The sequence below is a fragment of the Centruroides sculpturatus genome, unplaced genomic scaffold (assembly GCF_000671375.1).
Source record: "Centruroides sculpturatus isolate CEXI.00-Female unplaced genomic scaffold, Cexi_2.0 scaffold2020, whole genome shotgun sequence".
NCBI classification, from domain to species: domain Eukaryota; kingdom Metazoa; phylum Arthropoda; class Arachnida; order Scorpiones; family Buthidae; genus Centruroides; species Centruroides sculpturatus.
The window spans coordinates 8,797-80,885 of NW_019386456.1; the positions used below are offsets into that span (position 1 = coordinate 8,797).

At 30.0% G+C, this 72,089-nt stretch overlaps 3 protein-coding genes and 1 pseudogene across 5 annotated transcripts; 2 read left to right on the top strand and 2 right to left on the bottom strand.

The window, feature by feature from the left end:
* The first annotated feature begins 5,584 nt into the window (after positions 1-5,584).
* LOC111615028 (patched domain-containing protein 3-like) lies at positions 5,585-10,025 on the top strand. Its single transcript, XM_023356404.1, has 7 exons — positions 5,585-6,108; positions 7,469-7,574; positions 7,773-7,956; positions 8,045-8,217; positions 8,278-8,377; positions 8,704-8,821; positions 8,978-10,025. The coding sequence occupies exons 1-7, from the start codon at positions 5,585-5,587 to the stop codon at positions 10,023-10,025; spliced, it is 2,253 nt and encodes a 750-aa protein (XP_023212172.1).
* Positions 10,026-25,234: 15,209 nt separating this feature from the next.
* Positions 25,235-26,444, bottom strand: LOC111615029 (annotated as a pseudogene).
* A 1,044-nt stretch (positions 26,445-27,488) lies between these two features.
* LOC111615027 (cytochrome P450 3A8-like) lies at positions 27,489-38,332 on the top strand. 3 transcript variants are annotated; one of them, XM_023356402.1, is made up of 15 exons: positions 27,489-27,808; positions 30,668-30,850; positions 31,007-31,174; positions 34,972-35,068; positions 35,188-35,237; positions 35,354-35,450; positions 35,529-35,657; positions 35,725-35,956; positions 36,032-36,171; positions 36,240-36,358; positions 36,435-36,543; positions 37,355-37,443; positions 37,521-37,661; positions 37,744-37,903; positions 38,086-38,332. In XM_023356402.1, exons 3-15 carry the CDS (start codon positions 31,119-31,121, stop codon positions 38,164-38,166), a joined length of 1,500 nt encoding a protein of 499 aa, XP_023212170.1. In that variant the 5' UTR covers positions 27,489-27,808; positions 30,668-30,850; positions 31,007-31,118; the 3' UTR covers positions 38,167-38,332. The 3 variants fall into 3 exon arrangements, with proteins under 3 accessions (XP_023212170.1, XP_023212168.1, XP_023212171.1); XM_023356400.1 differs by having other exon boundaries at positions 31,071-31,174; XM_023356403.1 differs by lacking the exon at positions 30,668-30,850 and having other exon boundaries at positions 31,071-31,174.
* A 528-nt stretch (positions 38,333-38,860) lies between these two features.
* LOC111615030 (glutamate receptor-like) lies at positions 38,861-41,329 on the bottom strand. Its single transcript, XM_023356405.1, has 6 exons — positions 41,222-41,329; positions 40,945-41,103; positions 40,090-40,237; positions 39,793-40,022; positions 39,127-39,380; positions 38,861-39,062 (listed from the first exon to the last, which is right to left on the bottom strand). The coding sequence occupies exons 1-6, from the start codon at positions 41,327-41,329 to the stop codon at positions 38,861-38,863; spliced, it is 1,101 nt and encodes a 366-aa protein (XP_023212173.1).
* Between the last annotated feature and the right edge of the window lie 30,760 nt (positions 41,330-72,089).

Consider the following 72,089-nt stretch of genomic DNA (forward strand, 5'->3'; position numbering starts at 1 on the left):
TACCTTAAATATTCGATGATTTATACCGGGATAATATATTTTATGCAATTATTTAATTAATATCGATATTTTCAAGATGATTAAAATTTATTTTGATTTGGTACGATAAGATACAGTATCTCAAGACATGAATGCTGAATGCCCCAAAGGACATTCTATGTAAAACTAGTTCCTATTTAGGTATTAAGCTGCGTACAGACAGACACTTCTTGCGTCACGTTACGACAAAGCTGCTTATCTCCGTTTTTCGTTACGTAATTATGTTTACACCGTCACAATTGAACGTGGCCTTAATCAAATTAGAAGTGTGATAAAAGTAATGAACGAATGAATAGATTTGGTTAATAGTAAACACATAAACAGTTTCAAGTTTATTATATTAACATGCTAGCTTTGTGTGTAATTATCACTTTGTGTGTAATTTGTTAAAGATAGATTTACATTATCGTGCGAGACACTAGGCTTTCGGGTTCAGTTACGTACTGTACGCTCTCACCAATTAACGCGTATAATCGGCACAGTAGATATTTATATATAAAAAAAAAACTTAAACTAACGTAAGGCTGTATTAAAAAACACAACATTCAGCATATTTTTAAAAAGAATTTAAATAATTTCAACACAATGGAAATTAAATACACGCAATAGAATTATAAGGAAAACTTGCAAAATAAGAAAAATATAAAATAATCACCGGAGAAAAGCAATTTTAAAGATAAATAATAAATGCAATTATAACTAGAAATATTTCTTTCTTTCGGAATTAATGACGAATCGGTGTTATAAAAAATAATATCGGTTTCACTTTAAAAAGTGATGAAAATGCCATAAAATGGAAATATGACAATGTGAATGACACGTAATATGAAAAAAGTCACAATATAAAATGACGTAAATAAAAAAAAGTGACAACAAGAAATAGCCTAAAATAAACAATTGACTTTTATTTCGTATAAAATGTCATTTATTAAATAATATTTCTTTCCTATTGACTTAAATATGACAAATTTTCTGTGTCATATACCGAAAACATTGTTACTATTTATTAGTTTTAAGCATAAAGTTATTTAATAAATGGTCACATAATATGAAAGTTTCGTTAACGAATGTAGTCATTATTTAAGTAAAACGTTATATAAGTACTGTAAGAATAGACAATAGATGAGTTCGTGTTCCGAATATTAAATACATTACAAAATTGTACAATAAAAAAGTAATTGAAAGTACATATTTTATTTAGAATTTTTTATATACAATTAATTTTAAATTAATTAATTAAAAATAAAATTTATTCTGCAATAAACTAAGACAGTGGCGTTTTTTTACACTATGACTAACGAAACTGGTTTTGTAAGACTGTGCGCGGTATTCTTAACGATACGAGATGCATATCAGCAAACCTGTTACTCCACATCCTGGAAGGATACAGATAAACATATTCGTCTGAATATAGATTAGTTATGCCCTAAGCTATAACGTAAAACAGGTTATTTCCTTTCAACAAATAGTGATGTATTTAAAAATAAAAGGACCGAGTGGGTTTCCAAGCTGCAACTTATTTAGCAGTCATTATATCTGGCGCTAGAGTCGCTATTTAGGCTAAAACAAGTTGCATTATTCATTTGTTTAGTAAATATTTTTTCCATTTTTAAGCATTTTTATAACTTTTAATACCAGAAAAAGTAACAACAGCATGATGAATAATTGTTTTGTGTCTGGGTGAAAGTTCTCCTACTGCAAATCTGGTGAGAAGTGCGATATTTTTACACCACTTCACGTGTGTCTTCTTAACAAATAGGTGTATTTGCATTGTTCTATACTTATTTCATTGTATATCTATTTAAAAAAATCCATAGCTTATTCTGTAATGCATTTAAGCACCCATAGAAATTTAACTCAGATAAAATAATTTATTAATTTTAACAGTGCATAATGTATAGAATTTTATTTGATTCAATAATGAAAAACAGTTTTTGGGATGTCATACACCTTTGTATTTTTCACGTATTAAGTTGCAGTTCTCATGACATACACATTGTGTCTACATATTTCAGAATTTTATATGATATTTTTCACCACTATAAGTAAAATATGTATACAGATTTATTGATTGGCTAATGATATCTTTCTTTGTAAATATATAGGTCAATGTATATATATATATATTTTTACAAAAATGGCTGACGAATTTACACATTCAAAAATACTTAGACAAGAGTAATATGTTTTGATTTTCGCCAGGTAGAATGATTAGGAACAACAATCATCACATTTTAGTATTTTCTACGTGTTTATTAATTTGTAAAAATCTTTGGCCACTTTTTCAAAAAAGAATTTATGTATCTATGGCTTATCACCTGTGAACTTTTTAAACTGTCTTTTGCATATTTCTGCAAGGACACAGCCTGTAATAAATGGTTGTCTCTTCAATAGAAGGCTGTTGTTCCTGGTGATTCGATATAGTGAAAATCATGACATTTTAGTCTTTATTTCCCTAATATATATATGTTTGTGTGTGTGTGTGTGTGTGTGTGTGTGTGTGTGTGTTAATCGTTACGTGATATTCTAGCCATATATGTGACTACAATATCAAGTAACATGTGTGATAAACTCTGCATCTTTGCTATCACTGTCAATATATAATAATACTGTTTTAATTCTTGTCATCTTACATTTATTCTATTTCTTAATTAAACTTATCCTGAAATCGAATTCCTACTCTTACTTCTAATAGGCCAATCTGATTTCAAAATCGGTCCATCTGAATTCTAAAAGTCAGATCTCTATTGACTTTTAATTAACCTTCCTCCTCTGTAATCTGTTCCTAACGTTCTTTGGTTCATCTTTAATTACTCTCTACAGTATGTCATTAATAAACATAATAATAATTTTAAGCTTCCTTATCACCGCATCCTCCGAAAAAAAAAATAAATATGGGCATAATATTAAACGGTGATAGACTCCAAAATTCACTGTAAACAGTCTTTTTGAAACGATTTAACCTATCCCTATACTTGTCCTAACATAATACAACTATAAAATGAAATATTCTCTATATAAATTATGATAAGAATTTCGTTATGACTTAATCTTAATTACAATTATATTTTGTCTCCAATTATAATGGGATTCTCCATATTATACAATGCTCACTTGCGGTCACGTTGACAGAACCACTAAATACCAATTGTGTGGTTCATGTCCAACCAAGGAGCGTACCACGTGGAGTCTCTGGGTATTTATACGTTTGTAACACTAAATAAAAGGCAATATTCGAAGAAGGACCGCTATATAAAAGTTAGAAAAGCACTACAGGAGGAATCCATAGAAAGCACTACTTTTTTTGTTTTGTAAGGGTCTTTAGTAGCGAGCTCATTATGGGTTCGTCCACGTCCACAATGGCCCGCCCAACTTTGCTGAATATATAAACCCCGGTCCATCACTACCCGGCAGACAGACCAACCCCCAAAATTTCCTAGGAATTTATCAACCCGTGCGGATCCAAATTCAACTCACCTTGTGCGGTAGGCTTCCACTTGGATCGTTGTCCGTAGTACAACAAATATTTTAAATGACATAAAATATAATTGTAAACAGAAACTTAATTTACTCAAGAAAGTAATTATTTTAAAACAGATATATGCATTATTGCAAATAAAATGATTTTCCCTGGAAATGGGCAACGGATCTCATTGAGATAAGCTAAAAGTTTACAATGACATATTTTGAAAATTCCTGAAATTACTAAAATATTTCAGGTCAAATTTTCAAATTTTATCCCGCTTTTCCTTAGCAGCTATGCTGCATTTATCGCTTATAATCTATTAATTTTGAACATAAACCTTTATCGAACCATTTATGACAGTATTAAATGCAATAGTTAAAAATTTATTTTGCTCTTTACATTCAGTTAAAAACATTCTCCTTTTGATTTTAATATTTCAGCGTTGCCAGTTAAGAAATGAACCCAATAAGAAATTTTTATAATTCCTATTCAATGAAACTTTCACATTAAGTGGTAGTTCAGCATATGCTAGTGTGAAGTTCCTGAAAAAAACTCCATTGTTAAAACCGATCAAAGATCCGATTCCGTTGCGCTTGTCATGTGAAACAGCGACCAGAAAAAAATGCTATTAATGTAAAACTTGACGCAATAAATGTATACGAGCGTCCTCTAGTAGGGAAGGGCCATTGACAAGGGACTTAGCAATTAGAACACAGTGAAATTTTTAAAAAGAAAAAAGGTTAATTACATCGCGTCGGATCTTTAAAATTCTAACTTCATAGACTAGACAACAACAAGGGAATATGAGCGAAAGTTTAAATTCCCGTCAACACCCTTTGTCAAGGATGGTATCGGGTAGATTATCCGAAGCTGAACTTCTCGTCACCCGAACAGGTCTTGTCTTTCACTTGAACTACCTGAACAGTCGTAGTTAGTGTCGAATCAATTAGTTTAAAATCTTAAACGAGTTTCGAAAGTTTTTAAATTAATAACTTATTATAGTTTATCTACTTTTTATTCATTTTTAACAAAGAAATAAAGGTTTACTAAATGAAAAAATTCAACGAGGTATATCATTCCCATATGAATACAATTGAATAATATCGAGCTTAACTAAAGTTACACCACTGAACGTTGAATATATTGTTAAATCGTGAGTTATTAGGAGAGTGTATTATTAAACCTTCGAGAGAGAGAGTTTACAAATATTAAGATGTACTACTTCAACTGTATATCTTGAGCTATATCTTCGGATCGACGACGAAGCTTTGATGAGGCGAGACGACGTCAGTGGAGGTAAAGAGAAGTATGATGAGCAAAGTGGAAACAATCTTCTTATTTGGCAGTGCACAAAGTTATATTTTTAGTCTGAAACATTCTTCTATGTGTTTATGGATGTCTTCTATGGCATCTTCATATTATGGAGGACTGCCTGTCATCTATGTGACAATGTCAGATTTCTATTCTGCCGTCTGTATGGCACATCTCTTCTTTCGTAGACTACCCAGATAATGGCGGGAAAATCGCCCTGTTTATCGACTTTCTGACCAATAGCAATCCTCGATTCAACTCTGCTGACAGGTTACAGAGGGGTAAATAGCCAGATCTTTTCACTAACATAAAAAACAAACTGTTTTAAAGAAAAGTTGATTTCCTTTTCTCTCGTAAAAGTGTCGAATGTCTTCCTTTTTTCGTAAGCATTTCCAAAAAAAAAAAACTGAATATATTTCCCACGCTAATTATGATAAAATCCCATATCTCACAATCGTAAGTTTATTTAAGAAAGCATATTATAGATAGCTAAATGACAATGGATTAGGCAAGGCATTCTAAACCTCGATAAAACCCTCTGGTGTTTACAACACTGCGAATTCTTTCCAGTACCTCTACAGTGGTAGTATGACACAGTAATTACTCAGCCATTCGAAAATGTAAATAATTTTTAGAATTTCTATTGATTCAAACTGTTTATAATTAGATGAATTTAACTATAAATTAATATTGCTGATAAAATAATGATACCGATTTTTACAGATCTAATTTTCGGATTAATTTACCATTAGAGCATCACTTTCAATTATGGCTATGTGTAAGAATAAAAATTGCAATGTTATCTATGTCAAATTATCGGCAATTTTCCGTCGTTTTGGGTATCGAGTCGCACAATATCCGTTATGGTTCATATTTGTGCCTATCGTCGTTACAATCATCTCAACAGCTGGCTTTTTTCGTTTGAAATTAACTACAAATGTCCATTATTTGTTCTTTAATTCTGACAGCAGAATCGTGCAGGCAAAATCCGTAATCGACAACTTGTATCCAAAAAATTACACAAATTATGATATTCTACGATCAACCGAATTTGAAAAATATGGAGCTGTAATAGCAACTGCAAAGAATGGACAATCTATGTTTTTAAACAGTACTTTTGAAAAATTAGATATCTTGGATCAAGAAATACGCAATATGACAATACAGTGGAATGGTAGAAGTTTAAAATTCGCTGATATCTGCTGTAAAATCGACGGACAATGTATTCAAAATGATATATTGAAGATGAAGAGCAGAATAGTGGATTTCAAGAATGGAAATTTCAAAATAAGGTATGAATTAATTATGTAATTCAATTCACTTATAAGATTATTCAAATAAGCGAGAGCGTTGTAAAATATATATCTTTCTTAATAAAAATATTGTGTCGAAGAAAGATGTTATTGTAACACATTGAAAAACTGCTAAAAGTATGCCTTTCTAGTCGATATTTGCATTTATTACCGTGTAAAAAGTCCATAAATTTCCACATTACTGTTGCGAGAGTGAAGGAATCGACTGCTGAGTAGTGTTATACATTCGTCAATGATGTCCCATTGTCATTTTGCTCTCAGTTATTGTATTTACACAATATACAGTAGACCCCCCTATAACGCTTAGATACGTTTCACGCTAAACGAAAATTACGTTGTAGGAATGATTATATACATGAGCCAATCGCAGCCCGATAGGTGGGAACTTTACGGACTAAGGCTGTTTGATAGGTTTTCTTCTATAAAATTAACCGATTCTAGACTAATTCCACTCAACATTTCCAAAATACGTATAATTTTTTGGGAATAATCTGTATAAACTATGCTATAAACAAAAAATTATAGGATTACTTACCGAGTGTGTACCGTTCGACTACGCCGTTGCTTAAAGCTGGTTTTCATCGCGGAACAGCACGCGAAACGACGGCCGCAATTTCTGATAACGAATTTTTGGCAGAAAAATAACTTGACCTTTGGAGACATCATTAATATAAATAATTTTTATGGCCGTTGAATAAGAAGTGTTTCTTTCACAAGAAATGTATAAAATTAGTGCTGTATTAGACTTACGGTACCTAATTTACATACTGTACAGACGATAATAAACTCAACTTACTAGCCTAAAATCTCCGTAGCGTGTTGCCAGGCGGCAGAAAGCATATATATAATTATAATAAAGTTACAATAAATTAAGTTAATATATAATTATATATACAGTACCTAATTTATATATAATTAATATATAATTATATGTACAGTACCTAATTTATATATAATTTATATATAATACTAAACAGACGATAGCAAACTCAATTTAGCCGCTCCGTAGCGTGGCGCAGGGTCGGAGGAAAGTAGTTCGGCTGCTCATCCACTATTGGTCCAGACTCTATCAATCTTGTCGCGAAACGACGTTATAGGAGGTATTTTATACGGAACTTTCTACAATTTTTTCGCTACGTTATAGGAATTGTCGTTATAGGAACGTACGTTATAGGGGGGTCGACTGTAATAACTAAAATGTTTGTTACTAAACTTTAACTCCAGATTAAATTAAATAGAAATATTTTTTATTATTATAAGTGTTCGTTTAAAACAAGAAACTAGTATATTAGGATTTAAAATTTTTGAATATATTATTAAATATATTGTTATATTTCAGGTATCCAATTGATATCAATTCGAAATCCTCCAAACTTGAAATTTCTGCTATAAATTTAGGTGGTGTCACAACAGATAAAGATAATGTTGTCAAAGCTTTCAAAGCGGTGCGACTGCTGTATTTTATTGATGGCGGCAATTATACGAAATACGAAATTGCTTCATTGTGGGAGGAAAATTTCTTAAAATTGATAAATAAATTGGAATTCGAAACAATAAAAATTTCAGTACTTTCTGGGAATAGCATCGAAGATGAGTTAAATAATTTAACAGTGAATAACTTACCAAGTATAATCATTTCGCAGATTATTGTGTGTTCTTTTGCTGTGCTAACTTGCATGACTACTGACTGCGTAAGTAGCAAACCATGGATTGGTGTGGCCGGATATTTATCATCCATTTTAGGTGCTGCTACTGCGTTTGGATTGCTGTTGCTGTTTGGTATGGAGTACGTAGACATGAATACGCTCGTTCCTTTAGTTGTTCTAGGTTTGATATTGCTAATCACAATAGTCTATAATGAAAATTGTTTCAATTTTCGTTTGGTATTCTATATATTACGACGTTTTCATTTTAGGTGTTGGAATTGACGATTCCTTCGTCATGTTGTCAGCTTTCAAGAAAACTAATCCAGAAGATGATATACAGAAACGAATGGCTGACACATATTCAGAAGCTGCCACTTCAGTCACCATTACTACACTAACAAATGTGGCATCATCATTTATTGGTCTTACACTACCGTATTCAGTATGTAGAATAATGTGTGTCTACTTGGCATTTAGTTTTGTATTTTCTTATCTATATCAGCTACTGTTTTTTGGAGGATGTCTGGTGTTAAGCGGCTACAGAGAAAGTAGAAATCTGCATGCTTTATACTGTTCACCTGTGAACTGGAATCAGACATCAGGTAAATGTGTTTGCATTAAATTACTTATATAAAATTAAATAACACATTTTATTGAAATTATTATCATATAATACGGACATTTGAGGAAAGGATTTTAGATGTTAACAAATAGTGTTATTTGCGCAGTGGCATATTTAGAATTTTGAAATTATATGCAACTTTTAATGTAGACTGAATATGATCTAAGAATCCTGTAGTTTTAAATCATTGTTATTAGAATTACTACAATTACATATTCTTGTATAATTCATAATACATATTCCCATATGCACAATTATAAAAATTCACATATTGCAAGTAATTAACGAATATTTTTACATTTATAGGTTTAATGAGAATAATAACAGTTGGATTTTCAAGTAGAAGACAATCCAATTTAAATACCGAAAAGTGGAATTTTTACAGAGACGAATTAGGTAGAATACTGAGTTACAGAATAACAAAGTTCATTGTTGTTATCGGTTTTATTATATTTATATCGTTCGGAATATATTTCACAAATTACATAAAATACGATTTAATATATTCTAACTTATTTCATAAAAATTCTTATGCTATCAATTTTGTCGACGATAATTTCAAGTACTTTTCTGAATACAGAGATAGAATACAAGTAGTTATCAATTCGCCATTAGATTACTCGAATAAGAAAGTACAACAGCAAATTGAAAATTTGACAGTTGATTTAGAAAATGTTCCCGGAATGAGTCGATATAATCTGACTGAATCGTGGTTAAGAGCTTTTATCAAATTTGCTAAAAATCCGTTTTCTTGGGTCTTTTTAAGTGAATACAATATGAGCCATCCCGAGCACTTCGTGAAAGCTATCCATGATGTATTCTTCAAATTCAACTTTGCTAAACGTTTCAAGAACGATATTTTATTCGATAAAGACAAGAAAACAATTATTTCTTCTAGATTTTTTGTAAATTCTAAGACAATCGATGGTTTTGCTAAACAAATCGAACTTCTTAATCATTTACATGATGTGATCGATTCTTCTGGTTTGGATGTGATGATTTACTGTTACGAATTCTTAGCTGCTGATTCATTTGTAAACATTCTCCCATACATAATTCAATGTGTTTTTGCGAGTTGCCTAATAGTAATAGTAATATTCTTCTTATTTATTCCAAACTTGCACTGTGTAATTTGCGTTAGCTTCAGTGTTGCGTCAGTTGTCACATCGGCAATTACTTATGCCTGTGCCTGGGGTGTAACTATTAATGCACCTCTTTTGCTTACGTTAACTCTTCTTGCAGGATTTTCTGTTGATTACGTATCTCATATATCATGCGCTTTTGTATGTAGTAAAGCGGATACACCGGAAGAGAAAATGAAACATGCTCTACAAATTGCTGGTCATCCTATTATTCAAGCTACAGGTTCGACAATTTTAGGAATTTCGTCTATACTTATTAGTCCTAATCGTATGTTTCACGACATTTTTAAGATTGTGTTTTTGACAGCACTATTTGCTTCATTTCATGCACTATTTTTGTTACCTGTTCTGCTTAACATTTGGGATAATATTGTTTTAATTATCAGAAAGAAGAAAAATAGTAGAGAGGAACAGCAACTGTCTAATACATCAAATGTAATATCACAGTTGTTAAACAATACAGATCGAATTAGTAATAATACGTAATATAACGTTTAAATTCTCAAATTGCTTTCACTTACTCATTCTGTCATCACTAAGTTTTTGAATATTGTTATTCTGTTATGTGTTCGATACATTTTAGCAAATTATCCTTTTTAATGTATTCCTTATTTAACAATTTTCAGAGCTATTTCGCAGTCTGAATAAACCCGAATTTGGTATGATAATAATATAGCGCATGTTGATTATATTTTTATACCTAAACTTATAATTATAAATTAAAATTGTGATTTGTGCTATTAATGTGGATTTGCAAGAGATAATGCAACAGGTACTGTGTTATATTTTTCTGCTGTATTCTATCGTGTATTACAGAAAGCATTCACATATGTTTTACATGTCATCTTCAGAATCTTTAATGAAGAAAGACAATTGCAATTTTACAAATATTCCTCTTTTGTATTTCACTGCATTTTTAAGCTTTTTGATTCACATTCTTTTTTTAACATTGGGGTGAATCGTAAAGAATAATTTTTCAACAACACATACAATTTGAATGCTTTATTTTAAATACAGTAATCCTTGAATTTCGAACGCCACGCTTTCCGAACAATTCGGTTTACGAACGAGCAACTCAGCACAGCCAGCCACAGATGGTGAAGTTCCTATATTTTCTATGTTAATTCAATGCTCGACCAATCAACGACAGAACTACCGATTCAGAAGTTAGTGGCGATGAGATCGCTTAGCCTCATTAGACGAATCATCGATGACGTTACTATTTTAATTATATTTCAATGCTCATACGGGAAAGATACTACTTTCGTTTTTCGGTTCGCGCTGCAGTTGAGTTTAAATTAAATTAATTAATAAAATCGGCGTTAATTGACATTCAATTCACATAATATCATTTGTCCGCATGTCTGTCTGTTTTCTGTTAATCTCAAGAACGGAGTAAGACAGATGAGAGTCGAGACTAGATGTGGAAACGGCAATGGAAGTAGGCCCAAATACTATGTTGGAACTTCTGCTGTAAAACGGAAATTACGTTTTTTCAATTCGGTTTTCTCCCCTGAAAGAAGTTAATTAATGATTAACACGAGTCTACTGTTCAAGAAAACGCAGGGGCAAGCCACTACTAATTTCAGAAGGAGAGCTTATCTATATATAGATAATATTATATTATATTGCCTTTATAGGCATTTATATGCATGAAATTCATCTTAAAAAGGTAAAAAAAATCTTTTTTTTTCTGTAGTTGGGAACATATTAATTAATTTAGTTTTATTATATAAATTTTCTGAATTTCGTACATAAATTTTAATTTCATCCGTGATTTCATTTACGTTTAAGTATAATAGGTCTACTATTTTTACAAGTGTATTTTGATCCAGCCTACTTACCTTTTTTATATTTTGTACAACAATTAGTATGATTGTTTACTGTAGAATTTTAGTATTTTGTTGTAATATATGTTTCATTTACGTAATACATGCGAAATTACTTCATTATTGTAATGTTTGTTTAATTTTATGTATTTTATGTTTTATTGTTAATTAACTCTTCAGGAGTGTTTTGTTTGTGATTCATATTTAAAGCAACCGCATGACTAATATACGCGGGTTTTTCAAATATGTACAACAGGCAAGTCTTAAGACCTGACGAAGGTGACATTTTAAAATATTACCTGTGATATTCGAAGTAAAAATTTGTTATGTAAATTCTATGTGCCGAAATTCGTTAGTAAGTTTAAATTAATCGCACCACTATTAAACATCGCCTCTTTTAATTACAATCTGTTCCGAAATGATAGAATCACTGTAAAAAATGATGGCATTAATAAAATAATATAAACTACAATACAGATCTTCATAATTAATAATTAAGCAGTCATCCTTCGGCCTGATTGGTTTAATTCCTTCTCAATTTCTGTCATTTTGTCACATAAACACTCATTTTTTCCCTTTTGTAATTGTTTGTAAAGAATATTACAAACAGTAACAGAGAAATTAATTATTGATTTATAAGGATATCGTGTAAAAATTATATTATCAAAAATAGTAATAAAATAAAAATACAAATGAATTTTGACAATGTTGTGTAATATTGTAATATTACATTATTCATAGTGTTAATAAAATATTAATTGGAAGTCTTTTCGTTTCTTAAAAATAATAGTATTGTCAAAACTTATTAATCAGTAGATATATCTCTGGTATCTATTTGATATATATGAATTAGCAAGAACGATTCACGAAATTATTACTGTTATACGAAGGTTAAATATATTTCTCAGATACCTTCGGAATAAGCAACACAATTCGACTCTTAATGACTATCTTCTTAAAATGTCAGGTTTCTTCGACGAAAATGAATAGTGTTGTTCCATGTAGATACTTTTAGAAAACAAACGATTCCTTAATTGATACGCAATAGCATTGTCTTCACTGATAATATTGATAAATAAACGTGATACCTCTCGCTATGCATCGAGATCAGCAATGACGATGGATTATTAATTGCATTAAGTCGTACAATGAGGTTTCTTTTTGTAATTAAAACGTAATATTTTTCAACCCTAACTGTTGGTTTTCATAGAGTATTTTGTATATTTTAAATTTATCTTATTTCCTTATTTTGTTTTTATCATTCTTCAGTAAGTTGTAAATATTAGATGCCATTTTGTACAGAATCTTTATGTTTTTTTTTTTTCAAGTTGCTATTTTATTTATTATGTTTCACAATCGTTTGTTCTATTTAAATTATTGATTCTGTTAATGTTTTTAAAGTTCTATTTTTATATCCTACTAACTCCTAATGTGTTTTTCTATAGCATTCGCTGACGTACATATAGTAGTACCACGTTATTCAAAAATCATTTAAAACAGACTTCATCAGAGAGGTAGGTGTACTGTACTCATTACAATGAAGACCGAGTGGGTCCCAAAGCAGCAATTAATACTTTGTTCATTATTCCATGACATTGAATGACGGCATGGTTCTAAAGTCAATACGTCAGTCAGTAATTAAGTTTACGCACGTATAACGTCTAACATACAGAAAAAAAGCTCCAAATGTACGGTCCTGTTAATGGTTTCTGTGAGCACTACTGTGTATGGGATAGTTGTGGATAAGAAATTGTAATGTTTCCGAGGCGTGAAATACCCCAAGCAGCTCTCATGCCTCGTGGGTTTGGCAATTGCCCCATTGTTAACACATTGCTACGGTTCGAATCCACCATTGATTTATATGTCTATCGGTTGCGAAATAATGTCACACTTTTTCCTTTCTGAATGGCAATCAGAATAACGACTTTTTTATAGCCCAAGATATGAAGCAAATTGTTAATTCGATAAGAGTATACACTTTTTTCTGGCGAGTCCTACTTGTTGTTTCACAATGTATAATGGCAACAAATTGCATTAATTTGTATATTCGTAGTAGTAGTTTAAATATTTAAATGTATGTAAAACTGTACGAGTTATAAAATATTTAAAATACAGCAAATAATAGTAAAGTCAATCGGATAGAAAATCAAAATCATATTAATGCCAACTTTATTTATATAATAAAAAAAAGTAATACAGCAATTACCATTGTGCAAAAGAATACAATAGATCTGATTTCGTGTGTTTATAACTATTCAAACTTTAAACATAAATATTACAATTACAGATTATTTTTCGAACTGGTTAAGAAATTGCTTACTACAAGTTATTATTATTTGCCTTAAAATTCCTTTTATTAGAACCCAATTTCATCTACAATCCACTAAAACATATAATTTTGAATTTATGCATTTTTTATTTTCTATGATAAAAATTATAATGTAAAGCATTATCAGGCTATCTTTATGAGATTTTCTACCCTTTAATATAAAGAGTTATACGAGAAACTAACATTTGCAAAACGCAATATACTAATCAATGTATAAAAGCATTAAATTTCAGCTATTAATCTCATATTATTATTTCGGTTTAAAAACCCTAAAACTTTTAATATATATCGATATTATAGTGTCTTTTCTATTGATTGGATTATGGATTAAATTATAATAACTAGTACTTTATATAACCAGTCCAATTGTATAGAATTATAATATTTATCCTCAATGGTAAATAGGTTTGTATATACACACGAAATCAAATGTATTCTCTCTTAGTTTGTTCTCTTCTATTGTAACTGCTGATTTTTATACAAAGTGCAGTTACATAGATAAAAACAAGTCAAATACAAACACGCAAAAGACTATTGTAAATTCTTCCCTACAGCATTGTGTTGGCAGTCACTAAAAGAGACATGATTTATTTTCAGATTCTCTTAGCAATGATCTTTCATTTATCATCTGCTGAATTTTCTAACGGTAAGAAAACAATTACCATATTTAATAATAGAATTTTTGAACGTATTAGTTTAATTATTAAATAATTTTTGCTAAGTACAGAAAAAAATTAAATTGTTCTTTTACCAATCTAACTCAATATAGAATGAATATGTTGTATAAACCTGCTAAGTTACTAATTACATAAAAAATTAATGCATACTTATAAACGTTTTTTATAATATGGATCCAAAATTGATCGTATTTCTAGTATTATTTTGCATTCTTACAGAGGTAGTGAGAGATGAACAATAGGTAAAATATCTGTCGAGATCTAAATGTATATACGGTATTGTTAATTCTCTTAAAACACTATAAATAGTTTAAGAAAATTAATAACAGAACTTACAGTTTTATGATAGTATAGAGGAAAATGTAGACAAATTTGCTGTGTAATTATCGACAATGCATACTGTTAGCAAATTCACATTTATATATTTATATAGCCTAGATGTTAAGAGATCATATATAATAGATAAGAAACACCGTACTCAGTAAAATTTGAATAAAAATTCTATTGTTTTAAGGTAAATGCTAAGTAAACATCTCATTATTTTTGGTGTATAAAGAGGAGACACTAACATATTAACTTCTTATTTGAGAAACGATATACATAGGGGAGACCGGGGCAAGATCGGCATGTTAAGTTTTACTTAAGTTTTGTGTAATAAATACTGCTGTAAACTGAAAAAAAGCTTTGCATATTGTCTATTGGAATGTTACCTTACTATAGAACTGGTTAAAATCAGTTTGGAAATAAAAATAATTAAAATAATTACAACTTTACAAGAAGAGAGAAATTGACGAAGTTGCCCCGGGTATAGGGGCAAGATCGGCAACTTCTCTCTTTTTGTAAAGTTGTAATTATTTTAATTATTTTTATTAAAGTTGCCCCTGGTATAGGGGCAACAGTAATGGGGCAAGATAGGCACGTATATAAAATTATGTTATTAACAATGTATAAGTTGGAATTCACTATTAAAACAAAGAAATACAAATCCAACACCCATTTAATATTATTACAACGAAATGCAAGTTCAAAGACATATATACATGAATAACAAATGCAAACATGTTTTCATTTATCATCTGTTTGATTTTTATCCTTTGCTTCTAATGTGGCTTTATGTTGCCGATCTTACCCCGCTAGTCATGATTTCGAAACATTAAGTACAACCCTGAGAACAGAATGCCAAGCCACGATCTGGCCACGTGAATAAGTTGAAGTTACATCCTTCTAACAGGAAAAGTAACTTTCGTTATCATGGAATTATAACAAAACCTGCCAATTCAATATAAATGGAAAAAAAATATTATATGGAATTGAACGAAAATGAAAATTTGCTTGATAATTCAACTACGCTTGTTGGAGAACAATAAAAACACTACACTCAACAAGCCACCAATAAAACTCAACTGCCTAACCTATAATCAAAGTCTCCTTTTAATTTGTTTTTTAAAAAAAGCGCTTGACAAACTTGCCCCGCATGCCGAAGTTGCCCCGATCTTCCCTATATCACGTAAAAGCTAATTGAATTTTTAATACTCTGTATAGAAATATATTTAAAAGATTTGAAAGTATGCATTTGTATTGTTCTATGGCACCACATATTTCTTGGTATAAAAATGATTAATTTAGATTTCGATTCCATCCTTTTATAATTTTAATTTTTATATCGATAAATTAATAAATTTCATAACGTACCAGAAGTAATAAAAATAAGGTTTTCTTAAAAATAAAATATATTAAATAAAAGTAAACATTTGTATAAATCTCGCAATTTTATTAACGGCCATCGCAGAAAATTGTAACTTGTTTTGGATTTGTGTCTATTGAAAGTGCTAGGTGTAAGGAATTTCTTAAGCTTATCGCCGAGGTGTTGGTTTCGAGGCTTACAGATGAATTTAAGTTATTGCATATAGTATCTAGAATGCAGGAAAATAATATTAAATTCACTCCACAAATTACTCTTGCTAGGCGAACATGCAAGAAATTAAATCCAGTTTTGTTTAATCCATTTGATAGATCGTAATGTTCACTTGTAGAATAAATTACTCTACAGGTAATCTTCAGCAGATCAGGAAACATCTTGTGTTTTATCAGCTTGGTATTAATTCTGGTGTCATTGGTAAGGCAAATAAAAGTTGGCATGTCGTTATTTGTTTTCGAGTTCTATTGTATATGATATTTTGAAAATTTGAGAATAATTTATAAAAAGTAAATTGGCCCACAGTTACCATCTATAGAAAGTTGTTTACGATTAACTTTAATGTTTGCTATTAGTTAAACTGCCTTGTAAATACGCGAAAACTTTTGTCGTGTGTTAACAATAGGTAATCAAACCAGATAATTATAAATCTTTGTAATAGTGTATTTTCACAATTGAAGAATAAATTCTTTATATTTGGAGATCAGCCGAATAAAAAGAATGGCTGTTATTTTACTTTTTAAATGTGTGTCCAACTAAAAGTATTATCTCCGTCGTATATATTTTTTAGAATTTTAATGTAATTACAATTCATTAAATTGTAATTACATTACAATTTAATGAATTGTAATGTAATTATCTGTGTAAGCAGAATGTAAGATTTAGTCCACGTTTCTTAGTACGATTTACAAATAAATCCAAACTACACATCAACGTTTTCTGGTGATATTATAAGGCGATGACTGCAATGTCCGGATTGCATGGAACTTTGGAAAATAAAACGTCGATAATCCGATACAATTACATTGTAAATAAGCCGGATTAACGAATTTTTTGTGAATATTCATGATTGGCCTCTCTATAAGTGTAGTTTAGTCTGTTAACAAGACTCAAACTCGCGACCAACTGAAACGTTATGTACTCGGTCACCGGTACGTGATAATTCGATAAAATGTATTGTTTACATAAAATCATAAAATTGACCAAATTATCAAAACTCAACTATATATTAATGTATTCGATCCTTTTCCAGAATTACACAACGAAAAAATACCACTAAGAGTGTCTGGAGTTGCTGTAAGTATGATTTAATTTAGATATTTCAGGTTAAAATTACACGTTTACCTGTAACTTTACAAACTCTGTAGAATGGAGTTTACATGAAATACGATGAAAATGATAGAATTATTAATGGCTTGCTGTTTGAAACATTTATGACAATTGTAAATAAAGGAAATTTCCAGTAAGTATTGTTTAACCTTTAAATAATTACTTGTATAGTCTTTAGAAGCTAATTAGTTAAGGATAATGCTTATAAATCCTTAATACAAAATCCGAGCCACATACAAACTATGTTATTTCTTCAGCACAAGTAGCCAATAACTAATATTCATAGACAATTAGGTATGGAAGCAAATTCTAATGTTATACGTATTATTTTAATAAAATATTATGTAAAACTAAACAGGAGACATTTAATAGAGTAAATAATATAAATGAAATTGTTTCTTGTGTAGAAGACACAGAAATTAAGTGTTACCAATATCCTTGAATATTTCATACCTTTANTTCTATGGCACCACATATTTCTTGGTATAAAAATGATTAATTTAGATTTCGATTCCATCCTTTTATAATTTTAATTTTTATATCGATAAATTAATAAATTTCATAACGTACCAGAAGTAATAAAAATAAGGTTTTCTTAAAAATAAAATATATTAACAAGACTCAAACTCGCGACCAACTGAAACGTTATGTACTCGATCACCGGTACGTGATAATTCGATAAAATGTATTGTTTACATAAAATCATAAAATTGACCAAATTATCAAAACTCAACTATATATTAATGTATTCGATCCTTTTCCAGAATTACACAACGAAAAAATACCACTAAGAGTGTCTGGAGTTGCTGTAAGTATGATTTAATTTAGATATTTCAGGTTAAAATTACACGTTTACCTGTAACTTTACAAACTCTGTAGAATGGAGTTTACATGAAATACGATGAAAATGATAGAATTATTAATGGCTTGCTGTTTGAAACATTTATGACAATTGTAAATAAAGGAAATTTCCAGTAAGTATTGTTTAACCTTTAAATAATTACTTGTATAGTCTTTAGAAGCTAATTAGTTAAGGATAATGCTTATAAATCCTTAATACAAAATCCGAGCCACATACAAACTATGTTATTTCTTCAGCACAAGTAGCCAATAACTAATATTCATAGACAATTAGGTATGGAAGCAAATTCTAATGTTATACGTATTATTTTAATAAAATATTATGTAAAACTAAACAGGAGACATTTAATAGAGTAAATAATGTAAATGAAATTGTTTCTTGTGCAGAAGACACAGAAATTAAGTGTTACCAATATCCTTGAATATTTCATACCTTTAAATATTATGCATGTACAATTGTCTTTTAAAATTTCACTAATGGAACGTTATTTACCATATATTTTATTTAATTTTTCATTATATTAAACCGCGATTACTCATTTTAACTATTTGTAAATTATGTATTAGTTACGAGGTAGTCAAGCCTTTGGCCACCAATTTTGGAGTGAAAACTGCAAACGGAAGTTGGACCGGAATGATTAGGCAACTTTCCAATGATGTAAGTCATCAATTTTTCAATAAACGGACATTATAAAAATTAAAGCCGTGCTTACACTTTATTAAACAACACATAGAAATGCCCATACTGACCCCTCTTTCAAATTAAGTTTCTACTGTATCTACACTTTACTGCCTGAGTCTTTACCACTTACTGTATGAAAATATACTTAGAATCTATTTCTGAAATATCTTTACGGTTTTTCTTTGCCGCTATTGAAGATAATTTCAATCCTTCAACTTCATTTTAAAAAAGAATGTACGGGGGGGTGATGAGACATTAAACCTGTCTCTGTGAGCGCCCGAGCACCCATACATTGAAGCACTTTGGGCACGTACTTTGTTTTTGTCTCGTTTTCTTTTTCTTACTTTCCAAAGGGACTCGAAACAACAGAAAATTCGTGACTTCTAGCCTATTCTATAAATATAAAACGATATTTGGCTATTGACCTATGCAACTCTGTCCTATATTGACCAAAATCCTATTCTTCTTTTTAAGGTCGAATTGGCTTCGAGTGCAATCTTGTGGGAGCGATGCTCCGACGTTGAACCATAGACTTTGAAGCTCTTTGCGTGATGTACAATGCCCCTTTTTTATCGCGCGTGATTTTATTTTAGTCTGCGAGCGCAGTTATCTGTCAATATCTCTTTACCAAGAATAATCGTTTGAATCCAGATGTGAAAGCATGAACAATGAAATCCCACACTAAAAAATTCTAAAAATGTGTTCCAGGAATATTATCAAAAGTGCTTAAAAATTCTTTACGTTCAAAAGTACTAAACTTTGAATCTAATCAATATTTTGAAGTAAAAAATATACATCATAACTAATTTAAAAAAAACACTTTCACATGTCATAAGAATCATTAAACATATAATAAGATTGATTTTATTTCTATGCAATTAAATTTTTTATATTACTAAAATTATAAATCCCGTACAATTACTAATTAAATTTATAATTCCAGGAAGCGGATATTGGATACACCCCACTCTTAATATCGTACGAACGATTTAAAGTTGTGGATTTTTCCATTCAAGTGGTATTTTCGAGATTAATATTTGCTGTTAAGCCGCCTAAATTCGAACAAAATTGGACATCTTTAATACGACCATTTTCTAAAGAAGTAAGAATTTTAAACAGAAATAATTAACAAAGACGAAAATAGTTCATTAAATGGAAAATTTTAAATTACGGAGATTTTATAATTTAATATTAATGAAGTAGACTGGCTTTTATTTTTATCATTAATTTCGGAAATTTAAATCTTTTATACGATTTCTTTTCCTACAACGTGCGGTTGATAGAGTAAGTTCGTGTTACTGATCTTAAATACTGCTTTAAATTCAGTAGTCTAGTTTATTTACCATACAGTAGCTGTTGCTAAATTTGGCTGCAAACACACTATCTGGAACTCACAAGTGACCGAGTGACACTAATGAACATTGGTGGTTAGTCGTAGGTAGGGATTGTATACCGGTTTACCGATTTACCGGTTAACCAATAAATTGACAAAAAAACATTCGGTAACCTTACCGGTAAATTTTTGAAATTTACCGATAAATTTTTGAAATTTACCGGTAATTCGGTAAATGAAAAATTCATGCTACAAATTTTTATGTAGAGAATATTGTGTTTATAGATATGTAAAAGGGTTAAAGGGACATTGATAAAAAAAAAAAAAAAAAAAAAAAAAAAAAAAAAAAAAAAAAAAAAAAAAAAAAAAAAAAAAAAAAAAAAAAAAAAAAAAAAAAAAAAAAAAAAAAAAAAAAAAAAAAAAAAAAAAAAAAAAAAAAAAAAAAAAAAAAAAAAAAAAAAAAAAAAAAAAAAAAAAAAAAAAAAAAAAAAAAAAAAAAAAAAAAAAAAAAAAAAAAAAAAAAAAAAAAAAAAAAAAAAAAAAAAAAAAAAAAAAAAAAAAAAAAAAAAAAAAAAAAAAAAAAAAAAAAAAAAAAAAAAAAAAAAAAAAAAAAAAAAAAAAAAAAAAAAAAAAAAAAAAAAAAAAAAAAAAAAAAAAAAAAAAAAAAAAAAAAAAAAAAAAAAAAAAAAAAAAAAAAAAAAAAAAAAANAAATATGTATTATTCTAACCTTATTTTCGTGGGGAATCCCCATTACTCTCACAAAAAGAACTTTCTTTAATTTTAGATTTTAGAACCAGGTGGAATAGCTTACTAAACATGCTGGAAAGATTTTTATTACTTAAAGATGCTGTCCGAAAAAGTCTAGAAACCTAACCTAACCTAATCTGGATTATTTTGTACTAAAATTAGATCAAAATTAGGAGATAAGACTTTAAATAATTTAAGTTTCTTGAGAAGTTATTTTTTATAAAATGGTAATCAATAAAATTGTACTAGGTACTAGGCCTATATATTATTTCTGTTTTATTTTTATTTTCTGTATTATTTTATTTATGCTTCTAAAAGTTATTATTATAGTTTGTTTAGAATAACACTTTAATTTTTATATTTTTTTATATTTTATATTTTTGAAATAAAAAATGTGAAATGGAAATCAAATTTACTTACATTTTTTATCACCTTAATTTTATTTTTAGGAAAAAATTTACCGGTAATTTACCGGTAAACCGGTATTTTAATTTTCATTTACCGAATTACTGGTAAATGAAAAAGTCGGTAAATTTACAATCCCTAGTCGTAGGTTTGCGCCAGACCACAAGGGGTTTTTCTGGTTTTCTTCACGGTATAAAACTTAATTAGGTAGCTAAATTTACAAAAATAAGACCCACTGAGATGAACTCCTTCGACTTATCATCCATTTGACGTTGCAATGAGCGAATAAATTCACATACATCTACCTATATAAAAATTCACAAAACGTTAGAATCAACCAAACCATAATTTTTGTTAACCACGCTTTTATTATATTTATTGATTAATGTTATTAATTTAGACGTGCCCCATACTGATAACATTAAGCGAAGTGTTTTGGTTTCATAGCAAAATAAAAAAAAAATGAACGATCTGCAAAGAGAGATAACTTCCAGGATGATTTTTTATGGTAAATTGGGCGATTTATTGGTGTTAAGCCCGTGAAGAATATGAGTTTTCTTCACGGGCTCAACACCAATAAACCGTGAGTTTATTAAATCTGTACTGTCAAGTCTACTGTATAACGAGTAACAATTATAAATTATTAGAAAGTAGTCGAAATTTAAAAACTGTGGTTATAATAACTTATTTCAATTAATATATTTATAGAATTAATAGTAAAACTTTTATTGATTAAACAGCTGTGGTTAGCCTTATTTCTTTCGACATTAGTATGCGGATTTCTGTTGCATAAAGTACTACACACTATTGAATTATTTGAAAAAGTGACACCATTTTGGACAAGAGAAAAAGTATATTGGTATCTATTCGGTACATTTTGTTCTCAAGGTAACATTTTTAACAAATTTTAATAAATATAAATTACCTCAACTTATCTATAAACAAATCATTTTCAGGTGGTAACCTAAATTCAGTTGTTAGATATTCAGCCAGATTATTCATTTCTATCTTGCTACTTACCACGGTAATTTTGATGTCGAGTTATAGTGGAACTCTGATGTCTTTCATGACTTGTCCAGTACTCGAACCGGTACCTAAATATGTAGACGAATTGCGTGCAGCTGTAGAGAAGGGAAGTTATTCTTGTGGAATAATGGGTGGCAGTGGTCTTACTGTATTCTTAACGGTAGGTAGTTGTAGACTTCGTTTATTTTAATGTAATTACTAAACTATTTTATCCATATTTATGATTTATCCCTAATTTATATCAATATAATTTTTCATTGTTTTACATTATGATATTTATATAATAGTCAGCGAAATCAGGTCCAGCCAAGGTGTTTGGAGACCACATAAGAGAAACAAACAACTTATTTTCAGAAGAAGACGGTTTGGACAGAGTGTTGAAGGATCGATTTGCTTATATCAAAGACGAATATGCACTGAAACACGTCCCAGAAAAATATCAAAGAGAAAATTTATTACTTTCTCGAGATGCCATTTTGACTTTTCCTATAGGATATGCAATGAGAAAAGGATACAAATATAAGGAATTAATCAATGCAATGTAATGTATTTGACTTCTAATTATTAGTTATTTTTAAGTATATATTAACATTTATGAGTTTTGTTGTATTTTTTCAACAATTCTAGTATAATTCGCCTGTTTGAAGCAGGTTTAACTAACAGAGATATGGATTTAGATCACGTTCGAAATATGGAATATTCTGATGAAGTACGACCGTTGACAATTGACGATATTCTGAGTCCTCTTGCTCTTCTGTTTATCGGGTATCTGCTCTCTGTTTCTTGTTTTATTGTTGAAATATCTTTTGTTTCCATAACACAAATCTGCAAAACCGAAATAAGAATCAGCAAATAGTTTTGTACAGTAAACAAAGACATTTCTCTATGATTGAATCTACATTCTCTTTGCACGAATAGTTCATATAAATATATACGTATTAACTCAAGCAATTTTTAAATTAAAACAAGAAATTCTTCTTGTCTCTGGGTTTTTCTACTCCGGATCCCCGGATATGGGCCTAGCCGAACCCACAAAGTAATGAGGTCAACTTAGTGTTTACAATATAGAATGAGTTGGACCGAATGAACACTAGAGCTACGATGAAACTTGTTCATGAACCTTCACTGCACCTATACGAAACATCTAACGATATGAAGTATAAACTGGCTTCTAATGGTATAAAAGAATCAAGATGCTTTATTGTATACAATAAAATACACAAAAAATCGATAAAAAGTTTACTTACAAGAAATTTAATTAAAATTACTATATTTTATATACATGTTTTATTATATCAACATTAAAACCTTTCGTTTTATTGAACGGTTAATTTGGTGTTACCTGCTCTTCCTAAAATTGCAGCACTTTTTATAATGTAAAGTCTTCTAGGATCCTCGAATACACACGTTATTCACGCACTAAATTAAAAGAAAATATTGAAGATGTAAAGAAAATATCTATAATATAATATCATCAATTACTTGATTTAAGTGAACGAGAAGAAACTAGAAATATTATATTATATTGCTGTTAAGTCAAGATAAGTTACTAGTAAAATCAGTAGGTTGTCATTTCTATTTTGCTGTATGTAAATATTGCAAACGTATTGACAGTGCCATTAGTGTAAATGTAATAGAAATTGTATATCTAATAACATGTAAATTACTGTTTTATTTCATTAAAAACACACATATTATTAATGCAGCATTTATTGTAATCCGGAATCTTCAAAAATGAATTGACATACCAGTATTCCACACTTGTGTGAATTGTATGTATACCAGTACATGTCTAGAAAATAAATAACAAATGCATATGAATCGATATTTATGAATTAAGTCTATTTAAATTTTTTCCTATTTTACAATCGTAAAAAGTAAAACCCTCGCTATGTGCATGAAAAACAGAGCAAACTTAATTTACATTAAAGCTTAATTTTTCGTAAAACCACTCTGATTTTAATCAACTAAAAATCGAGCAACGAGTTTAAGTTTAACTTTTCTATTAACATTTAAAATTCTGATGGCGTCTTTTGCGATGATATTTTAATATTAAAAATTATATATTTTGAATTAGTATAAACTGGCAAAAAGATTTATTTTGAAAGTGGGAATGGGTTTTGTAACAAATTATAAATGTTATAACGAGTAAAATTGTCATTAAGTCTGACTTTACTCGACATATGACAAAGACGATCCAATTTATCTTCCCAACCCCTGAACTTTTAATTAGCAAAATTTAACACCATCAATCCTCCTAACCCCCAAACCTCCTTCCAAAATTTCACATATATTCGTTAGTAAGCACAAAAAGTTATTAAGCTTGAAAGAGGGTGAACGAAATTGTGTCTAACACGCAATAACACCCAAACACACATACCACCGAATTTTTTTGCATTTCTTATTTTAAATTTCTGATTCCAAAAATGTGAAAATTTTGAAAATCATTTTTTTATTGATTGGCATACATTCCTCTTTTATATATTACACACCAAGGAAAGTAGATAAGTCTTACTTTAACAGTTCAATCAAAGAAATCGATCAGCAGAAATAGCATAAATCGGATGAAAGTTTTATTTGCTGTAATAAATTCGTTTTACACAAACAATTTCAAATTTCATAACAAACTTTAGTATCATCCAGTGTTAGGCATACCAACAAATATTTTTTTGCATTATTTTATTATTCAGCAACTATAAGAACATTTTGATTAGACCATTCATTATTTAAGATAAAGCTGTGAATATTTTGATGGACTGATTAAACGGAGAATCGTTACATTAACTGGAAACAGTTCCGACTTCAGATAGCAATGCCTTGCAAGTGGCATCTTCGGGTTTGGAATTTTGGCACACGACATCAGGTAAGTTTGACACAGAAAATGCTATAAATTTCCTCACGAATTTTATAGCTTCGACTCCGCATTATTTCTCTATTAAATCGGCTCCACGGTTTCGGAATCAACGATAAAAACTACAAACAAATAATTTTTACCTACTATTTAATTAATAGTTAATAGTGTATATTGGGTAACATGAACGTGCTATACGTACCAGCAAGCCAGATTTATTTTATCACTTGAAGAAGTTTAGATATAGAAAGTTTAGGTATAGCAGCGAATGTATTTGCACAAGATTTCTGATTTCTCCACACTTTGGAAAAGCATTCGAAATGTGTTTAAAACGCTAAAGAATAGTGATTAATAAGTTAAAAATAATCTATATAGTAAATGTTATAAATTCTAATATAATAGTTAATGTTTACTGGTTCTCGATTTATTTCGTGGTGTTCAGAATTGATTGAAATTTTATTCAGGTTCAGAATTGACGAAAGAAATTAATTGCTGGTACAAAGGGGTTGCGCATCTGTCTGTGTATTTACTGAAACAAGCTGCAGCATCTCTAAAGAATCTGAAATATTACAATATAAAATATAGTATTTTTAATTTATTTTTCAAGAAGTATAAGTTAAATAAAGCTTATTACATCATACTCGCATCGACTGTCGATTTCTTCTTCGTTCTTTGGAATGGGATAATTCTGAAAAATCTGAGATTGTCTAATGGCGCAGGCTTCTAATTTTCTCCAATGACACGAGTCTTGCTTTTAAAGTTTGATTGCTGTGCAAGTAATTAGGGTTTAATTATATTGTTTAAAGGTTTATTTATTTAATACATAAAATAAATTTAATTTATTATATTATTTTCGCATTGTTTTGATAATAAAATAAGCTAAATTGACGTCAGTCATAACTAATGACATTTTAATTTTTTACATTAAATGAATGTATTTCACCAGCAAAATTTTATCGTATTTTTTTTCCTAATGGCCATTGTTCGAAAGTTTAACTGTATAGCATATGTAATACTATTCTAGCATAAGAACTAACATATGAAATTTATATTACCTCCTCACACTTACCAAGAGTCAATACAGTGAAGAGGATTATGTTCTTCGTGTTAGAACTGAAGGTGCTAAATAAATGAAACATATCGTATGTTAGTGATCCAGTTCCTTCTGATAACGAATAGATTTTTTATAAAACTGTTTTATATATAATAATTTTGTAAAAAATTTGATATTGTTTTTGATTTATAATTAAATTTAACACATAAGAATTAATTAATAAATGAAAATATTTTAAAAGGAATACTTTTTTTCAAATATTTCGAAATCAAATGATATGAATAGCAATTTAATTATGATAAATACAGTATTGTTTTCTACCGAATTTATTTATTTTTTAATGTTATAAATTGATTTATTTTGTAAAAACTCAAATTGAATATCTGTAGACATGTGTAAGTTGTGGTCTAAAGTCACTTAACAGTGTCTTTGAGTAAGTTCTCGTTGACTAAACAAACATGATGTATTTTTGATTAAATGTTTTAAATGTAAGTAAAGAATTTGAATAATACAAAAGCTTAGATTGTAGAATGGTTAATTGACTTTTGCACCACTCTGTATACAAGAGATTGACAACAATGTATTGGTGGAATAAGGAAACGTAACACATGGGTGATGTGCGAATTGCCTGGTTGTGGGGAACTAATCCCTATTTAGGTGTGGAATACGCGAATAAAATCCTGAAAACACTCCGCGGAAACCTCGTATTTCAGGAACATAACCGCCACAAATTATTTCATGTGCTAGACTCCTGGTGATATACACAATTACAACGATTAATTGAGAATTGTTGACCACTTTTACCTTATATTTTATAAGAAAACATTTACTAAACAACGCTTACGTGGTACTAAAACATGTTTTCCAATAACTAACAGATAATTTAGAAGCATTTCCTTTCTGTATTCTATATCGGATTAACTTCAATTTATAACATAAATATTATTTAAAATAATTAATATAATTATCTGATATTTTTCTCTTCACTCTTACTACCTACGTCAACATTACAAGGAAATATTCCAAGGCTGTTATCGAATCACATTTGTTTATAATAATAGTAACTTCGTTCTAGATGCAAAGGTCACTCCATACATTAAACGAAAAAATGAAAGTGAATGCATATAAAAAGTGCTGTCACAACCAAACAGTGAACAAATAAACCCAAATTTGTAGACTTTAATAACATAAGTTCTTACTTAACTTTAATTCGTTTTAATTATGGAAAATTTAATTTAAAAATTTACTAATCGAATTGCTATTCGTTCGAAGGTGAAGGACAATCTAATAAATTTGCATTTATCTGCTGTAAACCAGATAATTAATATTTTTATTACTTCTTAAATATGCGTATTAATTGATAACATAATACAGTTTACATATATTGATTTTCTGTTCATTTTATTCTTAAACGTGTTTTCAAGCAGAATAAACAGACTTCAAAGCGTGGTAAGTGTATACTTTTTTGCTATTTTTTAATTCTATGATATCAAAATTCAGAAGAAATTAATAGAACAGTTATTAATGCCGTATATTTTATTATATTAAACAATTTATGTATGAAAAGTCCATGCTATTTAATTACTTTTAATGTTTTACATTACCAAATCGTATAGGGGAGACCGGGCAACTTCGGCATGCGGGGCAAGTTTGTCAAGCGCTGTTTTTTAAAAAGAAATTAAAAGGAGACTTTGGTTATAGGTTAGGCAGTTGAGTTTTATTGGTGGCTTGTTGAGTGTAGTGTTTTTATTGTTCTCCAACAAGCGTAGTTGAATTATCAAGCAAATTTTCATTTTCGTTGAATTCCATATAATATTTTTTTCCATTTATATTGAATTGGCAGGTTTTGTTATAATTCCATGATAACGAAAGTTACTTTTCCTGTTAGAGGGATGTAACTTCAACTTATTCACGTGGCCAGATCGTGGCTTGGCATTCTGTTCTTAGGGTTGTACTTAATGTTTCGAAATCATGACTAGCGGGGTAAGATCGGCAACATAAAGCCACATTAGAAGCAAAGGATAAAAATAAAACAGATGATAAATGAAAACATGTTTGCATTTGTTATTCATGTATATATGTCTTTGAACTTGCATTTCGTTGTAATAATATTAAATGGGTGTTGGATTTGTATTTCTTTGTTTTAATAGTGAATTCCAACTTATACATTGTTAATAACATAATTTTATATACGTGCCTATCTTGCCCCATTACTGTTGCCCCTATACCAGGGGCAACTTTAATAAAAATAATTAAAATAATTACAACTTTACAAAAAGAGAGAAGTTGCCGATCTTGCCCCTATACCCGGGGCAACTTCGTCAATTTCTCTCTTATTATAAAGTTGTTATTATTTTAATTATTTTTATTTCCAAACTGATTTTAACCAGTTCTATAGTAAGGTAACATTCCAATAGACAATATGCAAAGCTTTTTTTTCAGTTTACAGCAGTATTTATTACACAAAATTTAAGTAAAGCTTAACATACCGATCTTGCCCCGGTCTCCCCTACGCTTTATATTACGAAAATTTGCATAATCTGTTTAGAAAAGTATATTTAGATTTTTTATACAGAAGAAGTTCGTTCATTAGGCCCTTTTTAAACAATCTATGATAATCCAGAATTGTTGCATGATATCTGCATGCTATTATTCTGCAAATCGAAATTTAATACATTTAAATTCTGGGCAGCAATGTAGCATTGTAGACATTTGGCAACAAATCTTTCATTTGCAACGTATCTCTAGTTTCGGTATACGCGATTTCTCCTGTCCATGTTGACGAATCGCGAATCCTCGCTAATGCTATACGCGATTCTCTCGTTTATGTCTCACTGCATAATAGTAATAGCTACGAAATACCGCAATCATTCGGAAAATGAAAAAAAAGAATTATAAATTGAACCGGAAATACAATAAAATATTTGTTCTCCTAAATATAAGTTGTATTTCTGTTTTCGGATATAATATATTTTTAAAAATTCAATCGTTTGCCAGGTTTGAAGGAGTGTATACAGTGCAAGGAACTTGACATACTTTCGCGAGCAACGAACGAAATCAGGGGAATGGTTGACACGGTATCGGTGATGTATCGACATACACATACAGTGTACTTCCTGCAGTGATAACAGCGGTTTTAGACTGATTATAGATCGCGCGCGTTAGGAATTCACAAAAATTTACCAGTGGAGCTGTATACAAAGTGGCCAGCAAAGTACGGAACATTGAGATCACACATTACTTGAATTTTGTGATAATCCGGCTTTAGTAGCTTATAGTTGTCGAGATTCCAAACTTCTTGTATACGTTATCACGTACCAAAATTCTCTTCATCTAACCTAACGTAGTAAATTAATATCGATTTAACTTTTTTATTTTACGTGGTACTAAAGTCAAGGAAGTTGCGGTCTACGTTTACAACGCTAAAACGTGTACGTCAGACGTTTAGCGCCACCTTCCTGTAAGCCTAGACGTTTGACAATGGCATTTGGAAAGTCAGTGGAATCATACGCAACGTTGCAAACGCCATTGTCAAACTTTTATACTTACAGAAAGGTGGTGCTAAACGTCCGACGTACACATTTTCGGGTTGAAAACGTCGGCCGCAATATTTCTATTATTTTTATTTATTATATACTTCTGAAATAACAAATTTAGAATAACTGTTTATATTCACCCCTGTAATATAATAAAGTGAATAATCTGTTGAAAAAATCATTTTCTAGTTACTTATATTTAAACTGAAAAGTCCTTGATTAACTTTCAAGATTCGATTTATCTCAAACTAAATGAAAAATATAATTATTTATGTCTCCAAATTAACCGCGTGTGCATTTGATAACTTACAATCACATAACCAATGTTTAAAAGATTGATTAACCAGTTGTTTATTAGTCACACTACACTAAAATATCTTTCATCACCAATCATCATTTTGACACGTGTATCATTTCGTACTATCTGCAATTTACTATAAACAGCTAGTACAAAGTACTATTAAACTCGTACGCCTAAACTTTTGTTTCCTTGCTGTTACAAATCACGAAGCAAAAGTATTGCCATCGTTTCGTTCAATATTGAAACATCGAATTAAGACATTTCCTAAAAATAACACTAAAAGTTTATATCAGTAGCGCAAGAACTAAAGATGGTGTGTATTATACATTTAAAACACTGGATATAAACTATATTATTTTTTACATTGTATCAACCGCTTATCCCTGTCATAGTATGGTTATCTTTTCTGATTTTCTACGATAATAGACCTAATAATTCTTAGTCTTAATAACGTTTTTGTATGTTTCAAAGGTTTCCTAGTACTTTATACAAGACTTGTTTATATTTGGAAGAAAATACTAAGTGACCCACAGCTTCAGCATTTCATTCAATTGACAAAAAAGAAAATGGTATGAAAAGTGAGGTCCATATAAACAATGTAGCAAAAGAAGCAGAAAAAAAGCTAGAGGTCATTCAAACATAACTTTTAGAAAGGTCTGTTACATTGTATAATAATATATTTTTTCAGCAATTTCTGATTGAAATAATATTTTGTTGTAATGTCTTACAAAACTATTAAACCATCTATTATAAATACATAGACACTAAATACACAATAATAATTTTTAATATTTTTTTCCTGTTTTTAAGTTACTCAACTTGAATTTGCGATATTGTTCTTTTTAAGACGTCGGATTTTTTTACTCATTTACAGAAACATTAACAATTGGACTGGAATATTAAATAAACATTACTTGCTACAATGAATATAAGTATAACCATTGCTGCTTTCATCTGCATCATTTTGTTGTGGATAAGGTAAGTGATGTTACTTTTGATTGTAATGAAATTATAAAAAGTGTTAAATTTTTATTCAATAACTATGTTGTGATATTTTAAAGACTTTCGTTTGTTTATATAAATTAATTTCAAACAAAATAATTTTGAAAGTACAGTAATATTTTATAATTTTGATGGTAAAGCTTTATTTTTACAAAAAGGAAAATGTTAAAACACACTTCCTCTTCAACGAAAGTTGAACACCCTTTTCTTTTACCCTTATCTTTAAAAACAATTAGTCACTCAACTGAGAGTCAACCCCTTTAAAATTTCCCACTCATCCTCTTTTCGTGAGAAAATACGATACGCTCATTAGAGGAGAACTTCAAAAAGTAACGATTCTTTTTCTTGGTTCGGGGAGTATGCCAGAACTTCTCGATATAGAAGGACGTATTTCCGTCGAATCTCCAAACACCCATAGTCTGAGTGTGTCCGACCTCCAAAAAGGAGAAGGACAAATTCTATTTGGTCTCCAAAAAGGTTAGAGCTTATAATCAAATGCGCCAAATATCGCCCACCCAAAGTAGCTGTTTTAACAAGTGTCGTCCGAAATACTCAAGATGAAGAAATAAAGTACCAGATGAAAGAATACCTGAGCTTAAACGAACCTTTTCCTCGACACTCAAAAAGACAAGACAACAGGAAAGACCAAGTATCAAAGATCTTGTGGAGATAGTATGACCTACGCAAATTGTAATTTCTCTCTCGCGTATTAGGAAGCTTAATACATTTGTAATCTCCATTTATGTTTTTTATTTCGTTTTATTAAATATCTTTTGTTTCTGACTTAAAGTTTCATTAATGACTTAATCTAAAGCCTCCATCCTCTCCACTCCAACGAAACCTCCTAATAAAAATAATTAGAAGTAACTGCGTGATATCCCGTGAAATTGACTATCTGGTGTCGGGCTCCTGATGTATGGAGACAAGATCTTACAATCGTACGTCTCCGGATTTCTTCCCCACTCAATCTTAAGTCCCTCCAACACTCAGAGTTTAGCCATTCTGTTTTGACAACCAGAGGACTAGTTTAACAACTAGATGCCGAATAAGTGGTAAAGAGTACTATCTCGAATCTCTACCCCCGGCTAGCCCATTACAATATAATGGCAAGCTACTAAGAAAAGACTGGAATTAAACATTGTGCAAAACTAACTCAACAACAGTCAACACATTAATAAATTTTGCCTTGTATACCTAAACTAAACTACTCAAAAATATTACCTGGTGATTTGGTTTGGACTCAAAATCTTATTTTTTACAATGTCTAGAAAACTGTTCTGATAATATGTTACATGTTCTAGCAGAAAACCTGTAAACAAGTGCATTGTATTGTGAAATCACATGATTCTATGTGAATTTGGCTCTCTTTTCGAGAATACATACTTTTAATGGTTTCTGGAGATACCNGTAAAATAGTTCGGCTGCCCGATGACGTTTTGCGTAATTATAGGCGTTTTTTTTACCGTTTTTTACGGATACCGTCGCAATTTTTTTCGCAGTTTTATAGGAATCGTAATTATAGGGGGTCTGCTGTATTTCATAATTTTAATGGACTTTCTACAAAAAGGAAAACGTTAAAACACACTTCCTTTCCAACGAAAGTTGGAACATCCTTTTCTTTTGCCCTTATCTTTAAAAAAAGTAATCACTCAACTGAGAGTAAACCCCTCTAAAATTTCCCACTCATCCTCTTCCTGTGGGAAAATACGATACGCTTATTGGAGGAGAACTTCTAAAAGTAGCGATTCTTTTTCATGGTTCAGGGAGTACGCCAGAACTTCTCGATGTAGAAGGACGTATTCCAGGTCCCTCTCCAAAGGCTAATTCGGATCCATTGTTCGGGGAATACGCAAAATCTTCTTGATATAGAAGGATGTATTCCCGTCGAATCTCCAAACACCCATAGTCTGAGTGTGCCCGACCTCCAAAAAGGAGAAGGACGAATTCCATTTGGTCTCCAAAAAGGCTAGAGTTTATAATCAAATGCGCCAAATATCTCTCACCCAAAGAAGCTGTTTTAACAAGTGCCGTCCGAAATACTCAAGATGAAGAAATAAAGAACCAGATGATACAGTACCTGAGCTTAAACGAACCTTTTCCTCGACACTCCAAAAGACAAGACAACAGGAAAGACCAAGTATCAAAGATCTTGTGGAAATAGTATAACCTACGAAAATTGTAATCTCTCTCTCGCGTATTAGGAAGCTTAATACATTTGTAATCTCCATTTATATTTTTTATTTCGTTTTATTAAATATCTTTTGTTTCTGACTTAAAGTCTCATTAATGAATGAAACTAAAGCCTCCATCCTCTCCACTCCAACGAAACCTCCTAATAAAAATAATTAGAAGTAAATGCGTGATATCCCGTGAAATTGATTATCTGGTGTCGGGTTCCTGATGTAAGGAGACAAGATCTTACAATCGTACGTCTCTGGATTCCTTCCCCACTCAAATCTTAAGTCCCTCCAACACTCAGAGTTTAGCCATTCTTTTTTGACAACCAGAGGACTAGTTTAACAACTAGATGCCGAATAAGTGGTAAATAGTACTATCTCGACTGTCTACCCCCGGCTAGCCCATTACAATATAATGGCAAGCTACTAAGAATAGACTGGAATTGAACATTGTGCAAAACTAACTCAACAACTGTCAACACTTTAATAAATTTTGTCCTGTATACCTAAACTAAAGTATTCAAAAATATTATCTGGTGATTTGGTTTGGACTCAAATTCTTATTTTTTACAATGTCTAGAAAACTGTTCTGATAATATGTTACATGTTCTAGCAGAAAACCTGTAAACAAGTGCATTGTATTGTGAAATCACATGATTCTATGTGAATTTGGCTCTCTTTTCGAGAATACATACTTTTAATGGTTTCTGGAGATACCTTAAAAACTGTAGGTGTTTACCGAATTTGATTGAATTAATAAGGCAACCCAACAGTTTGGAGATCTGCCAAGTGGAAATGGACTCTTATAGTAACTAAAACCTATTTGAACATTAGACACGAAAGAAAACACGAAAAACTCTAGTTGTTCGAGGATGAACCCACGACAATTGACTTGTGAGTTTTGTGTTTTTATTAGTAGAGCATTAGTGGGGCACTTATTTGCTGTATATGGCATAAATCATAAATAAATTTGACACAGCAACACAATGGAAGCTATAAAAATGAATATTTGATAACAATATAAAGCCAAAAATTTAATTTTTTCGTTTCCTGAGACCGATATCATATTATTTAGGTTCAGACTTACTTATTGAATATTGGGTTATTCAATGGATACTCTAACCTTGTGTTGAATAGAACTAAATAAGTGTTTATTTCTCTAGTTGAGTCAAATAATTGTACAACATTAATATAATCTTTATAAATTCTTAGAAAATCAATGAAAATAAGAGTGAAATAGTATCATAGACTTAGTAAAAAGTTAATTATAGGAGCTAATTTAGTTAATATTATAGTTATGTTTATTTAGCAAGCACATGCCGAAGCTAATTTTAATTCGTATAAGCAAAAAAATATTAAAATATATTCGTTTGGAATTTTTGATAACTTGTACAGCTATTTCAGGGTCGAGATACTTAGATAAATTAGCCACTGATTATTAAATAAGTGCAACAGGTGAGAAATCTTTGGAATGTGTTTGCTAATCACTAAACAAAGCCATACTTGTAATTTATTATACTTTTCAAAACTAATTTCCAAACATACCAAGTTAAAATTTAGCTTACAATAATAAACATAAATATGAAACTTCTACAGATGGAGAAAACAAAAGATGACTTTGTTTCAACGTTACCGAATTCCAGGTCCAAAGCCAAACTTTATCTTTGGAAATTTAATTGAATTCAATAAAGGGGTTAATATATTCTATTTTCAAAACAAAGTTGAGAAAGAAAATTAAAAATATTAGAAGAATATTAGAGAATTAAAAAAATAATTTAAAATATAAAATACAATTTTGATGTATTTGTGTAGAGAGACAGATGCATAGAGAAATGGCTACAACAATATGGAAAACTATTCGGGTAATTAATTTATTTTTTTATCTGTTTAAAATTTCATAAATATCATTTTTTGTCTATAAATTTGTAATTATAATTTAATATTTATTATCAATACTATTAATTCAAAGTATTTATAGTTTTTATCTAGGAGCAAAACCTTTTTTAGTATGTAGTGATGTCGAATTACTGAAACTCCTTCAAATAAAGGACACTTACAATTTTTACAATAGAGATGTATGTACTGTTTTGTCATTTTAAAAAACTATAAATTCTGAAAATAATAAAATTTATTTATTTTTATCCTCGCTAAAGTTAGTATTGCCAGCTGCTGGACTTCCTCATGTTGAGTCTAAAAACATGCTTATAGCGTTAACCGATCAGAAATGGAAAAATCTAAGAAGTATTCTCAGTTCTTGTTTCACTACAGGAAAGATTAAAATGGTATTAATTTATTACTTGAGTTTTTTTAAACGCATCTTTTGAAATTTCATCACAATTTACATTTTAGATGAGTGCTCTAATGTCTTCACAGATTAAATTCTTTCTAAAAAATGTCGAGAAGCAGGGAGATCAACCGTTTGATATATTAAAATTGTGTAAAAAATTGGCTTTTGATATAATCTGTACATCAGCTTTTGGCGTATCAACAAATGTTCAAAATAATGAAACTAATAAATTCGTTGAATCGGCTCACGCTGCATTTTCAGCTGATTCTGCTGATATTTTAGCTGTAATAACAAGTAATTTATTTTCCATAAATCATTTTATTATTAGTTGAAAATGAAGTAATAATGTTCAATTTTGTAACCATTTAGTTAGTTTCCCGGAAATAGAGCCAATATGTACGTTTCTTCGATATAAAATAGATACGTTAAAGTACATGCTGAATCTACCATCTTTGTCCTTGATTTATGAAACCTGTCAAAAAGTTGTAACCTTCAGGAAGAAATTAGATGTGAGTTCATTGTCAATAGTTCAATAAGAAGTATTTCAATATCTATAGATATATATATTTTATTTTAGTCTCCTCCACAAGATCTTCTGCAGACAATCATAGATGCGGAAGATGAGACTATTGTAGAAATGAAAAAACTTCCGGATAATTTTGTGATTGTAAATGCAGTGATGTTTATGGCAACAGGGTAATTATACTCATTAGTTTATTTATGTTTTATATAAAATATCCAAAGCTTATTATAGAATATTTACAATTTGCAGATTTGAAACCACAAGTGCCATAATAGGATGGTGTATTAAATATCTTGCTGGTAATCCTAAAATTCAACAGAACGTCCGTGAGGAAATTACCAACAATGTTTCTGAAGATGTAAAATTTTATTTGTAATTTAGAATCTGGATATAACATATAAAGATACAATACTAATTTATCTGTTGCACTTAATCTATGAAAATGAGTTATTTTGTATAACTAATAAGTACAGTCAAATCGGTTTTCGAACATTATTCGTTTCTAAAACTTGTTCGAGAACCGAGGTAAGACTGTAATTATTATTACAGACAATAATTGGACAGGTTAGTTAGCATTAAAATGTAACTTGATTTCTTAGTAGTTAAATTAAATACAGAGAGTATTTTATATAGTAATTATGTTGATACCATTAAAGTATGCAATTATTAAATAATTTCTTAATTTTGTTGTGTTAATATTGGATATAAATTTGATTAAAATGGAATTTAATAGTATACTAAGTGTTTTATAAGTAACGTTGAAACATGATATCATGAGATATTCTTATGATATCATGTTTCAACGTTCTTCTGATAAATAATTTAATATATTACTATGTATTGAGACACTGCAACTGAAATTTGTCTCTGGACTAATCTCGATTACAAATTGAATAAAATTAAGCAATAAAAGTAAAACAGATCTAAAAGGAATCCCGTGAACTTTGATCTCTAAATCTGGACGTTTCACGAGAATCTTTAGTAAAAATAAAGAATAAAAATATGTAATATTAAAAACTGCTTTAATATTGTGTACGAAAATCCCAGTTTTCAATGACCAGATGTAAATAATTCAAGATAAATGTGTAAACTATTGCAGTGGAAATACATATTTGAAATTCTTTTACGAGTGAAAAAGAATGATTTCAGCATTTACATTAATTTTTCAGGTTGATATCCAGTATTCTGACTTGATTAATTTTAAGTTGCTGGATCAAGTTATTTCAGAAACTCTTCGCTTCTGGCCACTCTCTCTACTGTAAACTTCAGTGTAAACTTACGAATCTACCATATAAATAAAACCAATATGACACTTATAAGTGTCTCTATACTTAGGCCAGTGAACAGAATATGTTCAGAGGATTATCGTTATAAAGATATGACCATTCCTAAAGGTAGTATCATAGCAATTCCAGTAAAAGTTTTGCAAAGCGATCCAGCTCATTGGAGTGAACCTGATAAGTTTAACCCCTACAGGTGATATTCTAATTATAATTAAATTGTGTTTACACCTAGTTTATTAACAAGTTTCCAAATTGTGATTATCGACAATTTTCAGATTTTCTTCTAAGGAACGGAAAAAAGTTGATTCACTTATTTACCAACCATTCGGAGCAGGTCACAGAATGTGTATAGGACAGAGGTTAGCAAAAACTATAATAAAATTAGTACTGGCAAATCTCATACGATCATTTAAATTAGAAGAATATGGAGATGATGTAAGCAATGGCAATTTTTCTATTGTAAATATATCGCGTGTAATACATTTAAAGATTAATATTTTTTAACATTTTCTTTTCTAAAAATTCGATAAAATTGAATTTGTGAATATTTTAGAGAATTCTGTTTGTAATAGTTTTATTATAAATTGTTTTATGTAATGATTTAATTTTATTTACAGGAAGATGAAAGAGTGTACGCTATGTTCTTCAATTATCCTAAAAATGGAGTAATGGTCAAAGCAACTCCATCAGATTCATGAATAGTAATAATGATTCATGTCTTCAATGCTATACAAATACATTAACACATCTATTGAATATAAGTGTATTTGTTATAATACATACCTTGTAAAGACATTTGTATTGAATAATGATTAAATTTAGTAATAAAGACAAATGTTAAGAATAATTAAATAATTCGTTAAAGTAGTATTCTATTACAGAAGATTAAAATTAAAAATTATTTCTATGTTTTAAATAATTAAAACAATTTATATTGTAAAATAATAATTTGCTTATGGGGAGTTCTATGTACTATGTAAATCTATATTATATAATGCATATAATATAAGGTAGCCTAAATAGTTTCTTGTTATTAATTTATATTTGATCAATTTTATAAATCTAAGTCACTCGTGCAACATGGAATTCATATAAAACAAAATTATCAACAGTGTTATAGAGGGAGTCGACTGTATTTTTGGAACAGAGTAAATATAACTGCAAAGATATAAATAAAATCAAATGTATATATATGCATATATTTAAGTTGCTTCAAATCATAACATATATAATCCATCTCAATTAGCTTAAATCTATAGAAACTTTTAATAGATTCATTTTAACCTTTATAATAGTAAATATTGCATGTAAGAAGAGGATCTTAAGCTGACTAGTATTAATTTAATATATATAAGATACACTGAGGCGTAACTTAGCTTGAACTTTATATATTTAGTTATGATAAATGAACTTTTTAAGCAGAAGTTCGACTGCAAAGCAAATAAGTGAAACCGCATATCCTAGAAGTAGAAGTGCAAATACACTCTTCAATTCTTCCATGTTCAATGGCTGATTATCGTTTTTTTCGGTAATAAAATTATGATTGTATTGATCACCATACATCCCAATTCCAGATTCAAAAACATGGGTTATTCTGAAAACAATACTTAATTAATTTACATATACAATAACTTATTAATATTAGTAGCGTATCTCACATTTTGTTAATATCATTTCGATATACGAAGCCCTTTTTTAATCCATAACTGGTAGAAAACGTGATCTTAATGTCTGTAGATATCTTAAAATTACTTCTTCCGTATTCTTCGACTAACTTCTGAAGAGTATATTCAGTACAAATATAAGCAAAACGTTCATTTAACACTTTCCTCATACCTTCATCAAGTGAAAAGTAATGTCTGTTTGACCTTATATGTTCGCTTAACAGTCTTCCTCTTCCATGTTTCCATCCCTAAATAAAAGAAAATTTTAATTTGTATTAAAAATTCAGGTCAAGCATAGTTTTCGAGTAGAGCATCAGCAAAAACATTCTGAATTCTTCAACCCTTTTCCTTTCATCATAACTAATGATCAGAAATCAAGGTACCACTCTCGCTAGTTATCAGTCCAAAAGTTTAAAACATTCGTAGATACACTGCAATTATTAACAGGAAAATTTAACGATGACTGAAGAGAAAAATAAACTATGGGTGCAATCTTCAAACACCTGCTTCGTCAGCAATCATGAGAAATAAACGAATTTTCTCTTTCTATTAATTAAGTATTGAGGCAATATTTAGATAGACCAGATAACGCTTAAATTTTTACATTGGTTACTGTTAAAAAAAACAGTATATAGTATTTACTACATTCTCTATACTCACAATTACATACTTGGTAATGGCAGAGGAACCAACAGTACCACATTTATATTTTCCACCTTCGACTGCTTTTGCCAGTTCAGAAAATGTCATGGGAACCCATTCCATGTGAGGACACGTTATAAACGAGATAAGTTCTCCACTGTAACTAATTAATAAAATAGTTACACAAATTAACCATGCTCCTACAAGGAATTGAGATGAAAATCCAATGATAAACTTTAAATTTCCTCCTAAAAAAGAAAGAATAAGTAACTTGTAACCTAAAAATATTCAGTATATAATAAATTCTTACATTACCTTTATATGTTAAATTGCTGAAAAGATACCAAAATACTTGTGCTAGTGACCAACGTTTGTATGCTCTATTTAAATGATTATCTGCCATTTTTATCATGCGCAATATTACACCAACTATTATTACAGTTGTAACAGTAAATATCCATACCTAAAATTAACTATTAGTATGAGTAATAACGTTAAAAAATAACAAAATATTTATAATGTAGTATATCATAAAATAACGATAATAATATCAAGTGTCAACTCTTGTAATGGTTGATTAACCAATAAAGAACCTCTTAATGCCCCACGTTTAGAGATACAATCTGGAACGTTTGCAGTCAGAAGTGTAGTATAGAAAATAAATACTTTGTGTGATAAACTTTAATTAATTAAAAATTAATTTATTTCTTCCTTCTATTGCTGCCTTTACTCTGATGTTCCGCCTTTTAGTTGCAAGTGGTCCCAAAAAATCAAAATTGCTTCGGGGCTCCTTTGCTGGTGAATCTGGCAACTAACATACAGGATGCAGACAAATCATTGCAGCAAGCTATATAATTAGCTAATTACAAGGGAACGATTGTATAATAATCGGTAATGGGCTATTCAATGAGGTTGCAATGTAACTTCAATCCCTCAATTCGATGGACCAAATTCAGTCCCGGCTTCTATAAAAGACACCGTACAGTATAGGTTGTAAATCGGAAGAGTGTATGAAATTCAGTACAGAACATTTTTGTTCTATTATCATACTCAGAAGGGAAGAACAATTGATCTAGCCAATATTGATTGTTTGTTAGTGATTGATTATTAGTAAATGTTGTTTTTTACACACAAATATTATACGAATATTCAATATGAAGAAACATTTACCTCTAAGGAGAATGGTTTAATTAAGGTGTTCCATTCGAAATGAGTTGAAGGAGCTCTTACCACGAATGTCAGTCGTGAAAACAACACCGGCTTAGTGAAATCAATGAAACGAAAACGATCGTATGTTATGAAGAAGGGCATAAATGCCATATCAGCTTCCTATAATATATAAATTAAAGTTATTTATAAAAAGTTTTCTTTAAATATTTTATATACTTTTTCTTAAATATTTACAATTATAAATCATTGTGTTTTATTGAATAAAATCAAACTATACCATATGTATAATTTGTCCAACCATTCCATTCCATGATCCATTTCTCGTTTTCACTCCGAAAATCAGAGGTATTGGCTTCTTCAATACATAACTGAGATATTCGAACATTCAAACAATGTAAACAAATTAATTTAATAATATCGACATTAAAATAAAGTGTTTTTATAGTAAAGTTACTTTTTAAATTTATACAACAGTTTTGCAAATGTGAGATCTGGGGTCTGTGAAAACACCGTTCACTTGTTTTCGATGACTAAATATTCTGTGTAGTCAGAATAGCGATATCCTTTCGACGTCAGGGTCATGACACCAGCTAAAAATTACGCGTATAGCTCGTAATGCTGCCTATCGGCAGTTTAACGTCCGAGTGCAACGTCTAAATTCTAATGATTTTGATTTGAGGACTAATTCGAGTGGTGTAGGGGTTTTTGTTGGTCCGCAAGAAAGAAAGTCGGCAAATCTACTAATAACTAGCTATTTATTAAGATATATATTAAGCATATAGACCATCGTAAGTAAAAAAGCTAATAAAAACGTTAACATAACATTCGACCTATTGGCTAAACTGTGGAATACTGTCACTAACTGAGAAATCGTACAATAAACGAGCATATTACCAGGCGAAACCTTGTCCTCTGTTAACGTATACCATTTACCTTATTCTTGGATGGAGACCTAGCGTCAGGTGGAAACTATTTATATCTTCCAACCCGGGGTTAGGGCAGATTTAACTTTGGATGTTAGAGTGAATAAATGCAGCCTCGGGTACAGTTGCCTTTCTCTTTTTATACGAAATGAACTGCCAATCGGATTTATTTCCGATGCGGTCATATTCGAACCAGCTGTTGATTTCGCAGGAACTTTAATGTCCGTTCAATCAAAGATAATGTAAAAGATGTGGAAATTGATAAATTATTATCTTTCCTACTTTCCCATGGTTATACAATAAATTAACTTTGCCATATTTTTTAAAATTCTTTTAACATTTAATTTTTGTGTTAAAAGTTATATTTATATTATCCACTATAACCCAGAATTTCAAACTGATGTAGCTCTTAATAATTTGATCTTATAATCATCTGGAGTACCAAGCATTGTGACGAACACTTCTGTAAAAAAAACGACAGATTACCTTGTACGTAGTATCGAGCAACTGTAATTTAAATTGAAAACTGAGTAAAGATTGTGATTCCTTCGTCTAACACAAGAGAATCTGCAATCGTTTCAGGGAAGAAAGTTCATTAGCAATCGAGAGAAGACTGTTCTATATACTATTTATACAGACATATGTTTAATTTTAATTAATTAATCAATCCACAGGAAGAAACCATCATTTATAAATAATTCATTAAACCAAAATTATTACATTCTAATAGATGACAGAATCAGTGTAAACTGGGTTACATTAAATAAATTACCGTTTATTTCTCTTGCGTGTTATCTTACAAAAGAGTAAACAAACCCGGTAAGTTACTCTTAAAGATGCACTTCTTAGAAGCTACCAGCGTTTCAAATTTTACGAACCTACTATAGGGTGCGGCCCACCAGTGGCCAAGCGATTCCATTCTCTGAACACTGGAAGTTTGATCATGAATTCGAGCCTCACCAAAACAGGCTGGCCAAGTAGAGTCTTCATGACTGTAACTCCTGAATATCTTTAAAAAAAAAAAAACCTTCCGCACGGCATTTCTCTAGGCAGATCACCCATACGTTGAGTTGCCGTAAATTAATAAACAAACAAACAAACTATAGTATGGCCGCTATAGTGGCCATGTAGAATTTCATTCGTGCCTGTTTGGATATCTGTGAATTTCTTTGACAGAAAGATAAAACGTGGTTTAAATTCATTAGGAAACTAATACTATTTTGTAAAATCATTGTTTTTTCCCTCTCAAATACAATATTACAATACAATACAAAAATACAATACAAATTAACTGATTCAAATTGACATCCGGCGTCATTAGGTTTATTTAAATTAATAAAGTTCTATTGTATAAATATACTAAATTACCTGAAATTAAGCCTCTCTTGAATAATTTTAAACATATTGTAATTTAACCCTGCCACTATTTCCTTTCCAGTCTTATCTAAAGTCATGTAAACTTTGTTCTGCAAAATAAAAAAAGTTTGTGAAATTTTAGTAAAAAATACAACTATTATTAAAAGTATTTATTACCTGAATTCCAGCAATTTTCCAAACATAGTTATGCTGGTTTACTGCAATAAAACAAAAGTTATTAATTACAAATAGGCGAATATTATCAACGAGTACTGCAATATTTGATTACCAGGATTTATTCTATATATCAAATCACAAAAATTAGGTTAATGAATTAAACGTACAACGTTTGTTTAAGTTATTGCAACGCAACACTTGGGCAATCTGCGTAGCGGGAATACCTTCCAGGAGGTCGTTTAACGATCACTTCCGCCTATTCAGGCGTTAGAAACGTGGAAAAAACCAAGAAAACTCTTCTCGGCCAGCCTGTCCTGGCAGGGCGCGAAAACAGGAATAAACTCTTAGTGTACAGGGAATCGAACTGCTGGTGTATTCGTTGTATTAGAATGTAGTTTTGAGCGCTGGTGATGTCGAAAAATGCAAAACAACTTTTAGGTTTATATCTGTATATATGAATGTTAGTGTGTTTGTATGTAGGGAAACAATTTTCTTCATTCTATTTGAAACTTGATGACTTTTGTGTTGAAAATTTTTGAAACTTTGCAAAGAAATTTGTCTATCAAGAGGAGTAATGCTATTAAATTTTAGTGATTAGAGGGCGGGAGGATGGAGAGATTATGAAGTCGTGTGTGTCTGGAATTCATGACGATTCTACTCGTTATTAGCATTTATAAATTTTTATACAATTCATCCCTATCCCAAATCAAACTTTTTGCCATTTAAGCGTATAAGTTTACTTTCGTTAATTATATTTGAATATGTAAGCACTAAGTTTTTTATTGGGAGACTTATCACACACTATTGAGGAAACAGGAGAAATCATACAAAGATGAATAAATACTGGTTAATTATTGTAAAAATGATATGTATTTTGAGTTACAGGCGTCTAAATTACATGAGGTTTACTTTACAAAGAATATGAATAATAAGTTAATATATAGTTATTAATAAACACATATCGTTTGTTAACAAATATGTTTGCCTTATTTCTTTTGGATTGCTACAGATATATTTTGTGTACTGTATAAACATCGTTGAGGATTATAATTATTGCATCATCAATTAAAGACAAAGTAATTAATCTATAAAAGCAAAAAGTTGAAAGTTATTAATTAAGATCACTAATTATTTGGGGTATTCGAATAATTCAGATGTGGTTAATATACTAATTGACAAAAGTGATATTCCTTCATTTTTATTTTTGATGTTATACATCATTAGATATTTAGTGAAATCAATGGCTTTGCTTTGCCACCACCAGAAAATTCCACTTGGCCATCTCGTTGGAGGCCAAGTGAAATTTTTCGTTTCTTTTTCAGTTATATCTAACATCTAAACAATGTAAAAAGACAATTTTTTTGCACTTCATCCAAATAGGCTTTGTCTCAATCCATTGGTATACACATACAATTTTAGTGTATACCATAAAATTTTATTTAAATAATATTAATCTTATCGTATTTAAGACAATAACATAATCCATATCTAACATAATATAGAATTTGCGTACGACGCATTTTACATTATAAATCCATCTGTTATAACTTTATGCATAACGTATAAGTATATGCATAAGAAAAGTGTCATGTTAGAAGTTTCTTTTAGAAAATTGCTGAACCAATCATATTCGACCTCTTATTAATATCAATGTGTTGTCATCGTTATACATGCACACAGCAGAACACACTAGGTCTTTGACGGTCATATTGTGTTTGCTTCGGTACATGTGTTTACAATTTTGCTTTTAGTTATCATCTGTTAATTATGACTAGCCTAAAATAACTCGAGGTAGACTTATGAAATTAGAATATTAAAACTTTTATAGGAAGTATTCAATGATGTATATGATAACAGGGCAACCAGCAAAGAGAAGCTGTGCCAGAATATTCATTTTGTGAAATAATTTGAGGCGAGTTTACCAGTTTACCAGTTTGAGGCGAGTTTACGAGTTTTTGAGGAGAGTTTCGAAAACTCGGCACTCAATAACCCGGCAGTCCGGATAACTCGGCCACACCCTGGTAGGGCAAAACAATCCTTAGTTAATTAATTAATTTTTATTATAGACAGCTTTATGCTTCATAAAGTATTTTTCTGAGGTTTGTCTTATTAGGTAAATTACTGTGCACATTGTATTCATTAATTTTCATTTTCATGTAGTAAAGGCTGTATGCCTTCATAAAAAACGTACTTTTCCTTTGTTTAAGGGTATTTGGGCAGTTTATTCTCTGTTGTACTCTCAAGTAAGCAATACAGTACAGTATTTTCTGAGGAAACACTCATACTTATTTTTTTAACCCCATTTCCGATAACCCGCATTTTCACAAACTCGGCCACCCTTCGGTCCACATTAGGCCGAGTTTTCAAGACTCTACTGTATTCTTATAACATGACGAATATAGGTGTGCAAACGCCATCTAACCTAGTAAATACAACGTAAAATGCATCTCTATAATACCATCATTAATAAAAAGATTTCAAATAAACAAATATTAAACAAACTTTAAGGGTCTTACTAAAGCACTTTTAGAGGGCCTCCTAATGATCTTTTATAGGAAATTGGCCGTTATTTAAATGTCAGACATAAAAATAAAACTCATAAAACTCTACATGGCCAACTACTTGGTAAAATAATCAACAGAGTTAATCTTTTTCCTTAGACACTGCTGAGCTATAACTAACAGTTGTTTATTGTTACCTCATATATAATTATGTTTATAAAATTAATACTTATTCTTATACTAGTATAAAATGAAAAGTCAAAATGATATATAATGTTAGTTATGTATCATGCATGTTCTCGAAGAAGCAATTGAAAATTGACATTTTCCATAATTAATTTTAAGAGATTCAATTATAGTAATATAATTATTAAAACTACTAAAAAATATTAAGTTTAATAATTCTTTAATAAAATATTTTTTAAGCACGCTACATTTTAATTAAATTTTACCTTTTAATTGACTAAATACACCTTCACAATTAAACGTAAAGATAAATAATATGAAGAACTTAATAATTTCTCTATATTTACAATGACTCATACTGTGAGAAGTGATGCAGTTGACTAAACATTACATTCTGCTTACATAAGTGGCATTAATATTCTACAAAATGAACAATACTAAAATAAAAAGCTGCAATTGTACGCAATTCTACGAAGAGTTGAAAAAAAGCTACTATTTTCTTTGTATAATCTCTCACTGGAAGAGATTTACTCTCACAATATTCTATATAATTAATATACATCATTACAAAGAATTACCGTTAAGTCTTTTGATAACCTATTGTTAAGATATTACAAAGGTTTTCACATAATGTGCAAGAAGTTTGAATAACATAATACATTAAAGGAGATCGATTAATTATGTACTTTTGAAATATTAAATTACATTTAAAAATTTGAATGAAAGATATATGCATTCAAGAATAAGTAGATAATAGAAGAGAAATTTAACCATGATATCTTTAGTAAATAACATTTAAAAAGTTCCTAATTTATCGACTTCTTTTAAAGTTTTTTCTAATTCATTCTTCTGTGCAAACACGCAAAAAGCTATTGTAATATGTAAACAATAAGTCACCAAAATACGTGACTATCACCACGTATTTTGGTAATATACAATACAACAAAGGATTGATATCCATTGTTGTATTGTATATTTTCTAAATATAAAGACAATACAATTGAAGAATAAATCCATTATGTTTAATGATACGGTGAACGAAACAACAATTTTTTAAAATTTTTTCATTCATTGTGTAGAATTAGAGACGTGTCTGCCAAAGGGTGTGCCACAAGAGATTCCAGATTTGCCGTAAAAGATTTAAAAATATTGGTAAAAAGTGCAAAGACAGAAACGACCGCACGTAGAAAATATTTTAAGCACGGACAAAATTTTATTGAGACCTCAGAACAACGAGAAAGAGAGTCATAGCAAACGAGAGGAACACCATAGTAAAAGATCCGCTACATGAAAACAAAAATATAATGATAAGTTACATACAATATAATTAATCACGGGAAAAGACAATTCGGTTCCTCTTTGTATGATTTGTTTAACAACACCCTCAAATACAGCGATGGTTCGCAGTAAACTTCAATGTTATTTAATAAGATATCATCCTCAACATAAAGACAAACCAAAAGAATAATTCGATATGCTGAAAAATAATTTAAAAATTTAATCAAAAAAGGCGAAAGTAATTTTACTCGATCTGTAAGCAGCTAAAATCACTATTTATAAGATTTCCGGGGTTTTGGGAAAGAAGTAAAACACCATATTCTAATGCCGAAAAAATTATTTTACCAGCCTTGGAGATCGCCGTTGGCACAACGATTAGTGATGAAGCCATCAAACGAATTAAGATCATTCCTTTGTCAGCCCATCCGATTTCGCATAAAATTCAAGACGTTTTGTGAAACATTGATGATCAGCTCCGCGAACGTTTCACTGAAGCAAAAAATTAACTCTAAAACTTGTAGGCCTTACAAATCGATGAAAGTAGAAACATCAACAACAAAGCACAACGAAATTACACTACATTTCTGTAAATAATCAGAGGCGGTACAATTATAAATAAGTTTTTTTCTGTGAATTGAAAAAAAACGACAGGAGACAATGTCTTTAACCTGTAAAACCAAAATCGTATAGAGAGGGATGTAGTGGCAATCTTGTACTAGCGTTTGCACTTATGGAGCTCCATCCATGCAGGGTAAAAAAAACGCTTCATGACATATGTAGGCTATTACAGCAAATTCTCAAGTTAAAATTGTACATTGCATTATTCACAGCGAAATTAATTGTCAAAATCTCTACTTGATGGTTTCCTGAAGACGATGGACAACGTTGTTAAAGTGGTGAATAACATAACATCACATTTTCTACATTGCAGTCTTTTTGGCACCATCTGCCTAAATATCATTACACTTATAAGCAAATTAAAGTCCTTCACCAAAAAGTTAGAACTGTGGACCAGGAAAGATAAAAACGTGCAGATTAAGTGCTTCCCGGGAGTAGAATCTTTTTCAAACAAATTTAAAATTTTGTCAGACGTGCAGAACCTCTCTTTATCATTTTCTTAGTACTTTCAATAACTTTATTATAAAATATACGAGTGGTCATCAATCTTTTCATACCATACAACAGTACACGCCTGCCGTGAACATTAACAGAAAAAAAAATTTAATAGACTTATAAAAGGATCTTGTGCACAAAGATCCATTTTGTATACTAGAATCATTAGAATTTTGAATTTCGCTTTGAAGCCGATATTCTGTATTAGCTACTACAGCTAGCCATTCAATTTCTGTTGCCCTTTAGATTATCCTATAAGCTATTTATGTGAAGTTTTTAGTGACTCTGTTGTAACTTCCGCTATGCTGCTCATAGAAAAGTGCAGTAATATAACTTTTCTTTTGTACTATTTAACATATATAAGTTCTGATTAGAAAACTATAGAAAAAAAAATTTAAAAGTGTGAGAATCATAGGACAGGGGAAGTTTCATTTAAATTAATTGGTAAATTAAAGTAATATTTTAGCGAAAAATTTAGTGTTAACCTCACGTGAGTCACATGGGTCTGACAGACCCAGCGTGAACTTTAGTTAACAATTTTCAATATTAAATATTTTTTTAAAAAATCTGAAAAAATTAACATTTTTCTAACATTCAAAACCGATCAACATAATGTTAAAATTTTTTGCATAGCAACGCTCATATTTGAGAAAAAAAATACTACAAATCTGACAGACCCATGCGACTAACGTATGGGAGGGGGAAAAGAACAGCAATTTATTTGTTTCCGTTGCCGATAGCGAGTGTCCTAATAACTTCATATTGTTTGAGTTGACAAGCGTTGTCTATTAAACCCTATAATATCGTTATTTATTTTAATTTTCCTACTTTTCTTTTTTACTTATTGTTTTCAAAAGTAATGTCTAATTAATTTTTAATTATTTTATTTTTATTTTATTAGAGGTTCTGTTAAGGAAGGCCCCTTGAGCAAACAGATGCTGGTTGTGGTGGTTTGGCCACATAGAGCAAAGAAGCGACATTTACTTTCGAAAGAAGATCAGAAACTGGTAATAAAAAGAAGGAAGAAAAGAGGAAGATAAAAGATACGATAGAAAAATAAGGTGGAATAAAACTTGAACCAAAAGAGACTTAAAAAGAAAAAGCCCTTAATAGGGAAAAATGGAATGAACGTATTAGATAAAGAAAACGCCGACCCCATATAAACATGAGATAAGGCATAGATGAAGAAAAAAGAAAAAAAGCACAAAACGTGGGCTAGCAGTCACGAAACAACATCCCTCCAACACATCAAACTATAAAATATGTACAATAAAGCAAGTAACAGCTTTAATGTTTTCATGGACTTAAACATTGCGGAAGCCATTGAAAACTTGTACGCAATTATTTCTTTAGTGTTATATTTTATACGATAACTTTATAACAAGAAAATGATTTCTAAGTACGAAATTTCCTGTAACATAGCTTAGTATAAAATTATTATTAGATTACACACAAAAATTACTTATCTTCTCTCAAATATCAAAAATAAAAACTATAATTTATTATGAAAAACATATACCATAATAAAGATTCATATAACATGTTTATTGATTTTATATAATATTTATTTTCCAGAAAATATCACACAACTTCATTAACAATTACAAAAGTTCTCAACTTATAGATTTTTTATTATTATTTGCTATTGAAACTTTTATGCAAACACGCAAAAACCTTTGTAATACCTCAACAATACGTTATCGAAACATTTAAATATATCTATATATTTTATGCAATAACATATAATGGACTACGTTTTATGAAAGTAACTGTAATAAAAATCTAATTTCAGAATCCTTTGTTTTGACATAAAAGACTCATAACATCAAAATTTTAAGAGTTGTTTTATAATTTCAGCCTGTATATTTCGTAATCTACAAGATAAAATATTAAATAACTAGTAATATAAATAATAAAAATTAATTAATAATAAAAAAATAATATCGTACTAGATTTCGAAAACATTTTTAAATTCACTAATTTTCAAAGTGATTTGTAATGCATTTTTAGGAAATAAATAAGAGAAATTAGCCATCTTTTTCCAGGAATCTTCTTAATGTTGTTTTACTTCCACCCAATTTACACAATAAATATAATACAGTAGAGCCTCGAAAACTCGGCCTAATGTGGACTGAAGGGTGGCCGAGTTTGTGAAAATGCCGGGTTATCGGAAATGGTGTTAAAAAAAGATAAGTATGCGTGTTTCCTCGGAAAATAGTGTACTGTACTTGAATGTATTGTTTGCTTGAGAATACAACAGAGAATAAACTGCCCAAATATCCATAAACAAAGGAAAAGTACGTCCTTTATGAAGGCATAGAGCCTTTACTACATGAAAATGAAAATTAATGAATACACTGTGTACAGTAATTTACCTGATAAGACACACCTCAGAAAAGCACAAAGCTGTATACAATGAAAATTATCTCAATGATCTTAGCCACTGCACTGATGCTTACTTCGTTATCCAGTCTCTTTAATGCCCGCAACTTTTGCTCCATGGACATGTTCACTTGTTTTCTTTTAACGGAAGATGCCAGATACAGATATTTATTGATCAATATGCCATATGGCATATCCCGGTGCCACTAAGTATTACCGGGTATATACAGGAAATTACATAGTTTACACTGAAGATTTCGATAACTAATTATTAACGTAAATAAAATTAATTAACGCGTGTACAATTATATATATGAGGTTATACACGCGTGCAAAACATTAATAAGTATAAATAGATAAAAATAAATTTAAAACATAAAAGTTGCTGGAAATGTGACAGAGTCATAACATTATATAGTTACACGAGGAACATATGTTTTGTTATCTTACGCGGCAATTCTGTTTCAGCAGAGGTTTTCTCTTTTCCACTCCCTAATAAAGACGCAGTAGTAGAGTCAGTCTAGATAAAAGTTTTTTTTTTTTTTTTTTTTTTTTCTGCTGAAGTGAAACTCCTGCACAATCCAGACCAGGAGACTTATACAGATCTTATTAGAATATAGTCCTCTGTCAACGATTTTCCAGAATTAGTTGTCCAACGCCTTTGCTCTTCCTTATAAATCTTGCTGCTAGCATAGCTCCAGGTATATCTTGTGTGATTCTTATTGCCATGGTACAGCTCCAGGCACACCACTGTTATCCACAAAATTTGCCTCTTATGTATGCATGAGAAGCAAACGCCGATACAGAATCACAATGCCAGTAGATGCACTTAATTCACATATGTAGCAGACAAATTCTTCTCGAATATCACTGTTGCACAACGTTTGTGGAATTATACCAGAGTAGTAGTCCAGCCAGAACAGTAGACCAGCCGAAGGAAGACGCTAAATAAGGTTTCAACACAGTTGTACATCATCTATGACGTTCAATGTATGGATACTTTGATTATTTATTGAAGTCTCTTATCATTGATGAGACACATTTCTGAGCACAAATACATAACATCATATATTATTTAGGGAAGAACCAGTGCATTAGACCTATCGATGAAGGACACTGTATAGAGTTTCAACACAGTTGTACAGCATCTATGATGTCCTATGATCACATACGTTGGTTGTTTATTGAAGTCTTTCGTCAATGACGTGACATATTTTTGGGCATAGTAATACAAAGTCAAAACCAGATTCCTTAAGCAAATATTTCACAAGTACGGCCAATCAAGTATTATAAAAAGAGTAGGGCACATAAGTATAACTAGGGTAAGTGTGTTAACGAGAATACAACAAAACATGTAAAATATATAATAATAAAAGAAATAAAATAGACAAAACGCCGATAGAGAACCCATGGTATCAATGCTAAACCTTCCAAAAGAAAATGCAGACTACAAGTACAATCACGAAATAATTATATTAGGGTAATTTATATTTTTACTAACCAACAGTTGGCCATTAATGGCCAGAATAAGCTGGTACACTGGTCCTTACAAAATACATGTTAACGAGTTGTACAAAGGCATCGAAGGTATCTTTGTGATCAAAGAGACGTTCTAAGGTGGGAGGTGGCCAATGGAGATCATGAGACTCAAGTAACAGTTTTAAAATCAATCTTTCATTTTCTAGCATAGGGCATGTATAAATATAATGATCGCTGCTGTCGTTGCAATCACATATAAGACATCTTGAGTTTGATGTGCCCTTGAATCTTGAAAGGTATGAATAAAATCTCCCATGATTTGTTAATATTTGTGTGAGTTGGTGGGTAGCTTGTACCATTTATTAAAATTTCGCGGATAACGAACACTTTCGCGAAAGATTTTTATGTTCGGTCAACGTATATATAATCGGATAACTAACACCTCACAGATAAAACAGAGGAAAAAGCGACGTAAACGGAAACGTAAACGGGAGAAACGGAAGATGCCATCGCAGAGTACTGTTGTCGTGATGGAATCATTTAGATGTATGGTTTCCGCGCTTTTCTTTTTTTTCAAACAAGCAACGGTTGTCGCCATAGAAATACGGATCGAGAAATGACTGTTAGTTTTGAAAACAGAATAGATAATTGGCCGTCGATCATCGGACGATCGCACGGACCTCCAATAGGACTACGAAGCGCTAATTGGTCAATCAGCGCTATCTTCATTTCATATAAAAAGATTAAGTTTAAACGGGATTAAGTTCGCCTAAGTTCGTTTTCGCCCTGCCTAGGTATGGCCGAGTTATCAGAAGTGCCGAGTTTTCGAGGCTCTACGGTATATACTATCTTGTAAAATTTTCCCATGATGAGACTTGACATTAAACACAAAATTTTGGATAAGAAACTGTTTGTACAAGTTATTGTAGGAAAGTTTGCGTATGTAGGTGTAGGATACAATAATCAGGTGAAGTATAGATAGAACCTGAAGAGATCATTTTCAGGTTGTCTTCAAACATAACTTTTATGCTCATTATCAGTAGTGAAAGTAGGTTTCCATATGTCCGGACATAATTGCATTTTTGGTTTTCGTTTTAAATAAAAAAAGAAGAAAGAGAAATAAACAGTTTTCCTTAAACTTAGACCAAATCGGTTTTTGTATGCCTGTGCACCATCTCGCAATTGTCTAGTTAACTAGGCAGGTGAAACAGGGTACATTGCCTATATACGTTGTTTATCTTGCGATTGATATATACGATTGTCTTCTGTGAATTATCTGTATATACAAAGGCAACAAGAATGTAAAATTTATTCCAGTCAATGTGAATTAGACTTTATAATTGAAGAATTTGATATTTTATTGGTTATTGAAAAAGAAGTATTGAACAATTTTTACTGCAATGATAATAATATAATAAAAGGAATAAAACACAACTATACTTTGGAATGACATTTAATAATAACTTTAAATCGATACATGGATATTAATTTATCAAAATAGTTTAATAATAGGAATGAATAAGTTAGCGTAATACTATTAAAACAATCTTTAATAGTAGACGTGATGCTTGGAATCTTACAAATGTAAGATGTAAATAAGTGTAAGTTAAATAAATACATTGAATATAACGTTCATTACGTGATGTAGAACTGTGTAGTCATTTGGTGCAGAAGTACAAAACTGTTTACAGTGGCATGTAATAATTTTATGATGCCACAGTTCATTTGAATTAGGGGGCTCAGTGTACAATTTTGACTTTAAATATTTTTCTTCAGAAAAATTTATTGAGAAAATACTTTGTTATAAAAGATTGGTTTGGGGACTCTTTTGGTGAATCATTTTTGGCTTCGTTGGATAACGCGCCACTTACTGTTCTTTTATTGTTGCAATTAAACGTGGTTTATATCTACACAGCGGATTTTAGGCAAATGCTTATTTTTTCCTTGGCATATACATAGCTAAGATTTTTTACTAATTACTACAGTTTACATTTTTTCGATATCAAAAAACTTCTTGCTACTTTAGCGCACAATGCAGTTTGTGTAACTAAAGCCAAGAAATTTTTGAATGACATTTATGTTCAAAACAAGTTGATGTACATCAAGTATTATTTCATATTCATTGCAGATTCACTATTACTGCTCTTGAAATTAGTCGGGAACCTATATATGAACAAATTGATCTTCTCAACAGAGCAAAGCAGAAACTTGTGATGCACCAGGCACTTCTGCAAAAAAGTAAAAAAATAGTTAAAAGCAATGCTGCTTTAAAAGAGACTCGAATTAAAGTGCTTGTTTATTATGGCTGATATTATGGCAGGAAAGAAGAGCAAAACTGAAAGTAAATTCCCAGTTCATCTTCTTCCAAGGTTGAAATATTATCTGTTATCTTCAGTAGATGTGTTCCACACCTACTGAAAATAATGGATTATATGCTCTTTCTCCACATATAAATTAATTTTCGGTGACAAACGTTGCAACATTTCTATTTAAAATTTGGAAAAAGTGCTTGTAATATATTATGAAGCTAACTATGGGTAACAGCGAACAAAAATTGCAAAGATAATTGTTTGTTTACTTTTGTGTTTGCATCATTCTGAATACGTGCATATTTGTTTCGAGTACGTATGTTAAATAAAAAATTCATCGTTCTGATAAGTAGATTAATTGTTCATTGCGCAAATTTTGACCGCCTATTTTTTGTCTATAAAGCCTAAACGAGCCACTTTAAGAGCTTATTTTAAGCGCCTATGACGCCACTTTTAAAAGCCTATACGTCCGCTGCATATTTATAACTCATACTTTCTGTTTTCTTAATTTTCGGTTCGATTTGGTTATAACGGCGCAAAATTGATGATCGAGTAATGAATAAAGAGCAAATGTTTAAGTGCAAAGTTTTTTGAGGAAATGCAAAATTAAATAATAAAAAAATTAAAAACTAAATACAACTCTAGGCTCTATAATAAACTATAACTATAACTGCTATAATAAAACTTTACGAATTAAGAAATAAGTTTTATCATTCACAATTAAAGATCAAATTTATTTACACCTTTACTTAAAAACATTTTTATTTGCGGATGTGCGAATGTTTCGTCTACCTACTTTTAGTTTCAAAAAATTCATATGAAATATTATTTGCAATAATTTCCATTTTATTTTTTCTCTGTGCTATCGTCTTACAAGTATGTAGTTTTGTCATCTACCCACAAAAGTTTACACGTAATTTATATTAAACAACTCAGATTAGTATTAAATCAGCATGCAAAAACTTACAATACAAGAAAGCATGCTCCACTACCTAGAAAATCGTGACAAAGCTTAGTGTTTCCAATGAATTTTCAATTTCCTTTTAAAGCAAAGTTTACGAAATGGTTAAGCAAGATTAGTCAATTTTACTTAAAATTTTAAACTAACGATTTAGCTTACAGTAAGATCGCAAGCCGTAAAACGCATTGCTTAAGATAGGTGACAAATAGATAAAATAAATAGCGATTTATTGCCTAGATTTTTGCATTTACTACTAAGCACACGAATGTTTCTTTGTCAAATAATACTTCAAGTACTAAAGATCTTTTAACTACTTATAATCAGAATTGATATTGCCAGTAGTAAATATGTTGAAAGTTTCGATTATTGTAATGTATTATATTAGAGAAGTAATGTTAATTGCCAATTTTCTATTTTGGAATAAATTAAAATTTATGGTAGAAAACAAACAATTATAAACTGATTGTTTAACTTTAATTGCAAACAAAACAAAAATTGTTTATATTTTAAAGTTATTAATTTAAATACAGTGGGTGATCGGTTAACGAACAAATCGGATAACGAACACTTTCGCAAAAGATTTTCATGTTCGGTCAACGAATACATGATCGAATAACTAACACCTCACAGATAAAACACAGGAAAAAGCGACGTAAAATAATGAATGCCGATTGGTCTTCCCTTGTCTTCGGACAACAATTCAAAACTTTATGGAGCGCGAGAGACGTAGACATTGACGTTGAACCCGGTATACGAGGTCTGTTCAAAAAGTGTCGGACCTTTTTTTTCCGCGTAAACCAATGATGCGCGAGAGGCCTCCTTCGGTGGCTTTATGGAGGGGACAGTCATGCACAGCCCTGAATTTTTTCCCGCCTGCAGGAAGCGTCAATCGTTGGCAATCGACCTATGAGTGAGGTCATGTAGTGCGCTTTCGTCAGATTCCACCAAGCTGGAAAATGATTGAACAACGTGAGCAGCGATATTACATCAAATTTTGCCAAAAACGTTGGCGATACCCAAGCGTCAACCATTCGCAAGATTCAGCAGGCTTTCGGGGACGATCCTCGAGGCCAAAAAAAGCGCGGCTGGTCCGCGGCAATATCAAAGGTCATGTTGACAGTTTTTTCGACTCTCGTGGGGTGGTGTGTCGTGAGTACGCACCACAAGGCCAAACCATCGCAAAGGAGTACTACCAGGAGGTCCTTCGTCGTCTTTCCGATACAGTGCGACGCAAACGACCGGATCTGTGGTCGATCAAAACTTGGCATCTCCATCGTGATAACGCATCCGCCCATTCTGCGCATCTGATTCGGGCTTTCGTCGCCAAACACAATATTTCTGTGGTTCGTCACGCTCCGTATTCTCCCCGCATGGCTCCGTGTGCCCTTTGGCTATTTCCCAAGCTGAAAATTCCGCTAAAAGAAACCCGAATTTAGTCGAGAGAAAACATCGTGCGGAATCCGACGGACCGGCTGATGGCCATTCTAACAGATGCGTTCCAGCAGTGTTTCCAGCAATAGCAGGAACGCTGGGAGAAGTTTATACATTACCAAGGAGACTACTTTGAAAGGGATTAGGGTTTTGTACCTCAAAGTCAATAAATTTATTTTTGCCGACCAAAGGTCCGATACTTTTTGAACACACCACGTATACTGATCGGATAGTATTCATCCGAACTTTGAAACTCACTCTTGTAATCCAGCCTTTTTTTTCTGACAAAAACAATTCATTTATCGTATTCTCGAGAGTGTTGAAAGGGCAATAATTAAGTTTTGCATCAGTTTTTATTTCCGAAAGGTGAGAGTATAATAGCAAAGGTAGAGAGTGAGCAGAAGATATCTGATGTTGCTAGCAGTATGGCTCGAACAGGTCTACAGTAGGCCGCAGTTCAATATTATCTAAGAAAAATACAGTATAATCAAGAGGACACAAGCAGCTAAAGAAGTAACAAAAATCACATTTGAGAAATAACGAACATTGACGACCTCATAATGGAAACTAAAACTGATTTGATGACAGAAGAATGCCAAGAACTGTTGAATAAAGAAGTCCAATAAACTCGGCAAGATATATTTTCTTCTGAAAAAGAGAATAAATGTCGATATCTGCTATTAAACATTTCTTTTGAAGAAGTAAAAGAACAACGGTCTTAGAATAGCATCCAATGCAGGATGAGGTTAATAGGCTTGGGAATCTCTACAGTTACAATGCTATTAATTACTTCTGAGAAATCTTGAAGAGAGAAAAGCAATCGACATTAGACAGACTCTTTAACTCCCACAAACGGAAAAAACATGACTAATAAAAATGCAAGACTTCGTATAAAGTAGACGTTCCAATAACACGGTAGATACGTTCCGTGTTTTATGAATACCATGTTGTACGAGTCACTTAAATACACGAGCCAATCACAGCCCGGAACGTATGCAGTTTACGGACTACGGCTGTTTGAAAGGTTTTCTTCCATCAAATTAATCGATTCTAGACTAATTTGACTCAACATTTTCAAAACACGTATAATTTTTTTGAAAATAATCCATATAAACTATGCTATAAACAAAAAATTGCAGGATTACTTACCGAGTGTGCACCGTTCGACGACGCCATTGCTTAAGCTTGTTTTCATCGCAGTACGGCGCATCGAACGGCGGGCGCATGTTTTCCGATAACTTATTTTTCTGCAAAAATTCGCTTAACTTTGGAGACAACATTAATATGAATTTATAATTTTTATAGCCGTTAAATAATAAATGGTTTTTAAAAAGTCCACTGCTTGTTTAAACTGAACAGTTTGTGCAATACCCGCTAGCGGTCTAGTATCCTGTCGCGACACGAGTCGGCGATGACGTTTTACCGTATTATACAAGTCTCTCTTAGCGTGTTTATACGAATCCGTATTATATGAACCCGTTTTATACGAGTGTCTACTGTATATGTATTTTTACTGTTACATATAAATAAACGTAATAAATAAATAATATAAAAATAAAATATTTATAAAATAAATAAATATATCAAAAAAATATATTCTAAAAAGAACCAATGGAGTCAGATAAACTATTTTTTACCGTATTGCACTATTCACTAGTACACGGAAAACTGCTAGTTTTCTATTCGTTTTTGATTTTTGGAGGCTTAATAAGTTTCAGCTTTTTTTCAATTAGAAGTGAAAAAAGAATGGAAGTAATTAGAAAAATAAATAGAAAGTACTTGTTGAACAATTATCCGAAAAAATTGCTGGAGAATTGGTATGAAGAATACTTAAAAAGAAGATTTTAAGTAAAGAAAAAACAAGAAATTAATAAGTATGTTTTTTTCCCTATATAAAAGGTATTTTCGAAAAATATAAAAAAAATTATTGTGAAAATTTAATACAATTGGCTCCATTCCAAAAAAATAGATTATCTGAATTAATTAGAACTGAATCTTACAGAAAGAAAGATTTTATAGAAGAAGAAGGAGTGGTTTATAGACTTAAATGTACGTGTGGAGTACCGTATTGTTACATTGGAGAAACGAAGCAAAAACTTAAAGTACGGATGTTGGAACATTTCGCTGCAATACGAAATAAAATTAATACATCCCCGGTTTTTTGCATTGTCACGTGAATAATTGTCAATTGGATATCAATAATGTAAAAATAATATATAAAAAAATATAGTTAGGAAAAAATTTAAAGAACATTTCGCGATAATTATGCAAAGCAATGTTATGAATTTGAATAATGGAGTGATGCCAGCGGAATGCTGGATAGAGTTAGTGTTATTTAAGGATTGTAAACGCGATGGTACTAGTGAGAAAGATGTGTCTTTCATGGATGTTAGAGAGTCTTCTGTTGTATCTTCTACTGAGAAAGATGTGTCGTTTGGAGATTTTGTTCCTGTTGTGCATTCTGGTGGTAAGAAACCTTACTGAAAAGGCCTTAGCAGGCGAAATGCATTTGGGGTGAAGTATATTTATTAAAATAAGTGTTTTTCTTTATGTTAATCTGTTTACCTCTTTCTTAATTTATATACCAGTTTACATACTCGAGATATATTAAGCCTCTAAAAGTCAGAAACGAATGGAAAAGTAGCTGTTTTCTGTGTACTAGTGGATAGTGCAATACGGTAAAATATATATATATATATTGAGTCTCCGAAACGAATTAATCAAATTCTTAATAAAACCTATGGTAAATCGATAATCTGTTAACGAACAATTCGAATAACGAACAAACTCTTGCAACAGATTATTTCGTTAACTGATGTCTACTGTATATCATTTAAGGTTATTTATAATTCGTACAATTATTTTGTCTTATTTCTTCTCCATTTACGTACCGTACAGTATGAACAGAAATAAAAGTTTCTACTAATTTAAACTAAAATTATGTAAGTTATTACGAAAACTCTTCATTATGAAATAAAATGTATTTTATTATAATAATTTATCATTTTGTATACTTAAGAACAGGAACATCAATGTAATAACACTATTATGTTCGTTGGGGTTACTACTATTATGTGATTTGAAAGGGCGAAACTGACTCGGAAAGAACTTTCTAGTGATTTTTCCCCCTATTCAAGTAAAAGAACGTAAAAAAATATCGGAATAGTGATAGTTCGTTTCAAAGTCCTTACTAACTACTAGAATTCAGTGGCTTTCTCTCTTTACCACAGTAAACCATAAAATTACTTGTTTTACTTTAAATTCTTTCCATTATTTCTTCAGTATTTTTTTGTAAATGTGCTCTGATATGAGGATAGCAATTGATAGAATATATCCGAAAATAAGAAGAACAAATGGACCGAACAATTCGTTTGTAGATAAAGCATGAATTTCCGTGATTTCTTTCTTCTTTTCCACAGAATAAACTTCGCGATTCGTTATGCCAGCATCAAACATACGAGAAATTCTGAAATAAAAGAAAAAAGTTAAGGTTTTGATGAATTTGAAGTTCTGTTTATTCCTAGTAATACAAAGTGAAAAAGATTTACTCTAACATTTTATCCAATTTATTTTTGTATTCAAAATTTTTTCTTAATCCATACGCCAAAGTGAACGTTGTAAATGAATCTTCAGAAATTTTAAATTTTACTTCTTTGCTACTTTTCGCCATTTTTCTAATAGAACTTTCGACAGTAATAAACGAAAATTTCGATCTGATTGTTCTTTCAAATCCCTCTTCGTTGCTCATAATATTACCATTTTTTTTAATGTAACCTGACAGAAATTTTGTATCAACAAACTGCGAATTCTGTTAGAAAAATAAATTATTGAATTGTATTTAAAACTATAGAGCTTGAAAATTTTATTGTTATAAAACGGTAGTATTTTACCATAATATATCGTGTTAAGCCACTTCCTTTTGTAACACCACACGAGTAAGTTCCGTCTCTTACCATATGAACTAGTTCACGTATATTTTTTGGTATAGGGTCAAAGGTTGGAGCTGTTAGAAATGACATCAATGTGCCACTGTAGCTAGGAATCAGTACCACGAGTGAGAGCAGCCATGTTCCAATCAATATTCGAGAAGGAAATCGATTTACGTTATTTAATTCTCCCCCTGTTAGAAAATTCAATTAAAAGATTATTATTTTTTTGTCGAAGTGAATATAAATTAATCATATCTAAACTTTTAATAAAAGCTTTCCTGCATATATTACTCTAAAGTGAAAAATACGTGTTAATATTAAGAGTCGTTACAAAGAAGTGATTAATTAATTATATTAAGGCATAACAGCTCTCTTTATGAGAAAGTGCCTGAGATGAATCTGGAATTCGTATCTCGTCTACGTACGTAGTAGCACAACTTATAATCTGAGCAGGTTTTTGTCTAAAGGTCGACAATAAAAAATGCATTTTTCCTATACTTAACTTGGTTGACTAATGTAGAAAACAGATACCAATATATGCGCTTTCTTAACGTTTGTTTAGAAATTCCATCTCGGTAATAATCATATTTCATTATTTTATGTAAGGCGATACCACAAATAATTATTATACAAATAAGTACGATCCACACCTGGAAAATAATAGAAGCGTAAATTAGTTTGAACAATTTATAAATTAATTTATAGTGCAATATTTTAATTAATAGAATTAATATTGAAACATACTTCATACGTAAATGGCTTGATAACAGATTTCCAATTGACTTCTTTTTCAGGTTCTTTGACTACAAACTTTATGCTTTCAAAATGCAAATAAGATGTAAAATGTAAAATTCTATAACGGTCTGCTGTTATGAAGATGGGTACAACGGACATATCGGCTTTCTGTAAATATTTGTTATGTGTTAAATCGCTCTTGATAAAATTATCTTTAATTAATCCTCGCTAATTTGCATCTTTTCACCAGTGTCTGGGTCAATAAAGTTATCGAACATTAGTATCGCCTTTCTGACAGGCTGAACACACTATTTTCTGGTTTCTCTTGTGTAACAACTAAATAGAAAACAGACTGTCATAAAATATTTTTTCGAAGGGCTGATTACACACATGTGTTGTTTCCTTAGACCATCGGCTGTACTCTGTTGTAATTTAGAATCAGTGACATCTGAAATTTAATTAAGAAGTTTAAATTTTAAAAAGAAAATGGGTTTATTTGCTTTTAATCGAACAAGGGCCTCACGAACTTGCTTGCGCCAACCATTTGCTAAACTTAAATGTGCAATGTATAATCATTCGAATGGAAAAGTACATTTTGTGCAATAAAAACTGTGAAAAGTTAATTGTCTAAGTAAACTACTAATTACTAATTTTCAAAGTAAACTATTAATTACTTTAATGTATTAATTTCTGTATATATAATATTTTGTAACGGAGCTATGAAGATTCAGTGCAGCTATGACAATTATTATGGCAACATACTAAATTATTTTATCATTTCTAAGGTTTACATTAAAGGGTGCTGTAACAAACTGGTGTTTTAAAACCACATAATTTCTGCTTCAATAGCAAACATTTTAATAAAGGTCTACTGTATAATTGTGATGAATCATCGAGGCACTAATAATTGTAATGTTATCTGTATGTTTGGAGTGGAATACTAAAACATCAAACATTAAAACTGCAGCCTAACAAAAAAAAACTGAAAGAAATGGATTTATGAAACAATACAATGCAACACATGGTCTACCCGCTCTTTGTTAAGTGTGAAAAAGTGATTTTCGTTTTCGTTTTTTAGACGTGAAGTTAACCGGAAAACTGCTCACTTTGAAAAAATGAATAGCAACCAAACTTACATATTTGAAGTAGATTTTACATTTAAGATACATTTGTAGCATCAAATACATTTATATAATTGAATTATTGTTAAAATACCATAAATAAATTTCAAATAAGAAAAACAATTTAAGTAAAAAATTACAAATAAAACAAATTTAAATTAAAAATATTATTTGCGAACATACATTTAGTGATGCTAATAACAATATATTTAGTTATTAGATAAATACAATAATTTCTATTATTTACTTTTGTGGAATTGTGTACCATTAAATATATTACGCGAGTAACGTATATTTTATAAAAGTTTAATATATACATACTTATGTAAAAAGTCTCTATTTAGTCGAATGAACCACTTTTCACAGCGTGATTCATTGTTATCTGCTGCTAGGTCACTGTCTTTTAGTCCAGATTGTATATAAAAAATTTTGATTAAATTGAAACTAGAGTATGATTATTCTCCAAAATACAAATAAAGTGATATTGAGTCGAATAAAAACAAATAATCACGAAACCGTCAACTTTGTGATAGATATGTTTCAGTTATGTGAAGGGAAAACACAAACATTTTTACATTATAGTACCAAAAATCCAGAAACTAGTTGCTTCAGATTTCTGGCAACAACTGAAACTGAGTTTGCGGCACCATTTGTTATAATACTTTATTATTAAAATTTTTTTTTGTTATTTCTACACATTATACACTTACAAAAAGCTTAATTGTGAAGGTAGTATAAAAAGCGTAAATGCTAATAACAAGTAAAATTGTCGTTAGCAGTGAAGATATGAGAGACGGCGACCAATAACTTCACACTCTATCAAATTTTAACCACTACAATATAACGGCATCGAAAATTCTAAAAAGTAAAACACTAAACTCCATACATGCAAAACAACTCCCGATTTTTTTATCATTATTCGACATTTGAATATCTTCAAGAGCAAAAATTTTCATTACAATACATTAATTTTATATGTTGTATGAATTTCGAATATATAGACAACACACTGTTCATTATGTTTTTCATATATATTTTATTTCTGTGAAAATTATTTAATTAATGTTTTTACCCAATAATTATTTAAATAATAAATATAAACATAAAAAAACTTTATTATGAAATGATAAAATTATTGTTCTTATCATAAGGAAAGTCAGCAACAGATAAATGATACAAGATTGTTGAAGAGAAAATTAGAAAATTATTCATGTCTTTTAACAAAAAGCAAACACACTTACATAGAGAAGTTACTACAAAGTATTTTTGTGTAATTTAATATTAGAAAACCTCAAAGAAAAATGATAAATTGAAAACTATTTTAAATTTTAATTGCATAGAAAACAATTTTAATAAAGAGTAAATTTGATTTAATAACAATATATATATATATATATATATATATGTACATTTTATATATACACTGCGATATATTGTGTGTAGTTGCAGTATAGGATTGACAGATTCTATAACTTTATAACTTTTATTCCAGAGCTTGTCACCATTTTGAGGGAAAGACGTCGGTCAGCGGCAAAAATACGACGGATTCTGGCATAATTCGAAAATTGCTTGACAGATTCTGAGATAATATTTATCCCAGGATCTCTTACGTCCCTCAAAACCACACCCTTTTTTATTCCCCTTTGAATATACTTTTCCGTGTGATTTGAGCAAGAGTTGCTGGAATGCCACTGTTATTTATTTTGTAAAACTAATAGTTATTTAAAGTTTATATATTTTAATACTTATATAAGAGTATTAATATTTATATAACATTTATATTTTAAGAGATTATCGGCGCCTTCTGTTGAAAAATTATTATATAACTTTTATGTTCTAATTTTTATTTTTTTGTTAACAAAATTATTTAGATATTAAAAGAAATAACGAATAGTGCATACCGTCAGAAATCGGAACGCGCTACTCGCTATATTATATATACACACACAGCTGTGTGTTCTATTAAAATCACTTGTGAAGGTGTATGTTTTGTGTAAATAAACGACAACAACCATACTCTCTGTCTCTCTCTCTTTTATTAGAATAAAGAACATTTAAAATAAGGACTGCAATTATAAAATTAAAAGAAAGTATTAAAATTGAATAAAATGTATTGAAAAACATGTCTATGAAAAATTAGAATAATGACCTTAAGATAAACTATCTATTCTATTACAGCTCTCCCTTGATAGTCCAACAGGTATGGGACCAAAGAGGTATTAGATTACCAAAAGTGCCCAAATTACCAAAAATAATTACATAGTTTGCATTGTTTTGCTAGCAGTAACTTACAATATTCCCTACTCCAACTGTTCGAACAGAAATGCTCACAGAAAACACACGAAATGTGTGTCATCGTGTAAGAATTGGATGGGGAGATTCACGTCGTGACATGCTTCTGTGCAAGCAGACACGTAACGGGGACAGGTACCTTGACGGGAGGTGCGTTGCACTACTGAGCATGTCAGATTAAAAACGCCGGACTATCAAGGGAGAGCTGTACTTAAAATATATTTTTCATCATAAAAAATTAAATTTTGAAACTGGCTTGTGATTACATGAGTTTTACTTATTATCTGAGTTTGAATATGGCGAAATTGTTGTTTCTGAATAGAGTAGCTTTATAAAGCTCGTGATGAAAAGCTGTTTTAACAATTGATTTATTTATGCCTTATGCCGTTTTTTTCTCATAGCACTCTCCAGAAATCGAATACATTTTAGCTTTCAATTAAACTTACAAATTCTGATATTGCTAACGATTTTGCTTTGTATTTGAAAAAACCTAATTCGTTTTTTGATATTTTTCAAAATAACAACGAATTATACACTCACAGCCTCCATTATATCTATCAAATGCTGATCTATAAACATCTATGAAATCTAGTTTATAAATTATTTATTCGCTACCTAATATAACAGCGATCGATATGTGTCCTAGAATTTTTTCTATTTCATTATCGATATTTTTCCAGGCAAGAAATGTAGATAAAATTTGTTATGTGTAACTTGTAAAAAATTCTTAAAATCATATTTATGTCTTGTTTCTATGCATTTATATATTATTACATTAAGACTAATAACAAATCGAACTCTATAATAGTTTCCAAAATTTGAATTATATTAAATAATTCAGAGTTTATATCTCTGAAAAAAATCGTTGGATTAACATAGTCGACATTGGATTTACGATAGCATTGCATAAAATTTTGAAACACTGAATCTACTAGCGAATAAAACATTTTTCTAAAAATTTTACCTGAAGTAATCTAGGACGGTCTTTATAAAAATATTTTCTTGTATGATGACATAGAACTATTTTCTTTGAAGAAAGAGAGAGAAATGTCTTCAATGATTATGATTAAAAAATCAATTAATTCATTTTCATCATTAAAAAAATATTATGTTATAAAGTTGTAACAATTACTTACATGTAATCTAATTATTTATATGTCGTCCGTTAAATATTTTGAATAGCTGAAAGGACTTGTTAAAAAAAAATGTAATTCCTTGATGGGAATATTAAATTTGTTTTGAATACTGCCAAAAATACTTTTTAATTTTTAAATTACATCCATGAGATTTATATACCAAGTATCGTCGGATTGATTTATAACACAATTAGTGTTTTGAAATAATTCAATCATATTTTTTTTCTTCTCAGTTGTTATATCATCGTTTTTTGGCAATTTTTGTTTTTTAGAAGTGAGTGGATTATCAATTACAAATAGTCGTTGTCAATGTGTAAAACATGATTAACTATCAAAAAATCAATAATTTAATCTTCTTATTTAAAAAACAACAAATCTAGAGAGATAATAACTTACCTTCCATAGACATTTTTTTTTTTTTGGTAGGATTAAGATGTGCAGAGACAAAGGGAGAGAAGTCAATAAAGAACTAATAAAGGAAGCAAAAGTTACTTGTCTACTTTTCTCGCCTTTATATCAATTGCTAATAACTATAGTTTTAAAAAATGGGGTAATTAAATTTAATGGAAATTTAACATTTAATAAGGGAATGAATTAGATTTAATTATATTTACATTTAATACAATAACATTTAATAAGTGAAGTAAATTAATAATGAAAAAATATAGCTTGGAAAGTTGATATTTGATCTGAAACATTGAAAATATGAGAACTCATTATGAAAAATGAAGTCATCTTAGTGCAAAGTTTAATTATCTAATTAAACTTTCTAATTAATAACACAATAATGACTAACCTGGATAATTAGATTTTTTTTACACTTAACCACTTGCCGTGCGAATGTTTTTAAAGGAATTTTTAATTAAACATAAAAAATACTTAAAACTGAAAAAAAAGAATGAAATGCATTAATTTTGAAGAAAAAGCTTCAATGTTTAACTTCCTTTGTCTCCCCTTTCTGCGAAATTTGACACTGATGAATCATCGTTTACATGGCTCAATGACCTTGAAAACATCTGGTGTCCGATTTTCCGGGACATTCTCATAGACGTCTCAGGGAGGACAAGATTTAAAAAAAGGTGAATACTAGCTGGCCATATATTTTTAAATATTTTTAAAAATTTAAAATTTTAATTGCGATTTCTGACGCTTTAATTAAACTTATATGTAATAAAATATATTAACTTAAAAAATTAAAAAAACTATTGAAGGTTGTTTCTAACATTAAAAAGTAGCTTTAAATAATTTTACCGAAGTCAAATTTGTGCACTACAACTTTAGAACAATTAATTAAATTTCATTAAAAAATTCCATTAAAAAATTAAGCGTTAATCGCGCGTAATTAAAGGTTGATTAATATCGCGATATAATTTTTTCGCGCGAGTAAAAATTTTTGAAAAAATTTGGAGACCTACAAAACATTCCAAAAATTCCAAAAAAATTTCAAAAGTGGCTCTAACGACCGAGTTTTTCGTAACGCTATGTTACATACTCGAGAGTGCTCGGGTGCGGACATCAAGGTGTTTTAAATTAATTAATGTCTAATGAGACAAAGAAAGAAAAACTTGAAGAGAAAAAACATAGTAATTTAAAAGAAAAAAAAACTAGAGTATAAATGCTTTCATTTCTACATATGTTCTATCTGCCTTCTATTAATATTGTATCTTCATTAGTCCGTATTAAAGATGAAATCTAGAATTGTGGAAGTACAATATTCAGGTAACTATAGTTTTAAAATCAGAAATAAATTTTATAGCAGATTAAAATCCTTGTTTTTAATATTATCATTTTTTATTTAAGTAAAAAAGAAAGAGAAAATCGTTCTTGTCATTTATTTAAACACTGACACAAAAATAGATTTAAAAGACAAATAAACTAACAAGTCAAATATCATTTAATTAAACACTCAGCCTGTGTGTGGGTCTATATATATAGTGAAAAAGAATAGTTGAACTAAAAATAGCGAGTAGCACGTTTTGATTCGCGATTATATGCGCTATTCGTTATTTTTTTAACATCTAAATAATAATTTTGCACAAAAAATATATCGAAATATAAAAGTTATATTTCTTTAATTCTCTTATATAAATATTAAAATACATAAACTTTAAATAAATATTAGTTTTAAAAAATAAATAACCAAGGTGACTTATCCCAGAAACTCTTGCTCAAATCATGCAGAAAAGTATATCCGAAGGTGCATCAAAAAAGGTTTGGTTTTGAGGGGCATTAGAGATTCTGGGATACAAATTATCTCAGAATCGTTTGAGCGATTTTGGAATTATGCCAAAATCTGTTGTATTTTGCCCCTTCTCGACATCTTTCCCTCAAAAGGATACAGACTCTGGAATAAAAGTTATAAATTGTTAAACTTTTACAAAATTAATCCAGAGCCTGTCAATCCTATACTACTTGTAATAAATAATTACATTTTAAATTCGCCTAATCTGAATACAGTAGAGCATCGTTTATCTGAATCAATTAGGGACTGAGGTTGTTTGGATAACTGATTATGTACGAAAAAATATATTAACCTATCCCGTGTTGAAATTTTTTTCCATTGCGTGTCGCTTTGCGTTGAATTTTCGTCGATGTTAAGCCTAACGTATAATTTTTAAAATAATAATCGTGGCTATTGTATCGTTAAAAATTATTTCTTTATTTCTTACAACCAAAATAAATATATTGAAAAATATAAAAACCAAAAAATAGATACTTTAGAAGGTGATCTAGTATCAAAAACGTTCGATTCAGCAGGACACACAGTCTTCAGAGAAACACCACACAAAAGTGCCAGTGCTGCCAGCTAAAAAACACACACCAACAAAAAAATATTGGAGTAGCCCAATTTATAGCCAAAGATTGCAGCGCCACAGCACTATCGAAAATTTAAATTTGCCAACTGGAATGCTTTCGGATAATTGACGTTTCGGATAAACGACGCTCTACTGTATATATATAAAAATCTCAAGTTTTAAAAATTAAAATCATAAAACTTTCTTTACAAATGATCTAGATGCAACCCATTGATTTTATTTTTATAATCGCTTTGTTTTATTTAAAAGCATAGAATATTCTTATATAGATTCATTAATTATAATAAACATACATTATTTGTAAAATTACATTAAAATAACACTCTGTAATTAACATTTGAAATGAAGAAGTAATTGAATCGAGTTCTGCCCCTATGTCAAATAACGCGCAACGGTAATTAATTTATTCTGATTGTGTTGTGTTGCATCAAATTAAATAATTTATAAAAATTAAAATAATAAATATGTTTACAAGATAATTGACAGTAATTAATAGTACTGTAAAACACACTGTACTTATAGTTTAGCATTTCTGATAACATTTAATTAATATTTTAATTTTCTGATATTTTATATATAAACATCGTAGAAAAAAACATAATGCGTAAACTTAATTTTAAAAAATATCGGCAAATTCAAAATTCACATAAATATGAGAATCAATCAAAAAAGATAGTTAATAATAATTAACATGGAGAAAAATAAATCTTTCAAGGTAAAAAAATTTCTGTAGTAAAAAATAAGATAAGCAATCATATAACGCCTGTAACCAAAACGCTCGAGGTCATAGTAAAAGCATAAACACCAGTAGAAGTAAAAAACAAACATCCAACATGTCTAGGAAAATAAACTTAAACAGAAGTGAAGGTGAAACACGCCAATTTATAATTTATGCTAATTATTTTCTAATATTTAACAATAATAATTATCAATAAATTACAGTAGAGCATCGATTATCCGACCCCCGATTAACTGTCACATCGGTTAACCGACCGTTCTAGTCGGCAAATTTAAATGTCCGCTAGTGATGTGGCGCTACAATATTTGGCTATGTCTTGGCTACTTTAATAGTATTTTTACGTGTTTTAGCTGACAACACTAGCTCGACCATGAAAGCAAGCCAGTATTTAAACGAGGTTTAATTTATTAATTTTTAACGATACAATAGCGACGATTATTATTTTTTAAAAAATTTTTGTTAGGCTTAACATCGATGAAAATTCAACGCGTAGTAGGTTAATAGCGATATACTAATATACTAATTACATGAGTTATACTAATATACTATATTAATAATGTATTTTTTCATATTTTTCGGTTATCCGACNTTGCTTGCAAAACCTCCGCGGGCGAAGTCGCGGGTAACAGCTACTCAAACATAATATAGAATTTGCGCACGACGCATTTTACGTTATAAATCCGTTAGTTATAACTTTATGCATAACGTATAAGTATATGCACAAGAAAAGTGTCATGTTAAAAGATTCTTTTAGAAAATTGCTGAACCAATCATATTTGATCTCTTACTAATGTCAATGTGTTGTCATCGTTATACATGCACATAACAGAATACGCTTCGTGTTTGACGGTCATATTGTTTTTGCTTCGGTACATGTGTTTACAATTTTGCTTTTAGTTATCATCTGTTAATTATGACTAGCTTAAAAATACTCAAGGTAGACTTACCGAATTAGACGATTAAAACTTTTAAAAGAAGTATTCAATGTTTTATATGAAAACAGGGCAACCAGTGAAGAGGAGCTGTGCCAGAATATTCATTTTGTGAAATAATTTGAGGCGAGTTTACCACTTATATATACATTTATGTAAAATTTAAATTGAAAGGAATTCCTGTTTAATTGAAAAAGCGAGAGCTTCATTATATCTCCAGGAGAAAGCAAAGCCAGAGATTTAATGGCTTCCATGTTTGTTATATTCTTATAACATAACGAATATAGATGTGCAAACGCCATCTAACGTTATGTGTTTATAATTATAATGTCTAGTAAATACAACGTAAAATGCATCTCTATAATATCGTCATTAATAGAAAAGTTCCAAATAAACAAATATCAAACAAACTTTTAGGGTTTTACTAAAGCACTTTTAGAGGGCTTCCTAAAGAAATTTTTATACAAAACTGTCCCTTATTTAGATGTCAGACATAAAAAGAAAACTCATAATACTCTACATGGCCAACTACTTGGTGAACTAATCAACAGAGTTATTCTTTTTCCTTGGACACTGCTGAGCTATAACTAACAGTTTTTTATTCTTACCTTATATATAATTATTTTTATAAAATTAATACTTATTCTTATACTAGTATAAATTAAAAAGTCAAAATGATATATAAGGTTAATTATATATCATGCATGTTTTCGAAATAGCAATTAAAAATTGATATTTTCCATAATTAATTTTACGACATTCAATTATAGTAATATAATTATTAAAACTAGTAGAAAAAATATTAAGTCTAATAATTCTTTAATAAAATATTTTTTAAACACGCTACATTTCAATTAAATTTTATCTTTTAATTGACTAAATACACCCACATCATTAAAAGTTAATGAAAATAATATGAAGAACTTAATAATCTCTCTATATTTACAATGACTCACACTGTAAGAAGTGATGAAGTTTAGTAAACATTACATTCTGCTTACATAAGTGGCATTAAAATTCTACAAAATGAACAATACTAGGATAACANAGGAAGCTACTATTATTTTGTAAAATCATTGTTTTTTTTCTTTCAAATAATTAACTGATACAGAGTGGCATCCGGCGTAATCAGGTTTATTTAAATTAACAAAATTCTATTGTATAAATATACTAAATTACCTGAAATTAAGCCTCTCTTGAATAATTTTAAACATATTGTAATTTAACCCTGCCACTATTTCCTTTCCAGTCTTATCTAAAGTCATGTAAACTTTGTTCTGCAAAATAAAAAAAGTTTGTGAAATTTTAGTAAAAAATGCAATTATTATTAAAAGTATTTGTTACCTGAA

Excerpts from the sequence above, each read along its gene's own strand:
- LOC111615028 (XM_023356404.1), top strand. The coding sequence starts at position 5,585 with ATGGCTATGTGTAAGAATAAAAATTGCAATGTTATCTATGTCAAATTA. Across the intron at positions 7,575-7,772 it reads TTGTCAAAGCTTTCAAAGCG|ATTATTGTGTGTTCTTTTGC; the intron begins GTGCGACTGCTG and ends ATCATTTCGCAG. Across the intron at positions 8,822-8,977 it reads CTGAGTTACAGAATAACAAA|AGATAGAATACAAGTAGTTA; the intron begins GTTCATTGTTGT and ends TTCTGAATACAG.
- LOC111615027 (XM_023356402.1), top strand. The coding sequence starts at position 31,119 with ATGAATATAAGTATAACCATTGCTGCTTTCATCTGCATCATTTTGTTG. Across the intron at positions 31,175-34,971 it reads ATCATTTTGTTGTGGATAAG|ATGGAGAAAACAAAAGATGA; the intron begins GTAAGTGATGTT and ends AAACTTCTACAG. Across the intron at positions 36,544-37,354 it reads CCAACAATGTTTCTGAAGAT|GTTGATATCCAGTATTCTGA; the intron begins GTAAAATTTTAT and ends TTAATTTTTCAG.
- LOC111615030 (XM_023356405.1), bottom strand. The coding sequence starts at position 41,329 with ATGTTCGAATATCTCAGTTATGTATTGAAGAAGCCAATACCTCTGATT. Across the intron at positions 40,023-40,089 it reads CAGCAATTTAACATATAAAG|GAGGAAATTTAAAGTTTATC; the intron begins GTAATGTAAGAA and ends TTTCTTTTTTAG. Across the intron at positions 39,063-39,126 it reads CGAAATGATATTAACAAAAT|AATAACCCATGTTTTTGAAT; the intron begins GTGAGATACGCT and ends TATTGTTTTCAG.